This window comes from Dromiciops gliroides, chromosome 2 (genome assembly GCF_019393635.1).
Source record: "Dromiciops gliroides isolate mDroGli1 chromosome 2, mDroGli1.pri, whole genome shotgun sequence".
Taxonomy (NCBI): domain Eukaryota; kingdom Metazoa; phylum Chordata; class Mammalia; order Microbiotheria; family Microbiotheriidae; genus Dromiciops; species Dromiciops gliroides.
Window position 1 is genome coordinate 37,344,860 of NC_057862.1, and position 72,089 is coordinate 37,416,948.

General features: G+C 37.8%; 1 protein-coding gene and 1 pseudogene across 1 annotated transcript; both read right to left on the reverse strand.

Moving 5' to 3' along the window:
- Positions 1-934: 934 nt before the first annotated feature.
- Positions 935-31,893, reverse strand: LOC122741893 (cytochrome P450 2C23-like). Its single transcript, XM_043985762.1, has 9 exons — positions 31,672-31,893; positions 18,151-18,313; positions 17,691-17,840; positions 17,166-17,326; positions 13,456-13,632; positions 11,687-11,828; positions 3,247-3,434; positions 1,744-1,885; positions 935-1,253 (listed from the first exon to the last, which is right to left on the reverse strand). Exons 1-9 carry the CDS (start codon positions 31,849-31,851, stop codon positions 1,054-1,056), a joined length of 1,503 nt encoding a protein of 500 aa, XP_043841697.1. The 5' UTR covers positions 31,852-31,893; the 3' UTR covers positions 935-1,053.
- A 36,409-nt stretch (positions 31,894-68,302) lies between these two features.
- The window catches only part of LOC122738219, a 21,578-nt pseudogene continuing 17,791 nt past the window's right edge, over positions 68,303-72,089 (reverse strand).

The following is a 72,089-nucleotide window of genomic DNA, read 5'->3' on the forward strand; positions in this document are numbered from 1 at the left end:
CTACACAAGTTCTTATAATTAGAGGCAGGCCTGGTCCCACATCCTCTGACCCCAAAGTTACAGTTCCTTTCATATTACCATGATGCTTCTGAAGTCACAAATCCTCAATGTATGGAAATGCAGGCACACATTTGCACACCAGAACTTACTAGGAACACAACCATGTTTATTGTACCCCAAATTTAAAAATAAGAGCTATATAATACAAAATAAGATCATCTTTGAAGATCTTTGAAAAGAAAAATACAAATTAATTTGAATTTTTTTGAGGAGATATTTGACAGATCTTCCTCCACACCCTAAACCTGGAATTGAAGTTGTGAATTAGAGCATGCCTGGAGATATTAACGAGAGAGTTGCACACGAATGGCTATAAGACAGCCCTTATAACTGTGAGGTTTAAAATATAAATTGTGTGGTTTCTTTAAATTAGCAGCTTTAGCACCAGTCTTTGGGCATTAAGCATTTATTAAAGCATACCAGGTATTCATGTGGAGTTCAAAAAGTTAAGAAAAGGCCTATCTAGCCTAGAGTTCCATCCTGGTTTGGTTCTTTCTCAAGTCCTCCACCATGAACCTTCTTTAATCATGAACCCCCCAAACTGAGTATGGAAGCTTTTTTATAGGTCCAGAGCATAGAAGTTCCTTACACACTGCTTCAAGCTGCTTGGCTAGCATCATCCAAATCCATTGGTTCACTGGACTTGAAGGTGGTCTCGAGTTAAGTTCAAAGATTTTAGCTTCTGAGAACAATACCTTCTTAAGGGCTAGCCAGGTGTGCTTACAATCTAATTAACTTGAAATAGGCTAATCAGCAATCAACCACTCTCACTTAATTCAATCAGTTTAGGTTAATCTCCAGGTAGGCCTTTGAGTAAAATCCCATTATTTTATCACATTACATAATGACATAAAAGGTACTCTGCCAGCCTGTCTTGTTTATGAAAATTGAGACTCATTTTAATCAATGGTTGGAAATTATTCTTTCTCTCAAGGGGATTCAAGTCAAAAACATTGAGTTCAGGAGATGAACCCAGCTGGCTAATTTACCAAATCAACTTTGTCTTCTTCCTGAGAGAGGAAGAAAGCATAGTTGATAATGTGGTGGAACATTGGTGAACCCTACGTGATTGGTCTTGATGATAAGTTCATTTGGATCTCCAACTGGTTTGAGGGTAAAGTTCTGTAGAATGGTAGTAAGGAACAAAAACAACTCCATCCTTGCCAGGCCCTCTCCAAGACAAGACCGTTTTCCTGAAAGAAAGAAAAATGTGCTGAGAAATATTTGAAATATCATATTTTCAATGAGAATGGGAAAAAAACCCAACTCATTGGACCAGGACAATGGTTGGAAAAGAAATAAAAGAGAAGGATATAGATGGGCAGAAATGTTGAATAATATTATTGTCGGTTAGATTTCAGTCATTGATGGTCACTAGGGGCAGGAAGGAATTCGTTCTTCACATCATTCTTCACATGGCAAGACCTTGTAAAGTGGATCTTGCAATGGAATAATATTTCACTAAAAAAGGAGACAGGTGAGACAGCTTAGAGGCTCATCTCATCTGTTAAGGGGTCTGGAAGAAGCCAGGCCATGGAAATGTTAGAAAAGAAAGAGTGTCACATGTGACAGTAGGGCGGAGTATCCTTAGAACTATCATGAGTAGGCTCAGAGGAAAGAGGGAAGGGGAACAGAATTCTCTCATTAGAGTGAGAGATAGAAATGGGAAGAGTTTCTCTTTACCAATGGAAAAAGGCATGAAGTAGTCACTTTTCTTGAATTTCCCATTCTTATCCAGGAAGTGCTGGGGGTCAAACTGGTCAGGGTTGGGAAACTCTTTGCTGTCCCCCAAGACTGGGGAGAGCAGTGGGAAGATGTTTGTACCCTACAGGGAAGAAATTGCAGGGAAGAGTCAGTTATCATCATGAATATCCTTCATATGCCAGTCCCAAGATTCTTCAGTGGCTCCCTATTATCTCTAGTACAAAGTACATGCTCCTTTGTGTATGGTATAGACTGAAGTGTCTAACACTTGAGAATCTGCATGGGTTCCAATCTAGTTTTCCAGGTTGATGTCACTATTATTAACTTCATGATATTCTCCTTTGGGTTCCAACCCAACTGGTCCAACTGCTGTTTTCCTTCCACAAGGCTTCATTTATTGTTTTCATGCCTTTACAAAGACTATGTCCAATGCTTGGAAGGCTCTCCTTGCTCACTTCAGCTTTTTAGAATCCCTAGTTTTCTTCAAGGATATGGCTTGGGTACCCCATCCTTCAGGAAGCCTTGGCTGAGGCCCTGAGCTCTTTGAGCTCTGGCTCCACTCATTTTCTTGGTCTATACTTCATGTCTATACCTGCTGCCTATGTGACTGAGTAGGACCCACGAATTGTCAATGCCCCAGGAAATATTTAAAGCCTCTAGGGGCAGACCAGGCTTCCTCTTGAGGGATTTTCTTCAGCAGGAAGCCACTCTACTACTCAAATCAGTTTGGGTCTAAAGGGTTGACATGACTGGTTCCAAATTGTGCTCCCTCCAGGAGAAGCCAAAGTCCTCAATGAATAAACACCTGTCTATTTTTGTGTTGTGTGAAAAGCACTTGGCTCAGAAATTCTTACATGGTAGGTTTTTACTGAAGCCTTGATAACTGAACTGAACAATGTGCTTGGTGGGGTATATTAAATGTGAAATAATGTGGGGTACTTCCTTCTCCTTACTTTAAGGAAGAATAGATCTGGTAGGAAATTCCAATTTAATTCAGTTGATCTTTGTTTAGTATTTTGTGAAAAGTGGTAGAGTCTAAAAACCCAGGTTCTGGTCTCAGCTCCAACACTTTTAAATGACCTTGGGCAAGTCATTTGAAACTCTGTGTCTCCATGTGCACAATGGGACAGAAAATAAATAGTATTTACACAATCCACTTCACTGTCTAATAAGAGGAAATTTCATACATAAACACATTTTCACTTGAGTAATCTGTCTGTAATTTTCCTTGTACATTTCCAAAGTGTTACTGTGATGAATGAGAATCTAGGAGAACCAAGATAAGTATACACTTTCCTCTTATTCTTCATTCAGCACTGCATCCAAGTTAGCTGTATGTAACAAAAGACTGACTTGAGGAAAACTTACTATGACATCATGCCAATGAGCCTCAATTTTATCATCTCTAAAATGAGAACTCTAGACCAGATGACATTTCAGATTGCTTCCAACACTAGAGCCCATGTTCCCATGACTACTGACCTTGGGGATGACATATTTTTGGAATTGAATGTCCCGAGTTACTGCATGGGGCAGGTTGAGAGGTATGAGGTCAACAAATCTCTGCACTTCATGCACCACAGCATCCATATAGGGCATATCTTGTCTGTCCTTTATGGAAGGAACTCGATTTTGTCCAATCACACGATCAATTTCTTCATGAATTTTGACTACAGGGACAAAATCAGGGATAACCACTGAGTTTTCTGGTCTCCTGGGAATGTTCAACAGAGTCTGTGTGGAGTAACTGTCTGATGATATGACCAAGGATGATTATTAGACAGGAAAAGTTTCTTTCTACTCAGTCAAGGGTGCAAAGACTTTTGCAGCTGTAATGGGATAATTTTCTGTGGCTTAGTGGTAGTCAGGAAGACCTGTATTTACATTCCTCTTTAGATGCTATCTGTCTAAATCGAAGCAAGTCATTGAACCTACATCAGCTGAAAAATGAGGCTCATAAATTAGGTATCTTCACAGATTCCTTCCATCTCTAAATCTGTTGTCAGGATTCTGGGAAGATGCTTGAGTACATTAGAAAATACCAGGATCTCCCAATTCCCCCCTCTAAACAAGGCAGAACCTCACCTCATAATAAACATAGAGTGGTTGAAATAAATAAAAGTGGTTGTAAGACAGTTATCCTTCTAAGACAAGTTGAGAAGACCTCAGGAAAGATCTTACTTCCAGGAATGGAGGCCCGGCCCCACTGAAGTGCAAATACCCCTAACTAGACTCTGCTGAATCAAACAACAAACCCTGGGGCCAACTGGGACTGGAGGCATCCTTAGCAGCAGAAACTTTCACCTTACAGACAGTATGGGGTCAGATAAATAAGTAGAGAAAGATGTAAGTACTCCTCAGTGTCTCAGGATTTCAAACACAGCTGGGCTGACCAGACATGGTTCTGGGCTGTGCCTATGGGTGAGGAGAAGCAAGCATATACCTGGTGAGTGTGGTAGCAGAGGGGCAAGGACCTTATTGGCTGTGGGCACTTGCAGTTGAGAGGAGTGCCTGGTTTGGGTTCCAGGGTAGAGGCATGAGTAGAAGTTTGCAGCCACAGGAGGGACGACAGGGAGCAAGATGATTTATGAGCAGTATGGCTGGGGGCACTAGTCTTGGCTTAAGGATGGAGAAGAGTGTTTAAGATTGTGTTCCTGGACAGAACTCAGAAAATAACAGTAAGAAGGGCTTAAGGGACAGGGCACCAGTCCCCAAACCTCAGTACTGGAACCTGACTACAATAATAAGTTTCTAAAATAAAATAAAACAAAATAAAAATGAGTAAGCAAGCTTACCAGAGATAGCTATGGGGATGAAGCCAAAAGGACACTCCTACTTTAAAGAGGAAATGCCAAGTGGTCACAAGTCCAAGAACTAAAAGAGTTCTTGGAAGAACTTAAAAGAAATTTCAAAAATCAAATAAGAGAGATGGTGGAAAAATTAGGAAAAAATAAGGGCAATACAAGAAAATCAAGAAAAATATAAAAAGAAAGTCAACCAATTGGAAAAAGAGATCCAAAAACTTAAAGAAAATAACTACTTGAAAACAAGAAATGAGCAAAGGTAAGCTAATGATAGTACAAGATGCCAAGAAATAATTAGACAAAATCAAAAAATGAAAAAATAGAAGAGAAAGTGAAATATCTCATTAGAAAAACAACTGATCTGTAGAACAAATTGAGAATAGACAATATAAGAAATGGACTACCTAAAAGGTATGATCCCAAAAAGAACATTGATATAATATTACAAGGAATTATTGAGGAAAACTGCCTTGAAACTCTGGAATAAGAAGTTAAAGTACAAATAGAAAAAAATTCTCTGACCGCCACCTGAAAGAAATCCCAGGATGAAAAATTATAGGAATATCATAGCTAAGTTTTAAAGCTCCGAGGTTAAATAGAAAATATTATAAGCAACAAGAAAAACCAGTCAAGATGACACAAGACCTAGCAGCTTCTACATTAAAGCCCATAGGGATTGGAACATTATATTTCTTTTTTTAAAATTTGTAATAAAGTATTTTATTTTTTTCTGTTACATGTAAAGATAATTCTCAACTTTTGTATATACAAGCTTTCCAATTTTGGATTTTTCTCTCTCCCTCCCCTTCCTCCCCCCTCCCCTAGACAGCAGGTAATCTGATATAGGTTATATATATATATATATATATATGTATGTATAAATATACACATAATAACATTAAACATATTTCTGCATTAGTCATGTTATAAGAGAAAAATTAGAGTGATGACAAAAAACCTCAAAATAGAAAAACAACAGCACCAAAGACAAAAGAAATAGTATGCTTCATTCAGCATCTATATTCCACAGTTCTTTTTTTCCCCCCTGGATTTGGAGATCCTCTTCTATCATGAGTTCCCTGGAACTCTTCTGTACCATTGCATTGGTGAGAAGAATATAGTCCATCATAGTAGATCAGCACACAATGTTGATGATACTGTGTACAATGTTCTCCTGGTTCTGCTCATCTCTCTCATCATCAGCCCACACAAGACCCTCCAGGTTTCTCTAAACTCCTCCTGCTCATCGTTTCTTACAGCACAATAGTATTCCATTACATTCATATACCACAACTTGTCCAGCCATTCCCTAATTGATGGGCATCCCCTCAACTTCCAATTCCTTGCCACCACATAAAGAGCAGCTATAAATATTTTTGTACATGTGGGTCCCTCTCCCCTTTCCATGATCTCTTTGGGAAAAAGACCCAAAAGTGGTATTGCTGGGTCAAAGGGTATGCACAGCTTTATCGCCCTTTGGGCATAATTCCAAATTCCTCTCCAGAATGGTTGGATCAGTTCACAGCTCCACCAACAATGCATTAGTGTTCCAATTTTTCCACAGCTTCTCCAACATTTATGATTTTCCTTTTTTGTCATTTTAGCCAATCTGATAGGTGTCAGGTGGTACCTCAGGGGTTTTTTAATTTGCATCTCTCTAATCATTAGAGATTTAGAGCATTTTTTCATATGGGAATAGATAGCTTTGGTTTCTTCATCAGAAAACTGCCTGTTCATATCCTTTGACCATTTCTCAATTGGGGAATGACTTGGATTCCTCTAAATTTGATTTAGTTCCCTATATATTTTAGAAATGAGGCCTTTATCAGAAGTACTGGCCACAAAAATTGTTTCCCAGCTTTCTGCCTCCCTTCTAATTTTGGATGCATTGCTTCTGTTTGTACAAAAATTTTTAAATTTAATGTAATCAAAAGCATCCATTTTGCATTTTATAATATTCTCTATCTCTTGTTTGGTCATAAACTGTTTTCTTTTCCAAAGATCTGAAAGGCAGACTATTCCTTTCTCTCCTAATTTACCTATGGTATCACCTCTTATGTCTAAATCATGTATCCATTTTGACCTTATTTTAGTATAAGGTATAAGATGTTGGTCTATGCCTAATATCTGCCATACTATCTTCCAGTTTTCCCAGCAGTTTTTGTCAAATACTGAGTTCCTATTCCAGAAGCTGGAGTCTTTGGGTTTATCAAACACTACATTACTAGTGTCATTTACTACTGTGTTTCCTGTGCCTAGCCTATTCCATTGATCTTCCACTCTATTTCTTAGCCAGTACCAGATAATTTTGATGACTTCCGCTTTATAGTAAAGCTCCAGGTTTGGTACCACTAACCCACCTGGAACATTATATTTCATAGAGCATAAGGGCTGTAGTTGGGACCAAAAATAATTTACCCAGAAAAACTGAGTATAATCCTAATGATAAAAAATGGACATTTAATGCACTAAAAAACTTTCAGGTATTTGTGACAAAAATACCAAAACCTATTGGAAAATTCAACATATGAGATTCTAGTATAAGGGACTCAATAAGGTCAAACTGTTTACTTCCTATATATTAAAATGTTACCAATACTCTTAAGATTGTCATCATTACTTGGATAGTTTGAAAGAAAGGCTTGGGCTGAGCTGAGTATGATCAGTTGATTAAAAAAAAAATAAAACTGGATAGGGAGGGGTAAATAGGAGCAATTATCAAATACAAATGAGGTATGAAAGGAAGAACTATTATAAAGGAAGCAAGTGGCATTGGAAGTTTGGCAGTCCTGGAACCTTACTCTCATTGGAACTGGTATAAAAGGAGAACAATATATATACCTAGAAGGATATAAAATCTTCTGAATTTGTAAAGAAATGAGAGGGTGAAGAAACAGGAAATAAGGGAAGGACTTATGAAATCAGGGGTGTGAACTTTTAAAGGAGTTATTAGATTAAGGAATAAGAGGACAAAGTAGTAGTTAGAAATCAATGAGAGACATGGGGAAGGATAGGCTAAATAGGGTGAGAAGGATAAATAGTGAGGAAAAGGAGGATGGAGGAAAATACACAGCTGGTAATTATGAATTTGAATATGAATGGGTTGAAATCAGTCATAAAACAGAAATGGGTAGCAGAATAGATTAAAAATCAAAATCTAACAATGTGTTGTTTATAAGAAACAGAATTAAAAGTGAAAGATACACACAAAGTGAAAATATAGGGCTCAAGTAGAATTCATTATGCTTCAGTTGATGGGGAAAAACAGGGGTAGCAATTATGATCTCATTCAAAGTTAACGTTAAAATAGATCTAATTAAAAGAGATAGAGAAAACACTATGTGTCACCAATATTATTCAATAGTGTTTTAGAAATGCTAGGAATGGCAATAAGAGAAGAAAATGAAATAGAAGGAATTGGAATGGGAAATGAGCTAATAAATTATTTCTTCTTCCAGCCAATATTATGATATGTTTGAAAATCCTAAAGATTCAACTAATTCAATTAATAATTTTAGGAAAGTTGTAGGGCATAAAATAAACCGATATAAATTATTAGCTTTTTATATATCAACGACAAAATCCTATAAGAAGAGATAGTAAGAGATATCCCATTTAAAATAACTGTAAGTGGATAAAGCACCGGCCCTGGATTCAGGAGTACCTGAGTTCAAATCCGGCCTCAGACACTTACTAGCTGTGTGACCCTGGGCAAGTCACTTAACCCCTATTGCCCTGCAAAAATTAATAAAATAAAATAAAATAACTGTAGAGGGTGCAGCTAGGTAGTGCAGTGGATAAAGCACCAGCCCTGGATTCAAGAGAACCTGAGTTCAGACCTGGCCTCAGACACTTGATACTTATTTGCTGTGTGACCCTGTTCAAGTCCCTTAAACCCTCATTGCCCCACAAAAATAAATAGATACATAGATAGATGATGGATAGATAGATAAGTGAATAAACAAATTAATAAAGATAACTGTAGAAAGTATAAAATACCTGAGAATGTATGTGCCAAAACATACAGAAACTACATGAACTTAATCACAAAACACTCTTTTTACAAATAAAGGTAGATTTAAATAATTGAAGAAATATTTATTTTTTATGGGTAGAGAAAACCAATATGATAAAATGTTGTTACCTAACTAATCTTTATATTTAATGTCATCCCAACTAAATTACTAAAATTTTATCTTGCTGAGTTAAAAAAGTAATAACAAAATTTATTTTGAAGAGTAGCAAAGACTTTCAAAGAAACTAATGAAAAATATGTAAAGAAGGAGGTGTAGCAGTACTAGACCTTAAACTGTATTATAAGGCAATAATTATCAAAACTATCTGGTACTGGCTAAGAAATAGGAAGGTAAATCAGTGGAACAGAGTAGACATATACAGAAGTAAATGATTATACTAAGGTTTGACAAGTGTAAAAATTACAGTTTGGGGATAATAATTAATTATTTGGAAAAATTGTTGGGAAAGCTGGAAAGTAATCTGGCATAAATTGGGCATAGCCCAATACCTTACACCATTTTCCAGGAAAAGGTCAAAATGATGATCTAGAAATAAAGGGAGACAACGCAAGGAAATTAGGACATGTAACGTATTACCTATTAGACTTTTGGATAGAACAATTCATATATAAACAAGAGATGCTTCTTAGGGCATCATGAAGTATAAAATCCATAATTTTGATTGTTAGATTAAAAAAGGTTTTGATTTTAGAGAAACCTGTAAGGACTTACATGAACTGATGCTGAGTGAGATAAGCAGAACCAGGAGAACACTGTACACAGTAACAGTAACATTGTGTGCAGATCAACTGTGATAGACTTGACTCTTCTCAGCAATACAATGATCCAAGGTAGTTCCAAAGGACTCATGATGAAAAATGCTCTCCAAATACAGAAAAAAGGAGCTATGGAATCGAGATGCAGATTAAACCATACTATTTGTATGTTTTTGAGGTTTTTCCTTTTTGCTCCGATTCTTCTTTCACAGCATGACTAATGCAAAAATATGTTTAATGTGATTGTACATATATAACCTATATCAGATTGCTTGCTGTCTTGGGGAGAGGGGAGGGAAAAAAATTGAAAGTAGAAATCTTATAAAAACAAATGTTGAGGGGCAGCTAGGTGGTGCAGTAGATAGAGCACCAGCCCTGGAGTCAGGAAGACCTGAGTTCAAATCTGGCATCAGACACTTGACACTTACTAGCTCTGTGACCCTGAGCAAGTAACTTAACTCCAATTGCCTCACTAAAAACCAAAAACAACAAAAAAACCCAAATGTTGAAAACTATCTCTATATGTAAACTGTAAAATAATAAATTATTTTTATGGAAAAAAAAGGTTTTGTACAAATCAAAGCAATATAGCCAAGATTAGAAGGAAAGCAGAAAATTTAAAAAAAAATTGTAGACAGTCTCTCAGGTAAAGGTCTCATTTCTCAAATATATAAAGAACTTTTTCTATTTTACAAGAATACAAGTCATTTCCCCAACTAATAAAGGAGAGTTTTTTTGAGGAAGAAATCAAAACTATATATAGTTACATGAAAAAATGTTTTAAATCATTATAGTCTAACGATATGCAAATTGAGCCACCTTTGAGACACCACTTTATACCTCTCAGATTGGCTAAAAGAATAGATACCCTTCAATTGGGGACTGACTAAACAAGCTGTGGTAAATGATTGTGATGGACTACTACTGTGTAATAAGAAATGATGAGCTGGTTGAATTTTTTTTTAAATCCTGAAAAGACTTCCATGAAATAATGAAATAATGAAAAGTGAAATGAGCAGTATCAAGCAAACGTCATACATAGTAAAAGAAATTGTGTCCTTAGAATAACTTGGAATGACTAATTTGTCTTGAGTTTCATAAATCCTCAAACCAATATGAAGGAAGATGCTATTTACTTCCTGAGAAAAAAAATGATAGAGGTATGTATTTTATGCTTTTACATCTATCTGTCTGTCTGTCTTCCTGTCTGTCCACCTGCCCACCCACCTCTCTCTCTCTGTATATACCCACATTTAAATTTGTGTTTAATTGTACCTTTCTGTGGGGGGAGGGAGTGAGAGAGAAAAAAAGTAAAAAGTGCACATCAGAGAACAAAAGAAAACTTGGAAGCACAGAAAAGCAGGGTAGCTTTGAAAACAATGTGTAGTATTTATTACATAGTTTTTCAAAATAAAAAGTGAACAGTCTGAAATGGAAGTTCATGGTTATATATTGATTCCTCTCTTAATGTTGTGCTGTGTACCTGGAAATGTTATTTTTTGTCTTTTTGTATTTAAGTTCAAATAAATCAAAATTAAAAAAATAAATAGACAAAATAAATGTATTACCCTATCATTTTAAAATTGGGGATCGCTGCACTTTCCTTAGAGAGCATCAAATGAAACCTTATATCCTTTATAGTGATGCCAGTTATTATTGTCAGAGAAAGTAGATATCTTCATTTGAATTCGATAGTGCTGCTGATGACATTAACATCCTTATTTAAACTATCCACCTGGTATGTATCTCAGCTCCTGTCTCAATGTCCTAAGTTGCTGAGGCATAGAATCCTTGATACAATCCTCTTTGTAATGGAATGAACAAATGGTCATCCAATATTTGTTTGAGAACCTTCAGTAAGGGAGAACTCACTACCTCCAGGGCAGCTAAATGAGCTTTGGGGGAAACTCTAACAGTTGGCAGGTCTTCCCTTACTTGACGCCTCAATTTTCAATATTCGACTTCTATCCATGGTTCCTACTTCTGCCTCCTTGATGCAGCAGAACTGGCACTGCTACAAGGTAAACCATTGGAGGAAAGGGGGTGTTTTACTTGAGTCTTTGTATCTTAAGCACAGAGCTGAGTATGCACAGTGGTAGCTTTATACACATCTGTTAAAGTGAATTAAATTCCCCATGACAGACCTTCACATATTTTAAATAACTATCAGGTTTTGCCCAAGTTTTCTTTTAAAAATATATGCTACTCTATCTGTGTGAGCCATGTACCTACAAAAGGTGGAAATGTGGGGCTAGATACCAAGCACGACACAGGGTAGGGAAAGCAAGACTGATTGGCTACAAGCATGGCAATTCTTGTACCTTACCTTGGACCTCAGGATGTTTCAGAATGAGCAGCAGGCCATGTCTCAGAGTGCTGCTGGTAGTCTCTGTTCCTGCACCAAATAGGTCTGCTCCAGTCATTACAAGATTCTCCAAGTCAAATTCAGACTGGGGATTATCTTTTTCCTAAAGAAGAGGTGCAAAATCAATGAAGTAATGAGAGACAGCAGGGAAAATCATTAGTAACCATGTGAAGTACATAAGGTTTGTCCTAGGAACCCTCCCCCACCTTCATATCCCTGTCTCCAAAGACTAGAACCTTCCCAATGCCCTCAGGGTTCCACTGCAAAACCATAGGCTTGCCCATCCCAGGCAACCTTCTCCCCATCAAACAACATGACATAGTGGGTAGAACACTGAACTTCAAATCAGGAAGCCCTAGATTTCAATTTAGTCTCATCTAAGAGTTATGTATATGTCCATGGGAATGTCACGTAATTTCTCTGGGCCCCAGATTCCTCATATGCAACATGAGAAGGTTGGATCCCCTCCAGTTATTTATTATCTATGATATATATGATATGGAGAGGACCTGATCAAGTAATTCGCTTAAAAACTTAATGAGGGCAGCTAGGTGGTGCAGTGGATAGAGCACCGGCCCTGGAGTCAGGAGGACCTGAGTTCAAATCCGGCCTCAGACACTTAACACTTATTAGCTGTGTGACCCTGGGCAAGTCACTTAACTCCAATTGCCTCACAAAATAAAAACAAAAAACAAAAAACTTAATGAACTGGTAAGGCCAGTGAAGACATTTGCTTTCCCCTTCTTTCTTCACCCCCCTGCCATTGTGATAAGTTATTTGGGGAAGAAGATTGCCGGCTCAGCACTGCCAAAATGATTGTTCCTTCTGTGGGAAGATGAAGCCATTGGGTCAGACTGTGAAAGAACAATGTAAATCTGCATTATCAAACATCTACAATGTGCCAGGCCTTTTGCTAAGCACCTTACAAATACTCTCTCATTTGGTTTTTATAATGACCGTAGGAGAAAGATGTTATTATTATACTCATCTTATAGTTGAAGAAATAGAGGCAGACAGAAGCTAAGTGACTTGCCCAGGGTTTTACTGTAAAGTGTCTGACTCTAGATTGGAATGAGTCTTTCTGAATTCAAGTTCAGTGGTCTGTCCACACCACCACTTAGCTTCCTCTATCAGTCTGAGTGGAATTATGTAGGATTGGAGGACATTAATTAAGGATTAACTGGGTTGTAAGACTGATGTCCTGATGGCAACTCTGAGTCAATTTTCATCATCAGGGGAATGTACAGAATACGATGTGCTTTATTTGGTTTCTGGATTTCTGAGAGTCTCTTGTTTTTCATTTTTCTGTGTGGAAAATAAAGTCTGCCCTCTTCCTGAAATTAATTAATTTCGAGCACTTTTATGGGATCTAGTTATAACTGGCATTTATAATAATAGCTAGCATTTATAAAACATTTTAAGGTTAACAACATACTTTACAAACATATCATTTTATCATTCTCAAACACAACATTCTTCTCCAAACAGGAAAGCACAGATCAGTAGCTCATCACCTCCAAAAGCAGAAGTCTTCTGATCTCATTTCCCATACAGAGTTCAGATAAGGGAAAAGTTCAGATCAAAGAAATCCTAGTGGCTAGAAAGCCAATGGAAACTTTGGGAAACATGGATACTTTGAGACTTTCTCCGATGTCCTTTACTGTGGGCCTGTAAGAATCCTTGGAATATGTCTTGATCAATGAGCAAGATTCTTTCCCCATGCATCTTACCTGGTGCATTTTGGAGAGGAAACAGTCAATGTAGTCTTGAGGGTTATTGGGGTCCAGTATCTTTTGATGCTCCTTCACTCTTTCCAAGACAAAATGTCTTAGTTCCTCATTAATTTTTAAAATTCTTTTATGTATTCCAGGGAGGTATACTCTGATTGCTGGTAAAAAGTTGTAGAGCTATACGACCCCAAACCCAAACAAACACACATGAGTTTACTGTCACAAAAGAACAACTTTACATCTCTGATTATAAAGTATTATGTTTTAGTCAAAGGCATTGCATTTCTTTTTAAATGTAATTAAATTTTTCATCATCAAAATGTATTTTATGTCTCATCTTCACTATACATTGAGGAAAAAAGAAAAATAAAACTTTTGAAACAAATATATGTAGTTAAACAAAACAAATTCCAACCTTGACTATAGGCAGAAGTGTCACATTCTACTCCTTAAGTCCAAATGATCTCCTGGTTCTGCTCATTTCACTGCATAAGTTTGCACATTTATTCCCAGGCTTCTCTTAACTCACTCTTTTCATGATTTATTTCAGTAAAATAGTCTCCATTAAATTAATATAATATAATTTTCAACCATTCCCAAATTGATGGATACTCCCTCATTTTCCAGTTCCCTATCACAACAAAACTCCTATAAATACTTAAATATGAGTCCTTTTTCTTTTTCTCTTATGTCTATATGGGTTAAAACTAGGAGATAAATTGCTGTTTGCAAGGCTATTCAATTTAGTAACTTTTGAGGCACCATTCCAAATGCCTTTCCAGAATGAATTTAATTATCATAATTTTTCTAGCCCTATCAAGTAATCCTTACATTTGTGTGGCATTATATAAGTAAATCAATTGAGGTAGTATTACCCTTTTTACTATGTTACTTTAGCCTGCCTATGGGCAGTTAATATTCTTGTCATTATTTAGGCCAGTCTTCATTGCCACAAAGAGAGCTTTGTAGTTGCATTCAAACTTCCTATGTGCATGTTCCTAAGTAGACTTCCAGGTATTTGCTAGGTTCTATAGTTTTTAATGGCATTTCCCTTTCTACTTCTTCCTGTTTGCTTTTGGGGATAACATGCAGAAATGTTGGTGAATTATGTCAATTTATTTTACATCTTGGGACTTTGCTGAAGTTATTAGCTATGAAGCCAGTTGGGAGTTAAGTAATAATTGATAAGTTTCCTCCACTAAAGTCTTCCTGTTGCTCCTAGTACTGTCGTGGAGGTCATCTTGAGCTGTCAAAGGATCTGGAGGCTCTTATCCCTGTGGAAAGGCTTTCAAGAGAAGCCAGGACATGCCTTTATCATTCCTTTTGTGTTTGAGGGGAGGGGAATCAGATGGTATGCTGCAAAATGAGCTTTCTCCCTATAAGTTCCACTAAATAAGTTTGTGTTGATCAAGTACGAATCCATTTAAGTCAATTCCATGAATACTTGTAAAGTACTTAATCAATGTAGAGCAGAATATGAAGTGTTCAGAGAGATACAAAGTTTCTAAAATATACAATCTATGTTCACATGGAGCTTATTTTCTAGAAGTGGAATAAGATAAATGCACAGAGATAACTCTTAAAATAAATAAAACATGATTGGAGCATCAGAAGGATGCACATAAAATCCCATGAAAGATCCTGGAGTATAAAATCATTGCTGATTGCAGGGATCAAGGTAGGCTTCATGAAGAAGCCAGAATTCAAGTTGGGCTTTAATGGGTGAGTAGAAATTCAACAGATAGAGAGGAGTCCTGAAGGACACTGAAGAAATAGGGAACAGGGGAACAAAGTCACATAGTCAAAGAATCACAAGGTTCGACTGTGGGACAGAGAATGGTCCAACTTAAATCAGTCCTAAAGTACACAGAGGGGAGTAGTATGTGAATCAGCTGGAGAGTCAAGGTGGTGGCACACTTGGAGGGTCTGGAATGCCAGACAAAAAGGATACTGTTTTCTACTTCTTGGGAAAGCCCAGTTTGTTTATCTCTGCAACCCCAAACCAAGGTATTTCCAGGCTTTGGGTGAAATGAATGGCTTTCAGATAAAAAGGGAGGGTATGGTGAATGGAGAACAGGATAGTTTCTGGCTTCTATAAAGTTGAAGATGGAAACTGAGGCTATCATTCCATAAAATTATCACCACTCTCTGCTTGCCAAGATGAAAGAGGCTTGGACTGACCTGGTGCTGAAATGAACACCAGCAAAAGGACTTAGAGATGCTAAAGATGAGTACTTCTTGCTAAGATAAGTTCATGCCTCTTTTGTGAAGATGAGGTCATCTGTTCTTCAGCAAAGAATGATTAAGTGGAAAGACCATTGGATTTGAAGACAGAAGAGCATGCATGCCTTTTGACAGACAGGGTGACTTCAGGTAAATCATGCCACTTCTCAGTTCCTGTTTCCTCCTCTCTGCAGTAATAATAATAACAATAACAATAGCTAGCATTTATAGAACCCTGTATAAGTGCCCAAAGTGCTTCACATATATTATCTCATTTGAGTCTCACAACAACTTTTTTATGGACAAGGAAACTGAGAATGAGAGAGGTAAAGTGGTTTTTCCAAGGGCCATACAACTTTTAAATATTTGGGATATCTCAAATTCATTTTTCCTAACTCCAAGTATAGCCCTTTATTCATTAAATTTCTTTATTTCCCTAAAGCCTGTGATCTTGTAGTTCCCCCAATCCAAAGAGCAGTCAAAGGAATTGACCTCCTGAGCACTTAGGAGCAGTGAGCTATTCTTCACAAATCCCAAGAGTTTCATGAGTCCTTTCAAATCCAAACCTAAATTTTCAAATATTTCAAAATAATTTGTCTAGTGATATGCTACCTACTGAGGAGATCAGAAGGCAGAATGTTATGTCCTTGTTCAAAAGAAGCTGATATTTGAGTTAAGGGGAAATTTACTTACCTTAGAATAGCAACATAAAAAAGAGACACCAAGGCATCCAATTAATTCAGTTCAATTCATATTAAGTTAATGAAATGCATTAAGCATTTATTCAGTGCTCACTGTGAACCAAGTCCTGTGCTTGACTATGGTTATATGAACAACAATAAAGCAATCCTTATCCTCAAAAAGCTTTTGTTCTACTGGAGAAGGATTTAGTTAGAGTATGTATCCCAAACTATAAGTGGAACAGAACATGGGGAAAGGAAAAGAAAGTTTGTTTTTGTTTGGGTGAGGATCCTCAGTTCTGGCTTCACTGAATGAGGGCTTTGATCCTGTGAAAAAGACCTATGTCCATTCATTGTAGAGGCTAGGGCATAGTACCATGAGTGTCAGTGTAAGATATTGGCCTAAATAACTTGCCCACTTGGCTTTGGACAGTTGTCTTCCCTATTCCCTCCAGATTGGCCTGGTCAGGCTCTTTGTTGATAATTATTTTTCTTGGCCACATCTATGAACATTATCTGAGATATCCCAGTCCCCAGTTAGATGTTTTGCCCTATAACTTAAATTTTCATATGACCTAAAACTTCTTCAGAGGCTGATTTGGAAGAGAATACTTACATAGGATCTTATTTGAGAGGCAAAGATATTGCATGATGTTGTTTACCTTGAGTGCATGGTGTCTGATTGCAAGCATATTTGTGCTCATGGCTATTGGACACCTTGCTAAGAGATGAGAGCCTATGGCATACTTATCATGTTGCTGAAACTCAGCAAACAACCACAGAATAACAAGATAGCTCTGGACTTACCTGGGTCCATGGTTTGTTAAAGAGATGAAAATTTTCCGTTAACAAGTTCATCAGATATAGAAATTTCTCATCATTGTACTTGAATCGATCACGGAAGAGGATAGAGCAGATCACATTGCATGGAGCACAGCCAAGGATGAAGGTGGGATCAGTGGGCTTACCTAATGTGAAGAAAATACACAAAATGATCAAAAAGAAGCTTTAACAGAAATGTTTCTAATGTTTCAGGTGGTATCTGGTAATCTCTTCTGCTCATACTTGGATATGGTGTTTAATTCTTTTGAGGCTACTGAATGTTGTTTACCTGGACAATTTCTTTTACTGGTTATAGGGAATCTAGATAACCTTATAATACCTGAGTGTGAGAAGAGAGAAGGGAGTTCTCTGACCCAGTATAATGATTACCTGGTCAGTGGACCAAGGCAGAGACTTTTAGAATGATTCCCAAAGTAAGTAGCATTTAGGACTGGGGATGGGTGGGAAGTTGAACCCCACATGCCCAGGAGAAAAGAACTGAAAACCAACCCATTGTTTTCTTGAGCTCCTCTACCAGGCATTGGGCTTCTTCTTGAACTCTCTCTTCAATGCTTCTCTTTCCCATCCCAAAGTTCCTTAGGGTCATGAGGGAAAATCTGCGGATTTGTTTCCACCTCTCTCCACGACTGAAAACAACTCCTAGACAAAGGAGAATAATGGGAATAATTGGTCATTAGAACACTGGAGGTAAGAGAAGGGAATAATGTGCATGGTGGCTATAGGGTTTCTGGCTTAATTCATCAATTTTAATTTTATTCAATTCAATCCAAAAAGCAATGTAGCATGGTAGGCTACAGGTACATATCACATAAAGGTCTTGACCAAGGTGCTGAGAATAGAACAATAAGAATGTAACCAGTCACTGTTCCATAGGGGTGTGGTACATTGGAGTGGATATACTCTGCCATACATTTTGCTTTTCTGTGACTCTGGAATAAACTAACATTACCTTTTCCTTTCATTATATCTTCAAATATTGGTATGTTTCCTCTCTCCATAAAAACATCTCCTTGATCAATTAGAGCTTCCTTGATAATGTTATATCCATGTAGCACCACAACACGTTGGCTTCCAACATAAAGAGTATAGATGGAGCCATATTTTTTAGCCAGCTGTGAAAAGAACACCAAGAAGTAGAAAAAGGGTCAATGCAAAATTTGAGAAAGTTGGAATTTACTCCTATAACTACCCCATAAAATGCCATATGCATGTGTACATATGTGTACCTACTCATGCATGGGGCCATATGTTGTTAATGACCAACACTCTCATCATGGGAAATTTCAACATACATCAATGAAATTTCTGGCATAGCTTGGCTTATGGATAAGAGGGGATAGAGAGAGGGAGCAGAAAACTGTTTTTTAAAATATTTTATGTTATTTTACATTTGATAATAATGGCTGAGAAATGGCTTAGAAATATTGGACCAATGCATTTCAATGGAGTGAGAAGTCTCAGAAATGTGTCCTTTATATAATGCTCTCCTAGGTATATCAAGAACTGCCATTCCATGGATGATGTGGGAGCAAGGACATATTGGAATCTAGAATTTGGGTAAGGAGCAATCAAAAGGCTTGCGTTAAAACAGAGATAGGAGGAATCCAGATATCATTGAGTGTGAAGGCACTAGGGTCAGAGAAATGCATCCTAAATTTTTATATCTTGTGACCACAGGGCCTCCAGATAGGCTAGGACCTCAATTTGTCTCTAGGACCTCAGGATAAAGAAGCCAACTGAACAAATGGGGGAAGAACTGTGTGTTACAACTGGCTAATATATTTTATGTAAGTTTTCTTTCAAGTCTAGAGTATCTACACCTGAGAGGAAGGGAGTAGTAGGGTTGCTGAAGAAATGATTCCAAAGTTCTTGATACCCTCTCTAGCCCCAGGGGAAAACTTTAGGGAAGGCCAGAGTGAATAAAGTGTATTTATCATAGGTCTGAAGAGATGGGCCCCAAGTCCCACAAATAGCAAAATACAGGCCTTCTGACATGAGACTCAGATCTCTATTTGCTATACCACACAGCCTTCCTCAGTATTTAATACCGATCAGATAAAAAAATTGTCAACACATATTGCTTCCACTTCTTTTATCCATTTTACTACAAAACCCTCTGGGTATAAAATTGGAAGCCAATTAAGAACTGGAGGATTTGAACATCTGGCAGCTTCATGATGAAAGACTTTCATCTAAGCTCCTGAGAAGTATTTCCTTGGAGAAAGGATAGGTAAGAAGTTAAAACCCTGGTCTTTCCTAAGCCTTGGTTGTAATTTTCTTCCCTCACCCCTTCCCTTGTCCAGAAGAGAACCTCTTGAACTTCTAAGGGTACAAAATGTATTGGTACTTCCCATAAGCATCCTAGCAGCATTATTGGAATAACTGATGGCAGTGTCTACCTTATTACTGAAGGACATGACAATAAAAAGGCAGCTTCAAGGGTCTAAAATGAGCCCAGCAGAAAAACTACATAACAGCTGACAGAAAATCTTAAAGATTCCCTGAGATGGCCTTTCAAGAATGTGAATTTCGCCTTTGTTATATGTGCACTCGAGTCTTGAGCTCATTTCTCCCTGGACTATATAGGAACTAGTAGGAAAATATGCCACAGGCTTCTGGGGTGGTTTTTTGTTTGTTTTAACAATTCTTATACTACCCTTCCCCAAAAGCAAATAAAGTCTGGCTAGCTTGATATTAACCAATAATGATGGGAGAAACACACCAACAGAAGCTCATTAACTGTGGTGAATGGTGATGAAGATGGAAATTGCCCCTTCAGGGCTACAGCTAGAATGTGTGGGAATAAGAGTTAGTCAAGCTCTGGAGACCCAGTCTGCTAGGACAAATCGGGGTGGGAGGTGGGGTGAAAGAGTAAGTCCAGGCTATTTGAGATAAATATGCAAAGAACAGACATGGAATAATATATAAAACTGTGAATTTCTGTTATGTGCAATTGAGTGGTTTTTAAGGGTATTTTCAACTTAATGTGATAGTAACAAAACTGCTGTATTTGCCAATGTCTTTTTTGACCTCTTCTCTTCATTGGCCTTAACAGATTCTCTTTTCTTATCTTTTTTACAATTGGGGGATGTTTGACTTTGTCTGAATTTGAGACACCTTGCCTGTTTCCCAGAATCTCTCAGACAGCATTGACATTGACATTGCAAACATGAAAATCTGGATCTTCCCTGGATGGGAAGTGAAGTGGAGCATTGTGTCTGTCCCAAGAGCATTACACCAATATCTGTGACTCTTTGTCATTTTGATTTTTCCTTATAAGACATGAACATTGCAATAACACCCTTACTTAACCCAAAGAGGAATTTTCTGACCAATCTTACTCATTTGAGCTCAGTGGATGCCTCCAACTTACAAGCCAGTACCTACTTCCATGAAAGGAAAGCCCTTCAGGAGGGAAAGAAATGGGTAAGACTCAGGGTTCAAATAGACACATATTTTTTGGACATGGATAATGTGAGAATTTTTTTGCTTGGTTAAATATTTGCTACAGGTATTTGATTTTCTATGGAAGATGTGAGTTTGAGGCAGAAGGGAAAAGAGATAGATTTCTTTACTTTGGAAAAAATAATGTGACTATAAATAATTAAGTAATTCTTATTATTACCTTACTTCTCTTAAACATCAACTCTATATTAGCCATTCCCCCATCCCCTCATTTCCAGGGCATGGGTGTGTGGTAAAAAGTATGCCAGTTTTTGCAGGAACACCCTTTCGGGGAGGAGACCGACGGCCGTGCATGGGCTACGCACGCCAGTCCAGCTGCTAAGCACTCCACTTCTGGGGTGCAAGCTTAAAAGGCAAGGAGAGAATGGAATTGAAGTCTCTTTTCAGCTCTCCTTGTCCGCTGGCTGCACTGCACACACAGAGGCTGATGGAGGTTGGACTCAGCCCGGCTCACCGTAGCAGCACGTGCTTGATGCGGCTCTCCCCCCCAAAGGTGGCCTTGGGCTTTTGGTGAGTTTTATATGGAATATAGACTAAAGTTAGACTTAAGACTATTTGTTGTGTATTTCTACTTTCTTATCCCTCTAAACAACATCACCTTGTAATTTCCAAACAATAAAAGCTCTAACTAGAGACCAGAGGCTTCTTCCATTTACTAGTCTGGGAGATAAAGAAGGAAAAAGTTTAAAAGGAAGGTTAATGCTCTAGTATCCAATTTTAAATCTCACAGTTTGGTGACCCCGAAAGGGACCTTAAGGACCCTCCCACCCTCCCTAGTTTGGCCATAAGCCAGCTAATTTGGTGGATTTTCCAAATACACCCCCCCCCCCGCCACGGACTTTCCCTTTGCCTAATCTCACTTAAAGCCTTGTTTTAAAGGATTGAATTTCACGTTTTCCCTTTGTTTTTTTGGGGTTTTTTGCATTGGAGCATGTTGGGGTATGATACTGTCCAAACTTAGACATCTAGTTTACTTGGTATTCCTTCATTGTGTTATAGGTTTTTCTCCTCACTCACATAGCAAAATCTTTTTGGTATAATGGTATGAGTGTAACTGTCTCCACTGAAAATGTGTTTAATATTAGTAGGAATTTTATGCCTGCAGTTGAAATAAATTGTAATACCATACTCATGATAGTTCACATGACTATAACTCTCATTATGGGTATTATCATGGTTGTAAAGTGGAAAGAGATTACAGGTAGACCATGTGGTGAGAGAGACGCTAAGATGGCTCCCTCTGCTGAAGGTAAACCAGCTTCACCATGTGGCAAGGGAGACGCTAAGATAGCTCCCCCTACTGGAGGTAACCCAGCCTCAGAAACAGATATTGGCCAGTCTTTAGAATCAGATCAGCAGAAACTACTTCCCTTGCAGGAAGCTATAGAACATAATAAAAAGGGAGTGCCAATTCAGGTTAGAAAATATAACCCCTTTACACCAATTGACTTGAGCTCATGGAAAGCAATCTTCCCTAGTTTTGAGAAACATCCAAACATTATAGTTTCACAGTTAAGGACTATATTTAATATATATCAACCCACTTGGGCTGATGTTACTTGCCTTATGGAAACTTTACTGTCCCCAACTGAGATTACAGATATTATCTCAGCAGGAAATGCCCTTGTTGTGAAGGGTAAGGCCAATATGGAATGGCCTCTAAAGGATCCAGAGTGGAATTATAATAACGGCAGGGAATTCCAAAGATTAAAAGACACTAAGGAAACACTTCTGAAGGGAATGGAATTATGCTCTAAAAAACCTGTAAACTGGACGAAATTTATGAGCACATTTCAGGAGGCTAATGAAAGACCAAGTAGATTTTATGATAGGCTTTGGGAGACCGCCAGGCAATATACCAGATTGGATCCAATTGATTTAAAAGATTCTTATATTATTCTCAACATGTTTATTTGTAATTCACCGCCAGAAGTACACAAATATTTTCTGACTCAATGTCCAGATTGGAGGAACTTCACAGCTGATAGAATTAAGGACCTTGCGAATTATGTCTTTGACTCACGTGAGGAAGGTCCAGATTGCCCTAAACAGAGCAGTCTGGCACCAGCAATTCCTAGTCAGCCATGTGAATACTGGAACAAGGGCACTAAGGTGTGTTGTTCCTGTCAGCCATGTGAACACCGGAACAAAGACACTAAGGTGTGTTGTTACTGTTGTAAGGAGGGGCATGAATTGAGGGAATATAGGATTTGGAGAAGAAATTCTAATTCTAATTACAGGCAAAATCAAAATAGAAATAGACCCTATCAGAGAAATACAGAAAGGCAGTACCAGAATAATGGTAACCAAGGTCCCTCTCAGAGGAGGGCACAGGAATGACGGGGTCTTGGGGAGGAATGGAACATAGATAATGAAAGCCATATATTCCCAGATCCAGATTTTTTGAATGCCCTTGTACCAGTCCATTCACCTCCCCAGAGTAAAGAACCACATGTCACCCTAAAAGTGGGGGAGACTTATTATGATTGTCTGCCATACACGAGCCTCTAAATCAGTACTAGTAAGCAAACCAGACCCTGGGTGTAGACCTGTAGGATTTTTGAATGTAGTAGGAGTCTCAGGAAAAACTCAGAGAGTGGCAAAATTGAATCCTCGCATGGTATCTATGGGGCCCTTAACAGTGGAACATTCATTCTTACTCATGCCTGATGCCCCTGTAAATTTATTAGGTCGTGATCTCCTTTGCAAGCTTAGAGCAACCATATCTTGTGCTCCAGATGGGGCTGTCTCCCTACAATTGCCAGAGGATACTGTTCATTTATTACCAATTTTACTTACAGAAGCTCAAGGAACAGTAGGGGAGGTATCCAAAATCCCCTCTGACATTCCTGAGTCTTTATGGGCCTCATCCCCTAATTAGGTGGGGCTCCTTAAGTCTGCCATGCCTGTTACCTTTAAAGTTAAGGGAGGACCACCCCCCTCCATTCCACAGTATCCATTGTCTAGGGAAGGAATAGAAGGGATCACCCCTATAATTGAGGCTTTGAAAAGCCAGGGTATTATTATTCCATGTCATCACTCTCCATGCAATACTCCCATTTTGCCAGTTAAAAAACCCAAGCCTGGGCCAGATGGTAAACCTGTTTATCGTTTTGTGCAAGATCTTAGAGTGATTAATAATTATGTTATTCCTAGACATTCTATAGTCCCACATTTTCTACCATAAAGAACATTATGACAGCATTAGAAAGATCAATGACAATTCAGAAACCCCTGCCACTTTGGTATGCAGAGAATTGGGGAACCAGTTAAAACAATGTGGCATACCCCAAATTCTAGCAGCTTAAATACCTTAAAATTTAACAAGCATTTCCTTCTACAGGCAAAGCACTGAAGCACATGGCCTAGTTTTCTGGCCCACCTCAATTTTCCCCCACCTTTTCCCTACCCTATACCTATTTTTTTTAAATCCTTTTTGTTTTTGTTTTGACTTTTGAAAGGCACTGAAAAGACCTGGAATTCACCACATCTTTAAGTTCTTTAAGAGCACAAAAGGGTGCTTAGCGAATCTTTTGCTTTTTATTTTTGGTTTTGCTTTGTTTTTTGACTTTTGTTTCTTTTGCTTTTCTTTAAAACTCAATTTTGTAAACTAAGTGACTTTTCAAAGACATTTTAAGTATATGCTGTGGGAGAGGCCATTGAGCCTCAGAAGCTACCAGAATTTTTTTTAACTCTTTCTTTTTGAGTGAATCAAGAATTCTAATGAGTTTTATTTTTTTTCTCTTTTCTCTTTTATGGTATTCTGTTTTAAAAAGAGGGTTATTGAACCTTTTGCTTGATACCTCACTGAAAACATTGAATATTGAATCTTGCTAATTGAAGTCTTATTTCTTTTTGGTAAATTGATCACCACTTTAAGTATCTGCTACTGTTATACTAGAGAATTCATGTATAAGATGATGTGCTTTACTTGCTAAAAGAAGATTATGTAATAATGTCTAATATAATCAGCTATTTACATTCATTTATTATTTATATGTCATTATACTCTGGGTATGGTTTGGAATTATTGTATATATCACTAATATATTCTCAGTTATGCAGCATAGCACGCATTTTTACCATCATACTGTCTTGGTGAAATTGATATGAGATTTCGTAAGTATGGAAACTTATCATTTCAGAGATTAACTTCTGTGAACTTTGATGCAGGCCCTGGAGAGAATATATGTGCAACAAAAGGAGAGACAGGTATACGTAAGTCCATAGTTTGCTTATGATGGTGACTATGTAGAGCACAATTACTAGGCACAGTCTAGTTTCATCCTCTCTCCCTCCTAATATAACCTAACTTAACTGAACTTATTTTTCTTTTGGTCTCACTCAGTCGAACTCACCTGTGGCCTAGCACAATCACTGACTGTCTCGGAACTATAAGATATGGTATGATAACTTTCCATAACATTTTCAGGTGTCATGAACACATACTAAATTTGGCTTTGATCCAGACACATGGTGGTAAAAAGTGTTACTGATTGCATAACTACCTCAACCCTCTATTAGAAGTCTAAGGATATAAAGGAGGGAATGTAATGGAATTTATTAATTTGATCATTGACAATGCTATGCTAAGGTTTAGTAAAAATGCAGCAATTCAAACAGCTAAAGAAGAGAATCCAACTTTCCAGACCAGAGTCCAGAATCCAGTTTTCCAGACCAGAATCCAGTTTCCTCCTGATGACGTCTTACCACTTCAAGAAGACAAGAGAACTCAGAGACTTTATATGAACTGTTTTGTTTTGTTAGTTTTTACTATCTCCTTTCTGTTATAATATACACCGTCTGTAACATGTACTCTCTGCAGAGGTCCTCCCTTTGCAAGACCAATGTCAAAGCGTCAGTTCATGAGGACAAAAAATCGCCTCTCTTCCTTTTCTATATTGTTGTTAACATATTATTAGTTAGCATAGATTATTATATTCTGTTATTTTTTACTGTTCCATCAAGGAAACATTTTGTTTCTTGAGGAATCAAAGGGGGGAATGTGGTAAAAAGTACGCCAGTTTTTGAAGGACCACCCTTTCGGGGAGGAGACCGACGGCCGTGCATGGGCTACGGACGCCAGTCCAGCTGCTAAGCACTCCACTTCTGGGGTGCAAGCTTAAAAGGCAAGGAGAGAATGGAAGTGAGATCTCTTTTCGGCTCTCCTTGTCCGCTGGCTGCACTGCACACACAGAGGCTGATGGAGGTTGGACTCAGCCCGGCTCGCTGTAGCAGCATGTGCTTGACGCGGCTCTCCCCCGCAAAGGTGGCCTTGGGCTTTTGGTGAGTTTTATACGGAACATAGACTAAATTCAGACTTAAGACTATTTGTTTTGTATTTCTACTTTCCTATCCCTCTAATCAACATCACCTTGTAATTTCCAAACAATAAAAGCTCTAACTAGAGACCAGAGGCTTCTTCCATTTACTAGTCTGGGAGATAAAGAAGGGAAAAGTTAAAAAGGGAGGTTAATGCTCTAGTATCCAATTTTAAATCTCACAGGTGATTCTCCTTGGCAGAGAAAACTGAAGTCAAAAAAGAAATGACCAGCTCTGACCCTTCACTGTTGTTACTATTGTCCCATGCACCCCAAGCAAGTATCTTTTCCCACAGTCAATCATGTTTTCCCCCAAAATGAAAGTTAAAAAAAACCCCTCTTTGTTGTTCTCATCATCACTACCAAGCTTCAGATCATTCTGAGCTTAGCACTCAATGGATGGTCATCCCTTCGTTTTCTCCAGATGGTAGATTGACTTCTTCACTGGGGCTGGGAGTGTCACAACTGACCTGCTGTGTCACCAGTTTGCTGAGCTAGGACTGAGGCTCCTTAGCTACTCATCTGTGCTGTGACTTAAAGCCTTTTGCTGGTTTGTCCAGACACCCTCTGTACTGATTAGTGCTCCCCTTTTACCCAGATGAAATGGACCTTTCCTGAAGATCTTCTAGGTTACCTTAAGTTGGAAGAGTATTTCAGGTTTTGCAGCTCCAGAATATGTTGAGGGGCTGAATTGAATGTTGTTTCTGAGGAAAATTTGAGAGAGCTCAGGAAGATTCCTGGTTTTACTCTACCATCTAGGCTCCACCTCCAGAACTCCCACAGATTCATTCTTGACTTTTCATTTTGACATATACAATTAGCTATGGCCAATTCTGGTACATTCTATCTCCCACATCTATTCCATCTTGCCTCCTCACTGACTCAATTAAGACCCTCATAGCCACCTTGCTTCAACAATGGTAATAGACTTGTGAGACAGGTACCCAAATTAGTTAACACAGTAAGTCACCCTGAGAGAAGGAGAAAATGGAATGTGACAGACAAGTCAAACCACCACCAAATTCCCCTTGAAATTGATGGTGATACTCCAGAACTATCACTCAAGAGCCTTTGTAATTGACCCTTTCATGTCAATGACTCTGCCTGGAGACCATTGGCTCTGCTTTCAGCCCAATAAAGAGCAATCAATTGGGGAGAAGGGACCCACCTTCCTCACAGGCAGGCAGGTAAGCCCAAAATTCCTAGCAGTGAGAGCTCAGCCCTCCAGACCACTGTTCCTACTTCTATCCCACCCTCCCCTAAGATCAGCCTTTGAAGCAACCCAGGAAAATCGAACCATCAAAGTCTCAGGCTCTGTCCAGTGGTTTAGTATTAGAAAAGATTCTATTTTTTAATCAGGGGAAAGAACATTAAATGTGCTGCAGTACTACCCATTTTGTTAATTTGCCCTAAGGAGCACAAGGTCTTTCCAGCTGACATGCAACTGAAATATCTTATCCTGTGTCATCTTCAAAATACTGTGCACATAGTAAGTGCACAATAAATAATATTTTGTTTAATAAAGTATTTTACTTTTTCCTGTTACATGTAAAGATAGTTCTCAAATTTTGTTTATACAAGCTTTCCAATTTCACATTTTTCTCCCTCCCTCCCCTAGACAGCAGGTAATCTGATATAGGTGTGTATATATATATATATATATATAAAATAACATTAAACATATTTCTGCATTAGTCATGTTATAAGAGAAAAATCAAAGCAATGACAAGAAACCTCAAAACAGAAAAACAACAGCACCAAAAACAAAAGAAATAGTATGGTTCATTCAGCATCTATACTCCACAGTACTTTTTTTCCCCTGGATTTGGAGATCCTCTTCTATCATGAGTTCCCTGGAACTCTTCTGTATCATTGCACTGTTGAGAAGAATACAGTCCATCACAGTAAATCAACACACAATGTTGATGATACTGTGTACAATGTTCTTCTGGTTCTGCTCTTCTCTCATCATCAGCCCACACAAGACCCTCCAGGTTTCTCTAAACTCCTCCTGCTCATCGTTTCTTACAGCACAATAGTATTCCATTACATTCATATACCACAACTTGTCCAGCCATTCCCTAATTGATGGGCATCCCCTCAACTTCCAATTCCTTGCCACCACATAAAGAGCAGCTATAAATATTTTTCTACATGTGGGTCCCTTTCCCCTTTCCCCTTTCCATAATTTCGTTGGGGAAAAGACCCAAAAGTGGTATTGCTGGGTCAAAGGGTATGCACAGCTTTATCGCCCTTTGGGCATAATTCCAAATTACTCTCCAGAATGGTTGGATCAGTTCACAGCTCCACCAACAATGCACTAGTGTTCCAACTTTCCCACAGTCTCTCCAACATTCATCATTTTCCTTTTTTGTAATTTTAGCCAATCTGATAGGTGTCAGGTGGTACCTCAGTTTTTTAAATTTGCATCTCTCTAATCATTAGAGATTTAGAGCACTTTTTCATATGGAAATAGATAGCGTTGGTTTCTTCATCAGAAAACTGCCTGTTCATATCCTTTGACCATTTCTCAATTGGGGAATGACTTGGATTCTTCTAAATTTGATTTAGTTCCCTATATATTTTAGAAATGAAGGACTGGCCACAAAAATGTTTCCCAGCTTTCTGCCTCCCTTCTAATTTTGGATGCATTGCTTCTGTTTGTACAAAAATTTTTAAATTTAATGTAATCAAAAGCATCCATTTTGCATTTTATGATATTCTCTATCTCTTGTTTGGTCATAAACTGTTTTCTTTTCCAAAGATCTGAAAGGTAGACTATTCCTTTCTCTCCTAATTTACCTATGGTATCACCTCTTATGTCTAAATCATGTATCCATTTTGACCTTATTTTAGTATAAGGTGTAAGATGTTGGTCTATGCCTAATATCTGCCATACTATCTTCCAGTTTTCCCAGCAGTTTTTGTCAAATACTGAGTTCCTATCCCAGAAGCTGGAGTCCTTGGGTTTATCAAACACTACATTACTAGTGTCATTTACTACTGTGTCTCCTGTGCCTAGCCTATTCCATTGATCTTCCACTCTATTTCTTAGCCAGTACCAGATAGTTTTGATGACTGCCACTTTATAGTAAAGCTCCAGGTTTGGTACAGCTAACCCACCTTCCTGTGAATTTTTTTTCATTATTTCCCTGCATATTCGTGATTTTTTATTTTTTCAGATGAATTTTGTTATTATTTTTTCTAGCTCTATAAAATAATTTTTAGGTAGTCTGATTGGTATGGCGCTGAATAAGTAAATTAATTTAGGCAGTATTGTCATTTTTATTATATTAGCTCTGTCTATCCATGAGCACTTGATATCTTTCCAATTATTTAGATCTGATTTGATTTGTGTGAAGAGTGTTTGGTAGTTGTGTTCATAGAATTCCTGGGTTTGTCTTGGCAAGTAGACTCCCAAGTATTTTATATTATCCACCGTTACTTTAAATGGAATTTCTCTTTATATCTCAGGCTGCTGGACTTTGTTGGTCATGTATAGAAACACTGATGATTTATGTGGATTTATTTTATATCCTGCAACTTTGCTAAAGTTGTTAATTGTTTCAAGTAATTTTTGAGTTGATTCTCTAAGTATACCATCATATCATCTGCAAAGAGTGATAGTTTTGTTTCCTCCTTGCCTATTCTAATTCCTTTAATTCCTTTCTCTTCTCTGATTGCTAAAGCTAACATTTCTAGAACAATATTAAATAATAGGGGTGATAATGGACATCCCTGTTTCACCCCTGATCTTATTGGGAAGGCTTCTAATTTATCTCCATTGCATATAATACTTGCTGATGGTTTTAGGTAGATACTGTTTACTATTTTAAGGAAAGTTCCACCTATTCCTAAGCTCTCTAGTGTTTTATTAGGAATGGGTGCTGTATTTTGTCGAAAGCTTTCTCTGCATCTATTGAGATAATCATATGGTTTTGGTTAGTTTTCTTATTGATGTGGTTGATTATGTTAATAGTTTTCCTAATGTTGAACCAGCCCTGCATTCCTGGTATAAATCCCACCTGGTCATAGTGTATTATCCTGGTGATCACTTGCTGTAATCTCCTTGCTAATATCTCATTTAATATTTTAGCATCAATATTCATTAGGGAAATTGGTCTATAATTTTCTTTCTCTGTTTTTGCTTTGCCTGGTTTTGGTATCACCACCATATTTGTGTCATAAAACGAATTTGGTAGAACTCCTTCTTCACCTATTTTTCCAAATAATTTGTATAATATTGGAATTAATTGTTCATTTAAATGTTTGGTAAAATTCACCTGTAAACCCATCTGGCCCTGGGGATTTTTTTTTGTTAGGGAGTTCATTAATGGCTTGTTCAATTTCTTTTTCTAATATGGGTTTATTTAAGGATTTTATTTCCTCTTCAGTTAACCTGGGCAGTTTGTATTTTTGTAAATATTCATCCATTTCATTTAGATTGTGATATTTATTGGCATACAGTTGGGAAAAATAATTCCTAATTATTGATTTAATTTCCACTTCATTGGTGGTACCATCATCCTTTTCATTTTTGATACTGGTAATTTGGTTTTCTTCTTTCTTTTTTTTAAGCAAATTAACCAATATTTTATCCATTTTATTGTTTTTTCATAAAACCAGCTCTTAGTTTTATTGATTAATTCTATAGTTTTTTTTTTGCTTTCAATCTTATTCATTTCTCCTTTAATTTTCAGGATGTCTAGTTTAGTATCTAATTGGGGATTTCTAATTTGTTCTTTTTCTAGCATAATAAATAATATTTTTACCCCTTCTTTAAGTGACCTCCAAGTTCAATCCCCAGCTCATAGGATTTCCCCTTTGTAATGAATAATCCCCAGGACTAACAACTTAATATTCTTATGGCACACCTCTGTCCATGTCATTCCTCTACTCAAAAGTCTGCAAGGGTTCCCTACTGCCTCCCTAACTTTGTACTTAAAGGTCTCTATAGCTGGCTCCAACTTAATTTTCCAGATTTATTTTTATTACCCCTCATACATTTTTGCCAAGCTATCCTGAGATCTATATTATCTCCCAATTCTTTGCCTTTGCCCAGAATTTCTCCCATGCCTCACAGTCATTCCCACTTAAGCTCTTTCAATCAGAAGCTGTTACATCCTGCAAGGTCCAGCTTAGGTGTTCTCTCCTACTTGAAACTTTTTTTCTGGTCCCCCAATTACTAGTGCTTTCTGTGTTCTCTAATCACCTTGTATTTACTTATCTAGGAATTTGTTGTATCCCTCTAGTAGAAGGTAAGCTCCTGGAGGACAGGAACTATTTCCTCCCAAAGAAAGATTGTTTCCTTCACTACATATTTCTCTCATGTGTCTGATACAGTGCCTGGCACAAAGTAGATACTAAAGGAGTTCTCAGTGACTGAATGGTTTGTTTTTAGCTTTGTATTTCCAGAGCATAGTATGCCACATTACACTAATTAAATTCTTTGTATTTGTTCTGTTGTTGAATTTCTTCTGCTGCTATCAAAGTTTTGACAAAATAATCAGTGCATCCCTGAAATCATTGCAAATAATCACTCACAGAGCCCTGGAATCACACCATCCATGACCTAGGATTAGTAGTCACAACACATCCTGATTCAATTATTCATGTGAGGACTTTATGTCTGCCTGCCACAACACAAACAGGTAGGATCCAAGTCCCAGATCCAGCCCCTTTACCTGTGAGAATGTTGCAGTCATGTTCTTGAAATCCAATTGCAAGATGTTGCCAATGAAGGGAAGAGGAGTGGGACCTGGTGGGAGCTTGCCCCTATTTAATCCTTGGTCCCATAGGAACAAGAAGATCAGGAAAAGGACACAAGCCAGGAGGGCTGTAGTGGTGAGTCCCCAAGGATCCATTGCTCTAAGAGATGGTGCTACAGCTTGCGGAGGCACAAGCTTAGTTGCCAGACTTTTATAGTCATTTGTAGAAAATAAGGGGTGGGAATTCCCAGCCAATCAACAGATAGTCCTTGTAGGTAAACAGGATTAGTTTTCCATTAACTTGGATTAGTGTAGCAACCAATAGGTTATTAATGAAATAGCAACAGATTTATCATTTTGAAATCTGTCCCTGACCTTAACCTGGCACTGAATTACACAGAGAGAGTAGGGGTAGGGCAGTATCTTGTTGGGGGTCTCAGACTTTCAACAATCAAATTTCTGTTGGCCTCTGGTTATATGTTGAGCTAAGAAGAGAGCAAATATCCAAATTCCCCATGAGAGGTGGTAGTGATAGATTGCAGATTACCAGATCCTACGGGCTTGACCTCATCTTAAAGAGGTCAGGTGAAGGGGCAGCTAGGTGGCGCAGTGGATAAAGCACCAGCCCTGGATTCAAGAGGACCTGAGTTCAAATCCGGCCTCAGACACTTGACATTTACTAGCTGTGTGACCCTGGGCAAGTCACTTAACCCTCACTGCCCTGAAAAAAAAAAGAGGTCAGATGCTACTTTCTTATCTCTCAAGCTGCACTGGGCTTAATTGACTTCTTAGCCATGCTTGTTCTTTGTCCACTTAGAAGAACATGCTTCTTAAGAGAGAAGATGGCAGCAAAATAAATAGTAACATGCCATACCATTTTTCTGTCCTGTTTGAATAGTGGCCCACAGGCCCTAGGAGTTCTCCCCACTATCTAAAGCTTTCTTATCCTTCTTCCTTAGAGCTTTGGTGTCCCCAACATTTTTATATCCCTGGATGTCGTCTGAGTTTTAGTACTCCTGACTTTAATCTCTCAGGTTGGTGCCTTTTCTGGTAACAGTCTTTGATGATACCTTCCAACTAACCTTGGTATATGCCCTCATTTACTAATGACTGCCTCCCTGACACCTCAAACAGAGCATGGACCTGTGTCTCTCACAGACCTCCATGGATCACCTGCTTCATTCTAGCTTGGAGAATAGCCACGGATCTCAGGTTGAGGCTGTGGCCATAGGTACATTTATTCTTTCTAGTCCTCTTCCTTGGATTGATATATAACAAATTTATCTGTTCATATTGACCTCTGTTTTTTTTTTGCTTGGAGCAATGAGGATTAAGTGACTTTCCCAGGGTCATGCAGCTAGTAAGTGTCAAGTATCTGAGGTCAGATTTGAACTCAGGGCCTCCTGAATCCAGGGCTGGTGCTTTATCCACTGTGCCACCTAGCTTCCCCCCAGAATGTATGTCTTGCCCCATGTTTGACTCACCCACAGATCTTTAAAGTTCAAAAGGTAACCTAATATGCTATCAATGGTCAGCACATAGAGAGCACTTCAAGAGGGAGTGTACACAGGGGGCAGCTAGGTGGCACAGTGGATAAAGCACCAGCCATGGATTCATGAGGACCTGAGTTCAAATCCATCTTCAGATACTTGATACTTACTAGCTACATAACCCTGGGCAAGTCACTTAACCTTCAGTGCCTCACCCAAAAAAAAAATTTTTTTAAAAAGGACTGTACACACTCAGATAGGATCTCAGTTAGTCACCATTCACTCATCTCTCTCTCTCTTCCCTACACAGAAAGGCCATCACCTACAAATTTGTTGAAAGGTCCTATTCTACTAAAGCCTATGGCTCTGTTGGAGCAAAGAAGATTTTGAGGGTTTCAGAAAGAAAACAAAAAGATAAAGAAAAAAGATTCTTGCCCAAGGGTGTGGTAGAGCCAGTTCAGTCCATCTCAAGAGAGCTGGTTGATAAAGTCTAAATATGACCATTTATACCTTGGACATCTGACAAATGCCACAAATCAGAGCTTGATTTATTGTCTCATTTTTTTTTTTTGGCAGGGCAATGGGGGTTAAGTGACTTGCCCAGGGTCACACAGCCAGCAAGTGTCAAGTGTCTGAGGTCGGATCTGAACTCAGGTTCTCCTGAATCCAGGGCTGGTGCTTTATCCACTGCGCCACCTAGCTGCCCCTATTGTCTTCTTTCTAAACTTTAAAATGATGGATAGAATGTTAGCAGTGCACGTTCAACTTGAAAGTGTGATAGGTGGACATGTTTTTTCTGAAAAGTCAGCTGCTACACATTGACAAGCCTGCTCCTATATCCTGCCCCTGTAGAGGATTTTTAGGAGGACTCACACAGGAGCTGCCTAGTCTGACAAGGTTTGAATGGCTTAAATTTCCATTATTAGAGACTTCCTCCATTAATACAATCAAAGAACCCTTGAAATATGTAATAATAATAATAATAATAATATTTATATTTATATGACACTTTTATATCCCAGCCACTGAACTTTATTTGCATTATCCCATGGAATCCTCACAGCCAGAGTAAGTAGGTGCTATTATCATCCCCATTTTGCACTTGTGCAAACTGAGCCAAGTAGTAGTTAAGTGACTTGAGAATAATAGCAGGAAAAGCAGCCTGACTCGACCCTCATTATAATTTTCACCTTAATAAAGTCCCTTCCTATCCCTAGACCTCAGTTTTTTCCCCCCTGATTACTGAGAGTGTTGGGCTAGAAGACCTAGTTCTCAAACAGTGAACCCTTGTGATCCTATGATTTCCCCACACTTCCCCTACCAATTACTCCCCACTTGGTTTATAGATTAGGAAATTTGAGCACAGAGATTTTAAAGGTTTCATTCTAGGCCATATGCTCAATGAATGGCAGGCAGAGCTGTGCCCTTGCCTGAACTATAGACTCACTCAAACCGTGATGACCTTTTTTTCTTTGTTTATAGGAGTCATGGACCCTGGTGACTGTCCACGGACTCTTTTGAACTTGGCATGAACTTCTAAGCAGGTTAAAATTTCTTTAATACTTTTCTGCATGCCTAATCCCCCACTACTATTATTTAATTCCTTCTTATTGGTTCCACAAACATGAAAGATACATAGTACAGGGACAAGAAAGAGTGACATCCTTTTGAACCAACTTTCTGATCCTTATTATCAATGAGACACGTCCTCACAAACACTTTTTGGTGAGGAGCCAGAAGGATTCCATTTCGGTGGTGAGGTCTTCCAGATGCTCCCATTTGGGGATAAAATGACATTGGGGGGCATCCAAGCTTACAGAGCATTCTGGACAAGATGGAATTCTACTTCATTCCAATTTGTTCTATGCAGAGTTTCAGTTTGGAGGTATTAATGAGAAAACCTACATCCTTATCAGACCTTTATGTAGCTTTTAAACTCATACACAACCATGATTATAGCACTTTATAGTGTAAAATGTAATTTGTTTGTATCATCTCCTTTGACCATTGCAAGTATCCTGTGAGGTTAGCAGGGCACATAGTGAGGTAACTTGGTATACTGGGAAAGTACCTGGACTTGGAGTCAGAAGATCTGGTTTCAAATTCAAGCTCTTCTGATGATTCCTTATGTATCTGTAGTCAAGTCATTGTCCCTAACTGGCATTTCAGTTCCCCATATGTCAAATGAAGTCTTTGGACTCAATGATTCTCTGTTTTCCACCCAGCTCTATATCTATGACCCTATGACTCTTTTTAGTGCTTTATGGTTTACCAAACTCTTTACGGACTTCATTTCCTTTCATTCTCACGAAAGATCTGTGAGGTCAGTAGTACAAGGATTACTCACTTCATTTTTCTAATGCAAACCAAGCCTTTTAGTTCAGTGTAAAGCTTCTTCTACCACAAACCCTCCTATGATTTTGTTAATCTTGTGCTATGTCATTCTTAAAAATTAGATTTTGATTCCATCAGGGCATGAGCTCTTATTGATAGACATGTTCCATTAATGTACATTGGCACTTTTTCTGAAACATTCTGCTAGAGAATTTTTGGGGGACACTAAGTGACATATGCAAGGTTACACGGCCAGTATGTAAAACCAAGTCTTCCTGACTCTAAGGCTAACACTTTCCCTACTCTACTATGCAAGAATCAGATGTGGGATTGGAAGAATCAAAGGGGAGGTACAGAGTGTACAGCTTTGGTTAACAGAATTCCCTGCCAATCATGGACAATGCATCAGCTCCTAATCACTGAGTAGTCTACAGCAGTTCCCTGACAACAGATAATGGGATGTGGCTATTATTTATCTGTAAGAGGAAAGAATGGACTGGTTTCAAGATGTTTTTATTTGCACTGCACCCCACAAGTCAAAGATGCTATGTAAACATGGTATTTCCCATTTCCTGTGTCCTTGATCATGGCAGTCAGTCAGTAACTATTTATTAAGTGCCTACTATGTGCCAGGTAGTGTACTAAGTGCTAGAGAGAGAGAAATGCAAAACATAGTTCCTGTTCTCAAGAAATTCACACTCTAATGGCCCAGTTCTACCATATGTCCTTGCCATGATAATACTCTTTCTTCTTTGCCATGCATTCTCCTCTCTGGATCTTCTTTTGAATTCTAGTTTCTCTCAGGAGCTCTGATTCCCTTTTATCTTTGAAAAGATGTTATACATGGAATCCCAATTCTCTCTCAAATCTGTTCCAGATTACACCCTTTGTAAAGTTCCTCCAAACCACTGTAACAGAATGTTTTCCCCAGATTAGAATGTTCTTCAGTGAGACCCCTCCTATCAATAAATTAAGATTTCTCCTTTTACCCTTTTTCAATCCCTCCCTTCACCACCTTGCTCATTCTCCCACAGCCCCTCTTTTTCCTGGAAGACTATATGAATTACATCCCTTCATTGTGTACCATTGACTTGATTACGGTATATCACATTCCCCTCTATATTTTTACCCCTCTATCTTTTATCTTCTCTCTGTCTGTTTATGTATGCACCTATTCTGTCGATTAGCCTCACCATGCAAACATTTATTTATCTGTAGGGGAAGTGTGTATAAGAATTAGCCCATGGAATTTCAGGCCTATTCTTCCACCATGACCTCTATTTCTTTAAAATCTGCTTCTATCCTTTTCCCTTGTTTGGCAAGAAATATCTGAATGATCCTCCTACTATTTCCTTTTTTAAAAAACCCAACAGGTTTCTTTCCCTTTCTATTTTTCCCTCCTCTTAGTAGTTTCTGCAGGTAATCAACTTCATTTCTTGTGCTTTCCTTGGTTGCTTTATTTAATTTGCCTTTCTTGTCTTTCTCTTGTTCATGGTATTTGTAAATTGAATAATCTGTACACATTTGGGGTTTTAATTTTTTTGTCAGAGTACCCAAAGCAACTTTCTTTTATTGAATGTCCATTATTTTTCATTACTGGTTAATCTCAAGTTAACAGGGTATGACATTTTGGGATCTGTTGCTTCTCAGAACATATTCTGTTCTTTTCTATAGTTTTTGGTGAGTAAAGTATGTTTTGTATTATTTCAAATTCCTTTCCTTTATACTTGAAGTTCTAGGCACTTGCAGAGTTTATTGTGGTTTTTTAATTACAATTATAAAATTTAACCATCATATTTCTTAAGAAGTTTACAGCTTATAGTGTATTTTTCTTCTTCAGATAATCTGTTGATTCATTTAATTGGAGTTTTGTTTTATGTAATCAGAAGTTGTAGTCATTTTCCTATTTTCTATCTTGCATTATATTGTTCAAGTTTTTTGAGTTGTCCTGTTGTTCTCAGAGGTAAATATGAGTGAACAATCAGATAGGACTATCCATGGATGGAATGATTATTTACTAAAAAGGGAAAGTGACAAAAATGCCCCTTCTATGACACCTAAAGTCATTGGGTGTCATAGAAGGAGTTACATAAGATGAATGGTGACTAGGGGCTGCTTTATTATGTTTCAATGAACTTAACATAAGTAAGAAAAGGGAAAGAAAAAGGAATACATTAGGAAAGAAAGGGAAAAGAATGGTGAAGTTACTACAGGAACAAGAAAGCATGAAGGATGAAAGGAAACAAGCATCCTCTATGTTCCAGATACTATATGTTACAAATACTTGTACTAAGTACTTTAGTTTTTATCTCATTTGATCTCTACATTCATAGATGTAGATGAACACTTGCATATAACTGAGGAGGATAGCAGAGTAGATTAGAAAACAGAGTACAATAATATGGTGTTTACAAGAAACCCACCTGCAATACAAGGGATTCATGCAGTTAAAATAAGAAAGTAGAACAAAATCTATCATGCCTTAACTGAAATTAAAAAGTAGGGATAGCAATCATTTTTTTTAGTGAAGCAATTGGGGTTAAGTGACTTGCCCAGGGTCACACAGCTAGTAAGTGTTAAGTGTCTGAGGCCGGATTTGAATTCAGGTACTCCTGACTCCAGGGCTGGTGCTCTATCCACTGTGCCACCTAGCTGCCCCTGGGATAGCAATCATGATCTTAGAAATGGCAAGAGCAAAAATAAAATTAAGATATACAGGGAAACTAAATTTTGTTGAAAAACAACATATATATTAAAATAATATCAATAACATATTTCTATGAAATGGAATATTTTATAGAGGCTTAAAAAACAAGCTAAATATGTTTCAGATAAAAATGCACAGTAAAACTATAATAATTAGGTCCTCAATATATCTTATAAACCAGAATTGACAGAATGGTAAAAGAGACTCAAAAATCTATTAAAGAAAAGGTTTTTTTTAAAAGCAGACTTTTCCAAATGGAAAAAAGATGTACAAGAATTCACTGAAGAGAATGCCTTAAAAAGCAGAATTTTCCAAATGGGAGAAAATGTACAAAACTCACTGAAGAAATGAATTCCTTAAAAAGTAGAATTGGCCAAGTGGAAAATAGAGAGAAAAGCTCACTGAGAAAAATAATTCCTTAAAAATCATAATTAGACAAATGGTAGCTAATGATTCCATGAAACATCAAGAAGCAATTACAGAATAGAAGAAAATGTGCACTATCTCATGAGAAAAAACAGATGGAGGAAAGATAATTTAAGAATTATTGTACCAAAAAAAAGAATTACTGAACTACATGAAAGTTATGATTTTAAAAGTTCATAGACATCATCTTTCAAGAAACTATCAAGAAAAACTGCCCTGATATTCCGGAATCTGGGGGTCAAATAGGAATCAGAAACATCCACTGATCTTCTTAAAGAGATCCTCAAATGAAAACTCTCAGGAATATTGTAACCAAACTCCAGAGCTCCCAGGTCAAGGAGAAAATATTGCAAGCATCCCAAAAGAAATAATTTAAATATCACGGAGCCATAGTCAAAATAACACAAGATTTAACAGCTTCTACATTAAAGGATCAGAGAGCTTGGAATATTATATTCCTGAGGACAAAGGAGCTAAGATTACAACCACAATTCACCTACCCAACAAAACTGAGTATAATCATTTGGGGAGGGGAGGGTATGGATATGCAATAAAATAGAGGCCTTTCAAGCCTGATGAAAAGACCAGAGCTGAATAGAGCATTTGACTTTCAAATATAAGGCTCAAGAGAGGCATAAAAAGAAAAATAGGAAAGAGAAGTCACAGGGGATTCAATAAAGTTAAACTGTTTACATGCCTGCGTGGGGCATGACACTCCTAAGAGCTTAATAATTATTATGGCAGTTAGAAGGAGTATACATAGAGGGCATGGGTATAAGTTGAGTATGATGGGATGATATAAAAAAGAAAATTAAAGAATGAGAAAGAGGAATAAACTGGGAAAAGGGGGAGGAGATGTAAAATGGGGTAAATAATCTTACATAAAATAAGCATAAAAGATCCTTTAAGTGAAGGGAAAGATCTGGGAGTGAGGGAGAGTGCTTGAACCTTAATCTCATTGGAATTGGCTCAAAGAAGGAATAACACACACTCAATTTGGTACAAATCTATCTTACCATATAGGGAAGTTGTAGGGGAAGGGGATGAGAGAAGGGAGTGGACTGGAGAGGTGGTAGTCAAAAGTAAAACATTTTTGAGGATGGATGGAGTAACAGGAGAAAAAGAGAGACTAAGACAGACAGAGAGGGACAGAGACAGAGAGAGGATAAACAGGGGGGAAATAGGATTATAAGTGTGAAAAATTTTTATAGCAAGTTTCTCTGGTAAAGGCCTCATTTCTCAAATATATAGAGAAAGGAGTCAAATTTATAAAAATAAAAATCTCTCCTTAATTAATAAATGGTTAAAGGATATTTACAGGTAATTATCAGATGAAGTAATCAAAGCTATTTATACTCACATGAAAAATGCTCTGGGGGCGGCTAGGTGGCGCAGTGGATAAAGCACTGGCCCTGGATTCAGGAGTACCTGAGTTCAAATCCGGCCTCAGACACTTAACACTTACTAGCTGTGTGACCCTGGGCAAGTCACTTAACCCCCATTGCCCCGAAAAACAAAAACAAATGCTCTAAATCACTATTGATAAGAGAAATACAAATTAAAATGCCTCTGAGGCACCACCTCACAACTATCAGATTGACTAATATGATAGAAAAGGTGTACATATAGATCCTTTTCCTTTTTGTTTTCTATCTCCTTGGAAGACATAATGTTTAATTTTCTTATTTGTTTTTCAGTTTGAGTTTTCTTTTCACAAAATGACTAAAATGAAAATAAGTATTGCATGATCACACATTTATCACCTACGTTGCATTCTTTGAATTCTCACCTGGGGGTATAGGAGGATAGAGAAAGGGAGAAAACATTTGGAACTCAGTTTTTTTTTTTTTAGTGAGGCAATTGGGGTTAAGTGACTTGCCCAGGGTCACACAGCTAGTAAGTGTTAAGTGTCTGAGGCCGGATTTGAACTCATGTACTCCTGACTCCAGGGCTGGTGCTCTATCCACTGCACTACCTAGCTGCCCCGAAACTCAATTTTTAAAAAAATGAATGTTAAAAATTGTTTTTATATGTAATTGGGGAAAATAAAACATTAAATTTTAAAAACTGAGTGGATGAAAGAGGGTAGGAAGCAATCATTTTTGAAGGAAAGAGGATAGAAGCAGAATAGTTTTGAAGGTAATATATACAATTTATTATAAGCATTTTTAAATTTAGGGGTAGGGGGGGCGGCTAGGTGGCAGAGTGGATAAAGCACCAGTCCTGGATTCAGGAGTACCTGAGTTCAAATCCGGCCTCAGACACTTGACACTTACTAGCTGTGTGACCCTGGGCAAGTCACTTAACCCTCATTGCCCCACCAAAAAAAAATTTAGGGGTAGAACAGGATAATTGATAGTTCCATATAGCATCTTCATTTGCATTCTCCTGCAAGTGTCGACATGCTCTTTTTGATGTGTAAATTTAGAATAAATTTTAAGATTAAAAAAAAAAAAAGCAACAGAGCTCTAACTCAGGTCCTGGCTTTCACAGTACTTACATTTGCCTATATTCAATTCTTTTCAATTCAGTCCAACATGTTTCTAGAAACTGGGGAGATGCTTTGAAACAATCTAGGACTTTTGGAACATGTTGTATATCAAACTATCTGAAGCAGGTCAGTTCTTTTAGCTTCCTGATGAATGAAAGCCACGTCTCATTATTTGTTGTCAGAGAATTGCCAGGATATGCAGTGGCGAGGAGCTGATAAATTCTCTGTGATTGGCAGGCTTACCACCAGGCTAATCAAAGGTACTATCTCTTTTTTTCTCTTTGTATACTTCCAATTCCACATTTTATTCTTATGTGGCATAGTGGATAAAATGTTGGCTCTGAAATTAGGAAGAACTGGGTTCACTTCCTTTCTGTATGACCTTGGCAAAGGCCAGTTAGCATAGAAAACTCTCTATGACAGTGTGTTGTAGAGAAATTAGCAATCTGCATTTGTAGAGAAAAACTTGCAATGCAGGATCTGTATGTGGAGTTGGAAGATGTGGGTTCAAATCCCACTATGGAACTTCCTAGTCATGTATACTTGAGTAAGTCACTCAGCCACTCAGGGTCCAGGTGTCAGCATTTCTAAAATGAGTTTAGGTTAGTGATACTTGCACTACTTAGCTCAGAATTTTTGTGGAAATTGAAGGGAGTAATGTCTGTAAAATGTTTGGTAAATCTTGAAGTGCTAAAGAAAGTCATCAGATCATAATTAGAGCTGGATAGGAACTTGGAAGTCATTGAGTTCAAGGATTTCATTTGACATAAGAGGAACAGGAACCCTAGTTAGGTCAAATGACTTGACCAAGGTCACGTGGAGAGTCATCAGCAGAGCTTGGATTTCAACCCAGATCCTCTGACTTCAAGTCCAGGTCCCTTCCCAATATCAGAAACAAGCTCACAGTTTGTAGTGGTTACCTCACAAAATACTTGGGAGATGGTGCACACAAACTGCCTTAGACACTATAAAGCCTTGTGTGTGGTTGGGAGTTTTAGTGGAATGCTGCTGGCCTTGGTCACTGTTAGCACACTAGTCATTTCTGCAGGTTTGAAGTGAATGTATGGTTGGTTCCCCATGTGTCCAAGACATCTGTTCTGGTTTTTCCACTTCAGGTTTCAAATCTGGGCTAAAGGCTAGAATGGGATCCCAACTCTGCTCCTGGGATCAGAGCCACACAGCTATGTTTCCAGAACTTGTTTTTGGCTTCAACGTACAGATAAGGTCCATGCTCATAATCACTTGCTCCACCCAGGATCTTTGACCTGGCACTGGGTACAGGATGACAGAGCTGTAAGATGGCATGTGTTCTTGCACTCTGTGCAAGTTCAGGCATCCCTTGGAATCTCTTTCTCTCCTGGTACTTCCTTCCCTGGTGCCATATCTTGGTCCTCTTTCCATTCCTGAGTTCTGGGAAACATATCACAAGCCTAGCACAAAGGCATAATATGATAATGGAAGAGAACTTCCATTTTCTAGACATCTGCAGGAGAATACTCTACCTAAAGAAAACCAGCTTGATTTGTCCTAGTGATAATTTAATCTTTCCAGAGGTGTGAGTGATAATACTTACAAACCCTGAGACTCAAAGTCCATAAAGTATCAGGAGATGGAAACTGTCTTTTCAGAACCCACAGAGACCAGTTAGAAAGTCATTCCAAAAACCATCTCAAACACAGACAAGAAACTGCTAATTATATGTTCAGTCATAAAGAAGACTTTAGGTCTTTTATAGAAACAAATATTCCCTTTGAAGAATATGTTGCTGATTTGAAAAAAGCTGGTACTTGTGCTGGGAACGATGCCATTGTAGCCTTTGCCCAACATAACCAACTGAATGTAATCATTCACCAGTTAAATGAACCTCTATGGCAAATTTGTGGCACAGACAAAGTCGATGCTAAAGAACTCCATATTTTCTACCATAACAGTAATTATGACAGCATTAGAAGAATCAATGATGATTCAGAAACCCCTGCCACTTTGGCATGCAGAGAATTGGGGAAACAGTTTAAAAAATGTGGTGTACCCCAAATTCTAGCATTATAAGCTTTTACCTTAAATAAGCTTTTGCTCCTACAGGTGAAGAACTTCTCCACCAAGAGTACATGGCTCTGTCTTCTAGAAAGGGTTATTGAACCTTATTGCTTGATTTATAAGGCAATTAATGAACATATTGAGTCTTGCTGATGTTTTATTTCCTTTTGATAAATTGTTTATCATTTCAAGTATCTGTTATTGTCATTGTACTAGATAGAGAATTCATGGACAAGATGATGTGATTTACTTGCTTAATGAAGATTCTGTAATAATGTTTAATAATATCAGCCATTTACATTCATTTATCATTTGTATGTCATTGTGACTATGTATACTCGGTATGGTTTGGGATTATATATATATTTCAAGTATATCCTAAATTATGCGGTGTAGCATGCATTTTTACCATCAAATTGTCTGGTGAAATTAATACGAGATTTATGATTTATGGAAACTTACCATTTCAGAGACTAATTGCTCTTACAATGAGCTTAATGGAGATGGTTCAACTCCACATTGCAGACCCTGGAGAGAATATATGTACAACAGGAGGAGAGGCAGGTACATGTAAGATACCCTGATGGAGGCTGAGAGAACAGCCAAATACATTCAGGAAGTCCATAGTTTGCTTATGAGAGCAGCTATGTAGAGCACAATTGCTGGACATAGTCCAGTTTCTTCCTCTCTCACTCCAAAAATGTTCTGGTGGTATGTTAGCCCTAATGCACGCACCTGGTTTAACTTAACTTTGCTTCTTCACTCAATCTGGTGGCATGTTCAGAATACATCTACCCGAGGTCTAGCACAATTATTAGATGTCTATGCACCATGAGATGTGGTATGGTAACCTTTCCATAACATTTTCAGGTGTCATCATGGACACATAACTAAATTTGGCCTTGATCCAGACATATAGTGGTAAAAAGTGTTAGTAATGTCATAACTGTCTCAATTTTGTATTGCATATGGATATAAGTATCCTCCAAAGGGGGGACTCCAACATGCTATATATATATATATATATAAAGTTTAAACTTGTTTTGTATATTTTTAAGAACTTTCATTGTTTAATTTGAACATTTTTGGACAATGCTATGCTAAAGATTAATGAAAATCCAGCAGTTACAGAGACAACCAGAATCCAGAGACAGCCAGAATCCAGACCAGAGTCCCGTTCTCCTGATGACATCTCAACCCTCCTTCAAAGACAAGATTTTAAGGACTTTAAATGGACATTTTTCTTTTTCCTTCTGTTACTATATACATCATCTGTAATATGTATTTTCCCTTTCCTATATTGTTATTAGTATATTGTTTCTTAACGTTGGTTATGATATTCTGTTATTTTTTAAAATTTATTTATTGTTTATTATTTATTGTTCCATCAAGGAAACACCCCATGTTTCTTGATGAAACAAAGGGGGGAATGTAAAAAATTGTTATTGTGCACTGGCCTGGGGCTCCGCAAACTGCATGGTGCTCCACCCACTGGTTGTAGCCATTGCCATGGCACTGGCACCTCATGTCATCACCACTCGCTGACGCCTACATGGGTCTGGCAAAATTATAATGATTGGAAGCCTAGTAAGGGCAGTCATGTGACTGTCAGAGCAGCCATCCCATTGGCTGGGGCTGTATGGGTTTTTTCTGGGATTGGGGGAGGAGAATTGAGCATTCTAGCTGGATGCTGGAATGACAGGAGTTCTGCTGTGTATTTTCAGCTGATTCCTGGGCAGTGGTATCTTTTGAGGTTGTATAATTTCCCTTTCTCCATTTTATTTCCTTTCCCTTGATCCTACTGGTCCTGTTTGTGGTTTTTTTTTTAAACTTCATTCTTGTTAACATAAATCCTGTTCTGTTTTGAGGGAGGTTGCCAGTCTCCTTCCTTGCCCCAATATTGCGGCAAGCCTCTTAGCTAACACACGCCAATTAAAAATTGGTCCCCACAGGTGGATGAACCAATAATAAAAACAAATTATTTATATGATTTTTCTTAACAAGTAGAAAATGTTAGCTGTGGTAGAATTGATGTGAAGCCTGAGGAGAAGTAACCACTTCTATATTATAGAGGGAGAGGAAAGCCAGATTGTCTGCCATGTACACTAGGCTTTGAAAAAGCAGACTTCAAAGGGTTCATTGTGAAGAAAGGATGGAATCCACAGACTAATATTCTACAGGGGATGTTGGTAGAGGAGGGATGGGAGAAATTCAAGAATAAAATAGTTAATAAACAATGGAATACTATTCCAACAAGAATGAATATTGGGATTTGTCTGAAGAGACCAATGTTGATGCACATGGAACTCATTTACCACGTTAGATTTTAAAAGGAAAAATACAGGAAATTGTCTTTTCATATCCTTTCACCAATCAAGGAATGGCTAAGAGAAACCCTAACAGCTCTCTATCAATTCCAGTCACCATAGCTAGATGAACTACATTAGTGGGTCCTGAAAGAATTGGCAGGCATGATTCACAAGTAAAATTTCAAAATGAGAAGAAAATAAAATATGTAAAATAAAGACTGATGAACTTTATGTCAATCCCCAGGAAAATTTGAGAAAAGATCAATAAAAAGATATTTGATAAACACCAAGGGATGCAATGATTACAAAGAGCCACCATGTCTTCTACTGGCCCAGATCATGCCAGGTTAATCTCATGTCCTTCTTTGATGGTATGATGAAATAATGGGATTTAGCAGATACTCAAAGACCCACCTGGACATTAATCTAGACTGATTGAATCAAGTGAGAGTGATTGACTGCTGATTAGCCTACTTCAAGTTAACTGGATTGTAATCACACCTGGCTATCCCTTAAGAAGGTATTGTTCTCAGAAGTTAGACTGTGAACTCAACTTGAGAACACCTTCAAAACCAATGGATTTGGATGATGCCAACCAATCAGCTTGAAGCAGTGTGTAAGGACCGGCTCTGTTCCAGACCTATAAAAAGCTTCCACAATCAGCTTGCTAGAGAATTCCTGATTAAAGTGGGCTTGTGGAGGAGAACTTGAGGAAGAACCCAACCAGGCTGGAACTCTATGCGAGATAGGCCTTTTCTTAACTTTCTGAACTCCATGTTAATACCTGTATGCTTTAATAAATGTTTAATGCCCAAAGACTGGTGCTGAAGCTTCTAATTTAGGGTGATCACACAATATAGATTTTAAACATCACAGTTTGGTGACCACGAAGGGACCTTAAGGACCCTCCCACCCTCCCTAGTTTGACCACGAGCTGGCTAATTTGGTGGACTTTCACTTACCTCTCCTCACTGACATTCTCTCATTTGCATAATCTCCCTTGCTTTAAGCCTCTAAAAGCCTTGCTTCAAGCCTCTAAAAGCCTTGCTTCAGGAGAAAAACCAGTCCATTTTAAAGGGCAATATGTTTGAATTTTTTTTTTTCTGATGCTTTTCCTCATTGGAGAATTTTGGGACTACTTAATGTCCAGATTCAATCAGATGGCCTACTCAGTCTTTTCTCATTGTCTTAAGGACTTTTTCATCATCTATGTAAGACAAAACCTTTGGCATAATGGAGTAAGAGAATCTGTTCCCTCTACCAGGCATATGTTTAATTTTACTGAGAGTATCATAGCTAAATTTGAATTTTACCCTGAAAATATAATCATAGCTCTAGTGATTATAATTTTAATCCTCTTTATTAGCAATATTATGATGTGGAAAGAGAAAAATGGAATACCACTTGGTGAGAGAGATGCTAGGATAGCTCCCTCTGCTGGAGATAACCCGAGTTCAGAAACATATATTAACCAATCTTTAGAATCAGATCAACAGAAACTGCTCCCCCTGCAGGAAGCTATAGAACATACCAAAAAAGGAGCACAAATTCAAGTTAGAAAACATAGCCCCTTTAAACCAAGTGACTTAAGCGCATGGAAAACAATCATCCCTAGTTTTGAGAAAAATCCAAACACTGTAATTTCACAGTTAAGGACTATATTTAATGCATATCAACCCCCCTTGGGCTGATGTTACTTGCCTTATGGAAACTTTACTATCCCAGGCTGAGATTGCAGATATTATTTCAGCAGGAAATGCCCTTGTTGCCAAGGGTCAGGCTGTTGTGGCATGGCCTCTAAAGGATCCAGAATGGAATTATAATAAAGACAGGTAATTCCAAGAATTAAAAGATGCTAGAGAAACACTTCTGAAGGGAATGGAATCTTGCTCTAGAAAACTGGAAAACTGGCAGAAATTTTTAAGCCTACCTCAGGAGGCTAATGAAAGACCAAACGGATTTTAGGATAGACTTTTTGAGACCACTAGACAGTACACCAGATTGGATCCAGTAGTTTTAAGGGATTCCTATATCATTATCAGCACATTTGTTTATAATTCACTGCCAGAAATCCGCAGATACTTTCTGACACAATGTCCAGACTGGAGAACTCTCACAGTAGATAGGATTAAGGAACTTGCAAATTATGTCTTTGACTCACATGAGGAAAGTCCATATGGCCCTAGGCAGAGTATTCTGGCACCTGCAATTCCTAGTCAGTCATTTAAACACCAACACAAGGGCACTAAGGTATGTTACTACTGTGAAAAACAAGGACACTTCTTGAGGGAATGTAGGACTAGAAAACAAGAACTCAATAGGGCAATGGCTGAGAGCCTTGTAGAATTCTTTGGGAGAAATCGAAATAATTATGGAAACTTTTATCAGAAAGGAAACAACTGAGGTAATTATAGGCCTTATTACAGACAGAATCAAAATGGATATAAATCTTCTCAGAGGGATACAGAGAGACAGTAACAGAATAACCGTAGATCCTATCAGGGAGGAACAGAAGGACAGAACCAGAATCAGGGTAACCATGGACTCCCTCAAAGGGGGGCACAGGATTGACAAGATGAAGGGGAGGAATGGAACATAGATAATGAAAGCCACATATTCCCAGATCCAGATTTTTTGCATGTACTTGTGCCAGTCCATTCACCTCCCCAGATTAATGAACCTCATGTAACCCTCAAAGTGGGGGACACATATTATGACTGTTTGCTAGACACGGGAGCTTCTAAATCAGTATTAGTAAGCAAACCAGACCCCAGGTGTAGAGCTGTAGAATCTTTGAATGTGGTAGGAGTCTTGGGAAAAGCCCAAAGAGTGGAGAAATTAACCCCTCACATGGTATCTATGGGGCCCTTAACAGTGGAACATTCATTCTTACTTATGCCTGATGCCCCTGTAGATTTATTAGGTCATGATCTCCTTTGCAAGCTCAGAGCAACCATACCTTGTGCTCCAGATGGGGCTGTCTCCCTACAATTGCCAGAAGATACTGTACATTTATTGCCACTTTTGATTACAGAAGCTCAAGGAACAGTAGGGGATACATCCAAAATCCCCTCTGACATTCCTGAGTCCTTATGGGCTTCATTCCCTCCTGAAGTGGGGCTCCTTAAATCTGCCATGCCTGTTACCTTTAAAGTTAAAGGGGGACCACCCCCATCTATTCCACAGTATCCATTGTCTAAAGAAGCTATAGAAGGAATCACCCCTGTAATTGAAGATTTGAGTGCCAGGGTATTATTGTTCCATGTTATCATTCTCCATGAAATACTCCCATTTTACCAGTAAAAAAACCCAAGCCTGGGCCAGATGGTAAAGCTATCTATCGTTTTGTACAAGACCTTAGGGTGATAAACTCTTATGTTGTACCGAGATATGTCATAGTTCCAAGCCCTGCCACGATAGTGTCTTCCATACCATGTGATGCTACATGCTTCACAGTGGGAGACCTCTGCTCTGCTTTTTTCTCCATACCAGTGCATGAGGACTTCCAATATTTATTTGCTTTCACCTGGAAAAATACACAGTGGACCTGGACTAGACTCCCACAGGGATTTGTAGACAGTCCTACATTGTTTTCCCAAATTTTACAGCAGGATCTGGCCTCCATTACCTTTAAAGGCTCCATGTAAGTACAATATGTTGATGACTTACTTTTAGCCTCACCTGATGTTGAAACCTGTCAGGAAGGTAGCCATCACTTATTATTAGAGCTACACAAGAGAGGCCACAAGGTGTCCAAGTCAAAGGTACAATGGTGTTTGCTCCAGGTAGAATACTTAGGCTTTATTCTGGCTGCTGGCATTCTCTCTGTCTCTCCTAAGAGAGTCCAGGCCATTCAACAACTTTCTGCCCTCACTACTAAGAAACAGTTAAGAGACATTTTGGGAGCTACGGGGTTCTGCAGACAGTGGATCCTTTCTTTTGAGGAGCTCACTAAACCCCTGATATCCTTAACAAAAAATACTGTTCCAGAGCCTTTGCAGTTGGAAAGCCAACATCTCTTAGCTCTAAAGTAATTGAAATAGGCCCTATTATCAACACCTGCCCTAGGTCTCCCAGATAACAGTAAGCCCTTCATTCTCTTTGTGCATGAACAAAGAGGGGTGGCTTCTGGGGTTCTGACTCAATCACTGGGGCCTAACCAACACCCAATAGCTTATTATTCAACCCAACTGGACCCTGTAGCCTCTGGAGCACCACCTTGCCTTAGGGCAGTGGCAGCCATAACTCTTTTGGTAGAAAAAGCCTCTGATTTGGTCCTGGGTAACCCTCTAATTGTACAATGCCCTCATGAAGTAGAGGCTCTCTTGCTATGTCATAGGACACAAGCCTTTTCAGATCAAAGGCTAGCTAAGTATGAAATAGTCCTGCTGGATAATGAGAATATCACTCTAAAATGCTGCACAGTCCTTAACCCAGCTACACCACTCCCTAACCTACCACTCTTGGGGGAGCCATTGCATGACTATGCTTCTTTAGTTGATATGGCTGAGAAACCCTGGGATGATCTTTTGGATACACCTTTAGAGAAGCCTTATCTTGCCCTCTATATAGATGGTTCTTCATTTATGAGAGAGGGGACCCGTTTTACTGGAGCTGCTGCAGTTTCTGATTATGACACTGTCTGGGCAGCTTCTTTGCCTTCCCATTTTAGTGCACAGGCTGGTGAACTTGTGGCTCTTCCACAAGCCTATAATATAGCCAAAGGGAAGAGTGCCACCATTTTTACTGACTTGAAATATGGCTTTGGTATATGCCACTCTATTGGCATGCTTTGGTTAAAAAGAGGCTTTTTAACATCCTTGGGCAAGGTTATTGCTAATGGCGACCTTATTAAGGACCTCCTAGATGCCCTGAAACTGCCCCCTGCTCTAGCCATTGTACATTGCCCTGCCCACACAAGGAATAATGATCCTCTTTCAAAGGGGAATGCTCAGGCTGATTCTGCAGCCAAGCTCACTGCTTTAGAATCTCCTGAACATATATTTGACCTCTCACCTTCTGAGGATGTTCCTCCTAAACTAACTTATGATGAGTCAGAAGTGGAAAAATGGAGAAAGAAATTTAGGGCAAAACAGATCAATAGCATCTGGGTGTCTCCGGAAGGTAAACCACTTCTTCCCTGAAAATTCTACCACCAGGTATGCCTCTCTATTCACAAAAAAGGCCATTTTGGTACACAAGGCATTGTGGACTCTATTAAGAGAACATGGATAGCACCAGGAGTGACTATATTACAATGCCAAAAGCAGGACATTATAAATTTTGCCTTCTTATAGTTGACCAGCTCACTCGGTGGGTGGAGGCATTTCCCAGCCCCCAAGCCACAGCTACCTTTGTTGCCAAGACTCTTCTTAAAGAGATAGTTCCTTGCTTTGGCCCACCAGCCCACATTGATTCTGACAAAGGCACACATTTTACTGATTCAGTCTTATCCCAAATCTATTCTTTCTTGGGAGTAACTCCAAAATTCCATACACCCTACCACCCGCAAAGTTCAGGCCAGGTGGAACGTATGAATAAAGAGTTTAAGAGTATGATTGACAAATTGTGTACTGAAACCCATTTGAAATGGCCTGATGTTCTACCATTGGCATTATTCTATCTATGCAGTAGACCAAGAGGAGAACTTCATATATCTCCTTATGAAATGCTTTTTGGTCACCCTCCTATCCAAGCTAAAACTTTTTCCCCAGTTTATACATCACTAGTGGGAGGTGATACTTCTACTGTCTCCTATATACAGGAATTACAGATTAGGCCACACGAACTCCATGAGGCAGGAGCTGTGGTCCAGGCTGGTCCTTTAGATTTTTCCTTGCATGATTTAAATCCAGGAGACAAAATATATATATATAAAGAATTTCCATCAAACCAGTGGAACACAGTCCACTTGGGAGGGACCTTTTCAGGTATTATTGACAACTCCTACTGCTATTAAAATTGGTGAAAAGGACTCTTGGATTCATTGTTCTCATGTCAAGCCTTCACCATTCCTAGGTAAAGAGATTTCAGATAAAACTCAAGTAGACACTAAAGAGCAAAAAACCCTAACAATAGCAACTGTTAAAGAACAAAGAACCCTAACAGAACCCAGAGGCAATAGACAGTTCCCATTTGATAGTCCCACTGATCAGTTGCATGTCTTGGAACTCAGTCTTCGCAAAGTATTGGGAGATGGAAATTGCCTTTTTAGGGCTTTAGGGGATCAGCTACAAGGTCACTGTAGGGATCATCTCAGACACAGACAAGAATCTGCTTCTTATTTGCTTAACCATAGAACTGATTTTGAGTCTTTTACAGTGAATGACTCTCCTTTTGAAGAATATGTTGATGAATTGAAACAACTTGGAAAGTGGTGAGGAAACGATATGATTGTAGCTTTTGCTAGACATCACCAGCTGCATGTGATAGTTCATCAGTTGAATCAGCCCCTATTGAAAATCAGTGGCACAGACAAAGCTGATGCTAAAGAACTCCACATTTTCTACCATAGAAAACATTATGACAGCATTAGAAAAATTAATGATAATTCAGAAACCCCTGCCATTTTGGCTTGCAGAGAATTGGGGAACCAGTTAAAACAATGTGGCATACCCCAAATTCTGACTGCTTAAATACTTTAACCTTAACAAGCTTTTCCTTCTGCTTTTTGTTTGTTTGTTTTTTGAACCATGAGTTTAATGAGTCTGTTTGTGGTATTATATTTAAAACCTATTGCTTGATTTATCAATGGACATATTGAATATTGAGTCTTATTTCTTTCTGATAAATTGTTTATCACTTTAAGTATCTGTTACTGTCATACTAGATAGAGAATTCATGTATAAGATAATGTGTTTACTTGCTAAAAGAAGATTATGTAATAATGTCTAATATTATCAGTCATTTACATTCATTTATCATTTACATGTCATTGTGACTATGTATACTCTGGGTATGGTTTGGAATTATTGTATAGATTACAAGTACATCATCAGTTATGCAGCATAACAACCATTTTTACCATCATACTGTCTTTGGTGAAATTAATATGAGATCTATGAATTATGGAAACTTATCATTTCAGGGACTAACTGCTCTTACAATGAGTTTGATATAGGCCCTGTAGAGAATATATGTACAATAGGAGGAGAGACAGGTACATGTAAATCCATGGTTTGCTTATGATGGCAACTATATAGACCACAATTGCTGGACACAGTCCAGTTTCTTCCTCTCTTCCTTCTAAAAGTTTTCTTTTTCTTTCACTAAGTCTGATGGCATGGTCAGAATCCATCCACCTGTGGCCTAGCACAATTACTGGATGTCTCGAAACCATGAGATGTGGTATGATAACCTCTCCATAACATTTTCAGGTGTCATGAACACGTTACTAAATTTGGCTTTGATCCAGACACATGGTGGTAAGAAGTGTTATAGATTGCATAACTACCTCAACCCTCTATTATATAAAGGAGGGAATGTAATGAAATATATTAAATTTGATCATTGACAACGCTATGCTAAGGTTTGGTAAAAAAAATCCAGCAATGCAAACAGTTAAAGAAGAGAATCCTGCTTTCCAGTCCAGAATCCAGAGCCCATCTTTCTGGACCAGAATCCAGCTTCCTCGTGATGACATCTTACCACTCCAAGAAGACAAGAGAACTGAGAAAAGACTTTCAAAGACTTAATTATTTTTTTTACTGTTTCATCAAGGAACACCTGTTCCTAGAAGAAACAGAGGGGGGAATGTGATGAAATAATGGGATTTAGCAGATACTCAAAGACCCACCTGGACATTAATCTAGACTGATTGAATCAAGTGAGAGTGATTGACTGCTGATTAGCCTACTTCAAGTTAGCTGGATTGTAATCACACCTGGCTATCCCTTAAGAAGGTATTGTTCTCAGAAGCTAGACTGTGAACTCAATTTGAGAACACCTTCAAAACCAATGGATTTGGATGATGCCAACCAATCAGCTTGAAGCAGTGTGTAAGGACCGGCTCTGTTCCAGACCTATAAAAAGCTTCCACAATCAGCTTGCTAGAGAATTCCTGATTAAAGTGGGCTTGTGGAGGAGAACTTGAGGAAGAACCCAACCAGGCTGGAACTCTATGCGAGATAGGCCTTTTCTTAACTTTCTGAACTCCATGTTAATACCTGTATGCTTTAATAAATGTTTAATGCCCAAAGACTGGTGCTGAAGCTTCTAATTTAGGGCGATCACACAATATAGATTTTAAACATCACAATGGTGATGTGAAAGGTGGTAGAAGAGCAGAAGGCTTGGATTTACACTGTTTTTTTTTAATCTACAAGAAATGGAATGCAAAAAATATTGCACAGGCCTATAAAAATGTGATGAGTGATAAAGCTTGGAATAAGCTAAAACTGGCTAGATTAGATGACAACAACAAATAGCATTGGTTTTGAATGTTCTCTTTGGGGGAAATGTAGGATCAACTGTGGAATAGGATACTTGCTTAGAGTACGTGGGACAATAGTATAACAACAGAGAGGGGGAAGAGCTGGACAGTTTTTATTTGGCTCCAGTTTTCTCTGCCAAGAAGGAGTCATGCCCTGGAAATGACTGAAAAAACAACTGAGAGGTGATACTCAAGATGAGTAAGAAGATAGCAAAAGGATGTCTAGTTTTACTTAATCTAAATCCATTTTACTTTTTTCAATGAACAAAACCTTTTCCCCCTCTTGACTTAACTCCCCAGCTCCTGTAGAAAAAGAAAACTTTATAACAAATATGCAGACAAGCAAAAAAAAATTCCCACACACCCTGGACTTCTTCCTCAAAAATTTCCCAATCCACTCCTTTGAGCATTTATCAATTGGAGAGGAACTAATTATTCTCTGTGAATCCAAGAAACCTTATACAGATGAACTACATTCTTGGGACTTGGAAGGGGAAGGGAAGGAAATAAACATTTCTACAGTGCCTACTATGTGCCAGATACTATGATAAGGACTTTTTACAAATGCTGTCTCATTTGATTTTCACAGCTACTCTACAAGGTGAACTACTGGTGGAGTTGTGAACTGATCCAACAGTTCTGGAGAACACATTTCAACTATTACCAAAGGGCTACAAAAATGTACATACTCTCTGATTCAGAATTACCATTAGTAGGTCTGTATCCCAAAGAGATAAAAGGAAAAGGACCTATATGTACAAAAATATTTATAGTAGTTCTTTTTGTGGTGGAAGAAGATGGAAGTTGAAGCAATGCTCATCAATTAGGTACTTGCTGAACATAATCATGACATTTGGTTGTGATGGAATACTATTTTGCTTTAAGAAATGATAAGGGGGCAGTTAGGTGGCACAGTGGATAAAGCATAAGCCCTGGATTCAGGAGGACCTGAGTTCAAATCCAGCATTAAACACTTGACACTTACTAACTGTGTAACCCTGGGCAAGTCACTTAACCCTCATTGCCCTGACCCCCCCCCAAAAAAAAGAAATGATGAGGGGGATGGATATAGGAAAATGTGGCAAGAACTATATAAACTGATGCAAAGTGAAATGAAAAGTGGGAGATCATTGTGCATAGATAAGAGCAATTTTGTAATGATGATCAACTGTGAGTGACTTGGCTACTCTGATCAATACAATGATCCAAGTTCTGATTCCAAATTCCTCATGACAAAAAAAATATATTCTCCTCCTCCAGAAAGAGAATTGATGAACTCTGAATAAAAATTGAAGTATATTTTTCTTACTTTGTAAATTTTTCTTCCTTTTTGAAAATATGGCTAATATGGAAATGTTTTACATGATTTCATATGTAGAATTTATATCATATTCCTTACCTTCTCAGTGATTATAAGAGTAAATGGGAGGGAGGGAGTGAATTTGGAACTCAAAATTTTAAAAGAAAGTAAAGTAAAAAATAAAAAAGAATGAGTCACATAAAACTGACCTCACTTCCTTCTTTCACAGAGCAATTAAACTGGTTGAAAAGTGGAAGGGCTTGATTTTAGTTTGCCTAAATTTTGACAAATCTTTTGATAAAGTATCTCCTAATATCCTTGTGCGGAAAATGAAGAGTTGTGGACTAGATGGTGATTAAATTAGTTGTATTCATGCCTTGTTGGATGGTTGAATTTAAAGAGTAGTTTCTGTATATTAATATGGGTGAAAAATACAGGGTAGGGCTTCAAGGATAACTCTTATTATTTAATGTTTCTATCAGTGACTTGAATAAAGGCATTAGTGGTATGATCCCCAAATTTGCAGATGACACAAACCTGGGAAGGAGAGCAAACACAGTGGATGATAGATGCAGGATGTTATATCTTGACAGGGTAGAACAAGCATCAACAAATTTTTTTCTGTAAAGGACCAGAGAGCAAATATTTTGAGCTTTGCAGGTCATAGGAATATCCTTGTGATTTCCAATTCTTTGCCACTGCGAATAGAGTAGCTATAAATATTTTATTTATATGGAACAAGAGTAAACACATTTCCAAAAATTTCTATTGATGAAATTTAAAATATAATAATGCTCACTAAGTAATTTTTTAGTAATACTGGTCTACTAATGAGAATGTAATTCTTTTGTGGTGGAATAACATTTCATTAACTGGGGTTCAAAGTTAGTGTTCCCTATCATTAAAATTTATTACAAAAATTCACTTGTTAATGCAATCTTGCAATGAGATTTTATCTCATCTTTCAATTGTTCTTTTCACATTGATAAGTACTGCCAAACACTCATATCAATCCATGACTATATGATTTTTTTTAGTGAGGCAATTGGGGTTAAGTGACTCGCCCAGGATCACACAGCTAGTAAGTGTTAAGTGTCTGAGGCCAGATTTGAACTCAGGTACTCCTGACTCCAGGGCCGGTGCTCTATCCACTGCGCCACCTAGCTGCCCCTAACTATATGATTTTAATTGAGAATATTCATTGCCTGGAGTGCATTTATAGAATTCTGTTTGGTTCTTCTCTTGATGTTTGCCTTTTGACATGTCATTACAGTGCAGATTAGACACTTCTGGATCAACATTAGGTGGAAGCTCCTCAACAACATGGGCATGTGGATTTTGAAATATAGGGATTTCTTTTTCACTTGAATCTAGGATGGAAAAATACTGCTGCAACTATAGTTTGAGCTCAGAAAATCTGTCCACTACAAATTTGTGGAGAACTGAAAATGTTACTTTGTTTTCATTTTTGACAGCACATGAAGTGTATAAAGTAGCTTGACCTTACTTGTGATTCAAATCATGTAAGTTGTCATTGAACTGACCACAGTAAAAATTTGCTTTTAAGTGCTATCTTAGGTTACATTCATTAAGAAGCATTTCAAACGTGTAGTACAACCTAATTTCCAAAGTTGAGTAATGTTCAATAACAACAATTAAGGGAGATTTTTCTCATTCAGAAAAATTGCAGTCTTGGCTTTGAGTTCAAAAAATCATAAATGAGGGGGAAGCTAGGTATTACAGTAGATAAAGCAATGGCCCTGGATTCAGAAGAACCTGAGTTCAAATCCAGCATTAGACACTTGACACTAGCTGTGCGACCCCAACCCTCATTGCTCTGCAAAAACAAAAAACAAACAAATAAAAAAAATCATGAATTTTTTTTCTCTTTTCTTTTCTTCCTTTTCTTTTGACATGATGATTATACACTGACAACAAATAAATAAATGTTACATTACAATTATATATGGAGTAATAAATGCTGATGTAATTTGAAGTGCTAAGAGCTACAAAGTAAAGAAATAACAGTTCACCTCAGGTCTCTATCACAACTTTTCAATTCTACCATTGTAGTATGATGTCAGCCATAAGTAATACATAAAGAAATGAGCCTGGTTATGTTCTGATAAAATTTTATTTTAAAATGTAAAAACAACTTAGTTCACAGACCATATCTAAACAGGTGATACACCATATTTAGACAATGTACCATTTTTTAGCCTTGGGCTAGAGCCTGGGTTGAATCTAAGTGAGATAAATGTAGTAGTTAATCATACAGAGGCAGAATAAAATAAGTTTCGAAAGTACAAGATGGGAGAGTTATAGTTAGACAGCCATTTGCCTGAAATAGATATGGGAGATTAGGCACTATAAGCTCCATGAGAGTGTTGCTGCTACAGCCAATAAACAGTCACCTGCACTTAAGTTATATTAATAGAGTCACAAATTCCAGGAATAATGAAATGATAGTTCTACTGTATCCTACCATCATCTCCAGACTTCTGTGCATTTTTTTCAGACCCAAAAGGAAAAAGATATTGATAAATTGGAGAGTATTCAGTACAAGTATTACCATGATTCGTTGACCAAACTGGTCTCATATTAGCCTAGAGAACAGAAAACTCAGAGTGGATAAAGTAGCTCTTTTCAATAATATGAAGGGCTGTCATGTGGAAGTGGAGTTTAGACATATCATGTTTGTCCCCAAGGGACATAACCAGGAGAAATGACTGAACATTTCAAGGAAACAAATTATACCTTGATAGAAAAATATGCCCTTCTTTTAAAAAAAAAATTTTATTCTGAACTTTAAAAATGTAAAAAGCATTTTCATAACAAAATGGGATAGAAATACAAAGCATTGCCCTGAGATTGTCAATAGACTATGTGCAACTTGCTATTTCTTTCAAATATACTACCCAGTTATCATACAACTTTCTTTTTCCCCCTTCCCCTCCCTCCAAACTTTGAGATGGCTACCATTAGACATACATCTATATGTGTGTATACAGTGTACATATATATGTGTGCATATGCATGTATAATCTTTTTTTCTGTATTTGAGCTGCTTCTTCCTTCATAGACTTTTTGCAGTAAAATTTGGGTATTTATAATAGAATAACTTGGTTGCTCAAAGTTGTTCTTTAAACAATACTGATGTTACTGTATAGAATGTTCTCTCTCTCTCTTTATTTTTAATGAGGCAATTGGGGTTAAGTGACTTGCCCAGGATCACACAGCTAGTAAGTGTTAAGTGTCTGAGGCCGGATTTGAACTCAGGTCCTCCTGACTCCAGGGCCAGTGCTCTATCCACTGCATCACCTAGCTGCCTGCTAGAATGTTCTATTGGTTCTGCTCATTTTGTTCTTCATTATTCCATGAAGATATATCCATGCTTTTCTAAAATCATTGAGCTCATCATTTCTTATAGCAGAGTAATATGCTCTTATGGGCATGTACCACAATTTGTTCAGCCATTCCCCAACTGATAGGCATTGCTTTGATGTCCAATTCTTTGCCATTGCAAAGAAAGTGGCTATAAATATTGTAGAACATGTGGATTCCTTTCCTTTCTTCCTAACCATCTTGGGAAACAATTCTGAATGGGATTGCTGGCTCAAGGACTAGAGGCAATTTAATAACTCTTTGAGCATAATTTCATATCTCTCCAAAATACCTGGATCAGCTCACAAATCCACCAACAATGGATTATCTTCCCAATTTTTCCATATCCCAGTTTTCCCACATCCCCTCCAATATCCAATATTTTCCTTTTTTGCTATATTTGCCACTCTGATAGGTATGAGGTGATACCTCAGAGTTCTTTTAATTTGCATTTCTCTAATCAATAGTGATTGAGAGCATTTTTTCATGTGACTATAGTTAGCTTTGATTTCTTTGTTTGAAAACTGCCTGTTCATATCTTTGTTCATTTCTCAAGTGGGCAATGACTAGTGTTCTTATAAATTTGACTCAGTTCTCTATATATTTGAGAAATGAGGCCTATATCAGAGAAACTTGCTGTAAAATTTTCTCCTAGTTTTCATCTTTCCTTCTAATGTTAGGTGCATTGGTTTTCTTGTGCAAAACCTTTTAATAGAATCCACATTTTCTATTTCACATCCTATAATGTTCACTATCTTTCGTGTGGTCAAAAATTTTTCCCTTATCCATGAATCTGACAGGTAAAATTTTTCTATGCTCCCTTAATTTTCTTTTTTTTTTAAATTATAGAAGTATTTTATTATTTTCCAGTTACATGTAGAGATAGTTTTCAATATTTTTAATAAAATTTCTAGTTTCAATTTTTTCTCCCTTCCCTCCCCTCCCCAAGACAGCAAGTCATCTGATATAGGTTATATATGTACAATCACATTAAACAAATTTCTGCATTAGTTTTGCTATGAAAGAAGAATCAGAACAAAAAGGAAAAACCTCAAAAAAGAAAAACAACAGCACCAAAAAAAAAGAAATAGTATTGTTCAATCTGCATTCATATTCCACAGTTTTTTTTTCTGTATTTGGAGAGCCTTTTCCATGATGAGTCCTTTGGAACTATCTTGTACTGTTGTATTGCTGAGAAGAATGAAGTCTACCATGGTTGATCAACACATAATGTTGATGATACTGTGTACAATGTTCTTCTGATTCTGCTCATCTCACTCAGCATTGTTAAGGGCTAAAATTCTAGCTAAACTGTCTAAAATATCTAATGAGTGGTCGCCAATAAATTATAAGCTTTAGCAAGAGTTAGACTTTTAAGCATTTATTAAGGAGAATAAGAATTTGGTAAAGAGAGAGAAAAAGGCCTAGATTTCTATCTATTAAAGGGAGAACACATTTCTAGCTCCCTTCTCCACCAGAGTCCAGAGGAAAAGGCCCGAGACTGAGCGCCAGTCTCTTCCTTCCTCCTCCCACTAGTCCGCGTCACTTCCTGACTCCTGGTCTTGCCCTCAAAGACGTTCCCTTCATGGGCAGAACTCCTCTACAGTAAGTATCCAGCAGGTGGCGTTATTCCAATCGTTACAGTCCCCCCTGTTGTTCCTCAAGAAACAAAATGTTTCCTTGACGGAACAGTAAAAACAATATGATAACTATTGCTAACTAATAATATGTGAACAACAATATAGAAAAGGAAGAGAGGAAAGTTTTGTCCAGAGGGGCGATTTTTTTTGTCCTCATGAACCGACGCTTTGACATTAGTCTTGCAAAGGGAGGGCCTCTGCAGAGAATACATGTTACAGATGGTGCATATTATAACAGAAAGAGAAAAAAACCAACAAAAAGAACAAATCAAAACTGTTCATTTAAAGTCTCTGAAAGTCTTTTCTCAGATGTCCTCTAGGTGTAGTCGTGGAATGGAAGTCTTTTCAGGGGTTGATGTGTGGATGCTGGTAATCAGCCAGGAAAATTTCCTACAAAATTGAGCTTAACAGAACTTTAAAATAGCTTTGTCAATAATCAAATCAAACAATGAAAGTTCTCAAAAACATGTCTAAGGGAATTCAGAATCTTAGTTGTTACACATGAAACATATAATAAAACAAAAATTGAACCATTCTTTAAAATTATAATATTACTATAGTCCCCCCCTTATGGAGGGTAATTGAGAAGACAATTGCTGCGATATTAATTATTAAAAATAATTTTTTATCTTTGTTTCATCACTTTTTGCATCATCTGCCTAATTATCCTCATGCCATTATGAGAAATTAAAAAATCTAATATAATTGGTAACAGGTGTCAAGGCCAAATTCAACACTGTATTTAACATGACACCTGAGATAATTATGGGGGTTACCATAAAAGAACAGAGAAATGATGGGATATGAGCATTCCCACACTTGAGCAATATGTACTGCTCATACAGTATGCCAGGCTTAAAATAGGTGGATGGAATATATGTCTAAGCCACCGAACATATTGGAAGAAACTGAGTCAGACTTAATCAGATGCATGGGATTGAGATGTCCATGGCATCAGGCATATAGGAGGGAGCATAGAAGCCAGGTGTAGAAGTGAGATGGGTGGGATGAATACTTCCAGCCATCTGTACAATATTGTGGGGAAAAATAAAATAAAATATTAAACCAAGAGAATCCAACCTCAACATTTGTCAAAAGCCGTTCCCTCGGCCATACCTTAACTTCGTGCATGTCTCCCCTCATGTAACAGTTCAATGTCTGCTCTTTGCATGTATTCCTCTTGTGATTGGATGGCATCTTGGCCAACTGGCATCTGATAACTCAGAATAAAGGCAATTAATGTCTTAAATGATAAGTTCCCATAATCCAAGTCTCATATGGATTTAAAAATTGAGGATAATAAATGATTGCAAAAAATGTGAATACATCTTAACTCAGAACACAATATATAATTATGCAACAATTTCAAATAATACCCCTTTTTTTTAACTTAGTATACAATTACTTTTTTGAAAAATCTGAACATATTTAAATACAAGTTAAAGCACAACAGAATCTCAAAGAACTTTTTTTTTTTTGAAAATAGAAAACTTTTACAAATGTTCCCCTCTTTTTTTTTTTTTTGGAATATGCTTATCAAAAATAATACTTCTAGAATCAATTTACACTTGCCATGGCAAACAATTTGCCAGGGAAATGCTTTAAAGAGTTTGATCAAATAATCAGTTGAGAAAAAAAAATAACAAAAACAAACAACTCAGAATATGGGAGCACAATACTCCTAGAATTAACATTGTATTATGAAATCAAAACCATCTTGCAATGTTTCAAAATTAGATAGACAAATGAATAGAAGAAAATACACATGGAACAATAAAAGACAATGAAATTCAAACTAAGGAAGTCTAAATGAATGTGAACTTAATATTAATAAGAGTATTATAAAATATAAACTTGATCACATGACTATAAAAAGCTTTTACAAATATTCTCCTTGTTTTAAAAACTAAATATAAAACACAATCTCAAAAGCATGAAAATCTCTATGAAAATAAACCCATACCATTAATTTCAAAATGTATATGTAATAGCATAGAAATCCTATGTAACCTCTGAACTGATACTATTAATAATCTGAGTGAATTTAGAACACTTTTGATTCCGATATCTAAAATCCCCAATACTCATATCAATACCTTGCTGCTTACTTCTACATTTCTGTAAAATATATACCCTTCCATGGCAAAAGAAGCGGAGTCTTGAACTATGTTGATGATTGTCATTCTTATTCGGCTTAAGTTTTTCTTCTTTAACCCCTCTATATTGTCTGTCAGCCTTTTCACCATACAAATGCTTTATAAGATTACTAATTAAAGACAAAAGCAGGTTAGCAAAATTATGAACAAAACGAGCATATCTGGAATTTAAAGGGTTTTCTAAAGTTGTCTCAGAAGCACAGCCAGGCTGGGGAAGGGGTGAGCCTGAAGCTGCAAATGCAGTTAGAGAAAGTTGAGCATGCGCATTAGATCTTTGGACTTCCCGGGCCAGGGAAGCAATGGGCTTGGCCATGGGAGGAGTAGAGGGTGGGGTTTGGAGAGGAGGGGAGGGACCAGAGCAATTAGAATCAGACTTAATTTTGAACTCAGGCCTGGATTCCTCTTCCCCCACTTTGCCTCCAGGTGCTAGGGGATTAAAAGCTTCTAGAGGGTGGGTCATTGCCTCCAGGCATGCAAAATTAAAGCAACAATTACTGTTAGAACTGGGAAAAGCTGCGGGAATCTCTTCAGGTTTCTCTGAAAAAGCATGGTTGGGAGAGGGGGAGATATTTCCTTGTGTGAGTAAGTTGCTGGCTCTTTTAACAAAAATAAAAAGAAAAATAGAAAATCCACAAAAACAAAGCATTAACATGATCTTATCTCCCATTTGTCTGGTTAAACAGACTAAAATCAAAAATAGGGTAATTAGGGAGTTTAAAAGGTCCATTCGAAAAAATTTAAAGGAAAACACAGCCAGTACACCAGTACTTAGCAGTTAAAGGGAGAGGGAGGGGAAATTTCTTACCCAACCAGAAGATCAGAAGACTGAGGGTTAGCTTTCCTCTTCGTGGTCAGCCATCTGTTAAGGGCTAAAATTCTAGCTAAACTGTCTAAAATATCTAATGAGTGGTCGCCAATAAATTATAAGCTTTAGCAAGAGTTAGACTTTTAAGCATTTATTAAGGAGAATAAGAATTTGGTAAAGAGAGAGAAAAAGGCCTAGATTTCTATCTATTAAAGGGAGAACACATTTCTAGCTCCCTTCTCCACCAGAGTCCAGAGGAAAAGGCCCGAGACTGAGCGCCAGTCTCTTCCTTCCTCCTCCCACTAGTCCGCGTCACTTCCTGACTCCTGGTCTTGCCCTCAAAGACGTTCCCTTCATGGGCAGAACTCCTCTACAGTAAGTATCCAGCAGGTGGCGTTATTCCAATCGTTACAGTATCAGTTCATTCAAGTCCTTCTAGGTTTCTCTGAAATCTGCCTGTTCATCATTTCTTACAGCACAATAGTATTCCATTACATTTGTATACCACAACTTGTTCAGCTATTCCCCAATTGATGGGCAACCCCTCAATTTCCAATTCCTTGCCACCAGAAAAAGAACAGCTATAAATATTTTTGTTCATGTGGGTCCTTTTCCCTTTTTATGATCTCTTTAGGAAAAAGACCTAATAGTGGTATTGCTGGGTCAAAGGGTATGCACAGCTTTATAGCCTTTTGGGCATAATTCCAAATTGCTCTCCAGAATGGTTGGATTAGTTCACAGCTCCAACCAACAATGCATTAGTGTTCCAATTTTTCCACAGCTTCTCCAACATTTATTATTTTCCTTTTTTGTCATATTAGCCAATCTGATAGGTGTCAGGTGGTACCTCAGAGTTGTTTTAATTTGCATTTCTCTAACCAATAGTGATTTAGAGCATTTTTTCATATGGCAATATGAAAAGATAGCTTTGATTTCTTCATCAGAAAACTGCCTGTTCATATCCTTTGACCATTTGTCAATTGGGGAATGACTTGGATTCTTATGAATTTGATTTAGTTCCCAATATATTTTAGAAATGAGGCCTTTATCATAAGTACTGGGTAAAAAATTATTTCCCAGCTTTCTGCCTTCCTTATAATTTTGGATACATAGCCTTATTCACTTCTTTGCCATACTCATTCTTTCTCCACCTTGAAGAACATTCTTGAGAGAGAAGATGGTAGCAACATAGGCATTGACATACCCTGCCTTTTTTATGTACTCTTTGAGTAGTGGCCCACCTGTCCTAAGGGGCCTCCCCACTCTCTATCCCTTTGTTATTCTTCTTGCCCAGACCTTTGTTGTCCTCAACATGTTTACATCCTTGGAAGTCTTCTGAGCTTTAGTCTTCCTGACCCTGCTCTTTCAGCTTGGTGCTTTTTCTGGTAAACTTCTTGATGAGACTCACCTCCAACTATCCTTGGTGTATGCCCTCATCTACTAATGACATCTCAAGCAGAGACTGAACCCATCTTTCTCACAGACCTCCATGAATTACCTGCTTCACTTTAACTTGAAGAATAACCATAGATCTCAGATTGAAACTATGACCATAAGTATTTGTATCTTTTGGTTTTCTCCTTGGATTGATATGGATTACATTTCTGTTCATACTGACATCTTCTTTCATGTCAAGTAGAAGACTCCAATCATCATATCAGAATGTATGCCTTTTCTCATGTTTGACTTGACCACAGACCTTTAAAGTTCCAAAGGTAACTTGCGCCATCAATGGTCAACACAAAGAGAGCACTTCAAGAAGGATTGAACACATTTGTATAGAGTCTCAGCTAGTCACCATGCACTCATCTCCCTCTCTTCAATTCAGAAATTCCATAACCTGGCAAATTTCATCTTAAGGTACTATTCAACCAAAGCCTCTGAGTTTGTTGGAACAAAGGAGATTTTTGGAAGTTTGAGAAAGAAAATTAGAAGATAAAGAAATAATATTCTTGCCCAAGGGTGAGCTAGAGCCAGCTGAGTCCATCTAAAGAGAGCTGGTTGTTAAATTCTAAGTGTGACTATTTACACCTTGGACATCTGGCAAATGCCACAAATCAGGGCTTGATTTATTTTTTACATCTAGACTTAAGGACTGGGGAAAATGTCAATGGTGCAGATTAAATTCAAAAGTGTGACAGGTGTACATTTTTTTTCCTGGAAGTCTAGCTGTTGAACATTTACCAGTCCACTCCTATATCCTGCCCTTTTGGATGGCCTCGAGAAATACACAAGAGTTATCTACCCCTCAAAGGTATGACTGGCTTACCATTTCCATTGTTAGAGGGAGTTTTTCTATTGGTGTGATCACAGAATCCTTGAAGTACGTAATAATAGTGACAGTAATAATAAAAACTCTATGACACTTTCTATGTTCCCAACACTGTGCTAAAAGCTTTATAAATATGATCTAATTTAATCCTCAAAACTACCTAAGAAAGTACTATTATTATCCCCATTTTACGGATGAGGAAGCTGAGCCAAATTATGGGTTAGTGATTTGAGAATAATAGCAAAATTAGCACCCTGGCTCTACTCCTGTTACCATTCTGACCTTGGTCTCTAGACCTCAATTTCCTTCCCTGCTTGCTAATAGTGTTGGGCTAGAAGACCTAGTTCTCAAATAGAGAACCCTCATGATCCCATGATTCCACCACACTCCTCCTACCAAATCCTCCCCATCAAGTTTAAAGATTAGGAAATTTGAGAACAGAGATTAGTTGGCTTAAAAAAAAGTCATATGCTCCAAAAGTGGAAAAGCCAGGATCCTGCCTGAACTATGGACTCAGCCCAACTTAGAGGACCTTCTTTCCTTGTTTACAGGAGACATGGACCCTGGTCACTGCTCATAGACCTTTTTTGAACTTGACATGAACTTCTGAGCGGGCTGAAATTTCTTTAAATACTTTCTGTGTGCCAAATCCAGTGCTGCTATTATTTAATCCCTGCTCATTGGTTCCACACAGATGGAAGGAACATTGTGCAGGGACAAGAAAGAGGGACATGGATTCTGGAGGGAGCTCCCTTTGAAACAACCTTCTGACCCTTATTATCAGATAGACATGTGTTCATGAACACTTTTTGGTGCTGACATGGTGAGGAGCCAGGATTCCATTCCAGGTACTCCTGTTTCAGGATAAAATGACATTGGGGGCATCTAAATTGCAGAGCATTCAGCAAAAGATGGAATTCTACTTCATTCCAATTTGTTCTATGTTGAGGTTCAGTTTGGAGATAATAATGAGAAGAGCTATATTCTTATCAGACCTTTATGTAGCTTTTAAACTCATTCACAATGATGATGATAGCACTTTATACTGTAAAAATGTAATTTGTGCACACCTTCTCCTTTGACCATTGCAAGTATCCTGGGAGGTCAGCAGTAAACATAGTGAAGAGCCTTGGTTTTTTGGGAAGGGACTGGAAATTGGCATCAGAGGATTTGGTTTCAGATTCAAGCTTTGCTGGGGGCAGCTAGGTGACTTAGTGGATAAAGCACTGGCCCTGGATTCAGGAGGACCTGAGTTCAAATCTGACCTCAGACACTTGAAGCTTACTAGTTGTGTGACCCTGGGCAAGTCACCTAACCCTCATTGCCCTGCCCCCCTCCAAAAAAAATAAATACAGTACTTTGTCTCCAGTTATTTTTTGTTTGATACATTTTAAGACAACTCTAGTCCCACAGGCTCTTTTGTCGCCCTCAAACCTCTCCCCACCAATATGTCACCCTTTTTCCCAGTTTTAGAGTTTTACTTAAATTATCGGTTTGTTCCTCTTCCTTTTCTTCTTTAATTGATAGCCCTCATGCTTATTCATTCCTTCTTTAATGTCTGTATTATTCATGGAATTAAAGCATCTACTGAACCAATTTCAAGTTCCTCCTTCTAAACATATGTTTCATTGCCTCGGAGGATTTGCCTTGAGCCACTTTTTGTATTCTTATTCACTCTTGTGTATATCAATTTCTATAGCACGTGGAGAGGATAAAAATACTGTCACATTATAGGAATTTTCCCATGTCACTCAGGTGGTAACCATTTATTAAGTGCCAACTCTGTGTGTAAGGGGCTAAAATTCTAGCTAGTCTGTCGGTCATCAATAAATTATAAGCTTTAGCAAGAGTTTAGACTTTTAAGCATTTATTAAGGGGAATAAGAATTTGGTGAAGAGAAAGAGGCCTAGATTTATCTGTCTATTTCAGGGAGCCCACATTTCTGCTCCACTCTCCACGAGAGTCCTGAGGAAAGAGGGCAAGAGAGTGATCCTCACCCCTTCTTCATCCCACAAGCCTCCTGTAAAACTGGGAACATCCTGTCCACACACACACACAGCTCCAAGCTAATTGGCTGGTAGATTTGATAGACAGTACCCATGAGCAAATGTCACTTCCTGACACCAAAGAAAAGCTGCATGGCTTGCCCTCAGATACCTTCTCCTCATGGTGGAGCTTTCCTACAATAACTCTCCAGCAGGTGACATCACTCCAATTGTTACATGTGTCAGGTACTGTGCTAAGTCCTAGAGATAGAAATGAAAAATTTAGTTCCTATTCTCAAGAAACTCACACTCTAATCTTTTACCATATATGCCCTTGCCATGATAATTTTCTTTCTTCTTTGGCATATATTCTTCTCTCTGGGTCTTCTTCTGGATTCTGGTTTCCTCCAGGAGCACTGATTCCCCTTATTCTTTGAAAAGATTTTATCCATGAAATCTTAATTTTCTCTCAAATCTGTTTCAGATTACACCCATTGTAAGGTTTCCCCAAACCATGGTAACAGAATGTGTCTCCCTGCATTTAGAAGGTTCTTCACTGAGACTCCTCCCATAACTGAATTAAGATGTCTCTGTTTACCCTTTTTTAATCCCTTCACCACCTTGCTCATTCTCCTAGAGCCCTTTTTTTTTTCCTGAAAGACTACAGAAGTTATTTTCCTTCATTGTTTACCATTGACTTGATTAAGGTACATCACATTCCCCTCTGTCTTTTACATTTTCTCTGTCTTTTTATGCATGCACCTATTCTACTGTTTAGTCCCACCAAGCAAAAATTTATTCATTTGTAGGGAAGGAGAGTTAGGACATGGTATTTCAGGCCTAGTCCTCCACCATGTCCACTTTTTCTTCAAATTCTGCTTCCAACTTTGTCTCCTTGTGTACTTTTGGTCAGAAATCTCTTAATGATCCTTCTGCTCAAAAATCTACTAAAGAAAAGATTCTTTAAAAAGCAGAATTTTCCAAATGGAAAAATATGTCCAAAAATTCACTGAAGAGAAGCACTCTTTTATCTTTTTTGGTGAGGCAATGGCGGTTAAGTGACTTGCCCAGGGTCACACAGCTAGTAAGTGTTAAGTGTCTGAGGCCAGATTTGAACTTGGGTCCTCCTGACTCCAGTGCTGGTGCTCTATCCACTGCGCCACCTAGCTGCCCCAAGAAGCATTCTTTTAAAAGTAGAACTGACCAAATGGAAAAACGTGCAAAATTTGCTAAAAAAAAAAAAATCCTTAAAAAGTATCACCGGCCACATGGAAAAGGAGGCAGGAAAGCTTACTGAGGAAAATAATAACTTAAAATTTAGAATTGGGCAAGTAAAAGCTAACAACTCCATCAAGCATCAAGAAACAAAAAAAAAAATCAAAAGAATGAAAAAATAGAAGAATATTTACAATATCTCATTTGAAAAACAACTGACCAGGAAATTAGATGAAGGAGAGATAATTTAAGAATTATTAGATTATCTGAAATGTGTGATTTAAAGAGTGTAGGCAATAACTTTCAAGAAATTATCAAGGAAGGGGCAGCTAGGTGGAATAATGGATAAAGCATTGGCCCCGGATTCAGGTGGACCTGAGTTCAAACCCGGCCTCAGATACTTGACACATACTAGCTGAAATTACTTAACACTCATTGCCTGCCGCCCCCCCAAAAAATTTTTTTTTAATTATCAAGGAAAATTGCCTGGGTATTCTAGATATTCTAGAACCACAGGGTAAAATAGAAACTGAAAGAATCCACTGATCACTTCCTGAAAGAGAACATTTTCCTGGAAAGAAAAAAACATCATGCTTAGAAATCTCCATGGAAAATCACAATGTAAAGCCAAAGTGAAACACGCTCATTGCACCAGGACAATAGAGGGGAAAAGAGTAAAAATGAAGGATGTAGATGGGCAAAAATGTTGAGAACTATTATCATCAGTTAGATTTCAGTCCTTGATGGTCACTAGGGGCAGAAAGGAATTCCTTCTTCATACCATTCTTCACATGGCAAACCCTTGTATAGTGGATCTTGAAATAAGATCTTAGTTCCACTAAAATAAGGAGGCAGGTGAGCCAGCCTAGAGCCTCAGGTCTAGGAGTCTGAGAAGAAGCCAGACCATGGAAATGCTATAAAAGAAAGTGTATCAAATGCTACAGTGGGGTGATGGGTCCTCAGAAGAACTACCATGAAGCTCAGGCAGAAGAAGGTTGGAAGGGGAAGAGAATTCTTCCATTAGAGTGACAGGCAGAGATTGAAAGTATTTCTCTTTACCAATGGAAAAAGGCACAAAGTAGTCACTTTTCTTGAATTTCCCATTCTTATCCAGGAAGTGCTGGGGGTCAAACTGGTCAAGGTTGGGAAACTCTTTGCTGTCACGCAAGACTGGGGAGAGCAGTGGGAAGATTGTTATACCCTATAAGGATTAAATTCCAGCTGAGAGTCAGTTATCATCATAAATACATTTAATATGCCACTTCCAAGAATCTTCACTGGCTCTCTATTATCTCTAGTACAAAATGGACACCCCTTTGTGTATAGTATAGAATAGAATTTCCAGGCATTGAAAATCTGAATAGAAGAAGAAGAAGAGGAAAGGAAGGAAAAGAAAGAAAGAAGAAAAGAGGGAAGGATAAAGAAAGAATAAGAGGAGGAAAGAGAAAAGAATGAAGGAAGAAAAGAGAAGAAAAAAAGAAAAGAAAGACTGAGATAAAGTTTGGGTAGAATGTCATTTTCTACTCAATTTAACTGGGAGTGAAATTAAAAAAGAATGGAAATGAGTAAATAATCTAGACCAGAATATTAAACAATGAATATACACTATATAATTAAGAACAACTATTCAAAATTATCTAATAAATGAGAAAACAAGGCATTAAGTATTATAGGACTCTCAGTAATAAAGGAACAATACCCTAGAGATAGCTACATGGGAAAATGGACTTGGAATCAGGAAGACCTCAGCTCAAATCCAATTTCAAATACTTTTTAGTTTTGTGACACTGAGCAAGTCATTTCACCTCTGACTGCCTCCATTTCTTTCTTTCTAAAATAGCTATAATAATAGCATCTGCATCCTGGAGTTGGTGTAAGACACAAGTGAGATAACACTTGTAAAGTGCTTTATAACTTTTGAGGCATGATATAAATGCTAGCTATTATTATTATTAAAGTGTTTCACAAGGAGAGAGAAAATAATTAAAAGAAGGAATAAAGATAAAGAGTGGGCTGAAATAACAGGTCTCAAAAATTTAAAAAGCAAATGGACAATTTAGAGCATAAAATAAATAATGTCTCTAAAGCTGTATATATTCTTTTAGGTTGAAACTAGCAGATTTGGTACTAAAATAGACATTTTAACACAAAATTTAGAAACAACAATATTGAAAGAACACATTGTCTCTCTATAAGCCAAAATGATCTTGAAAACAAGACATGAAAAAAATAACTTAAGGATCTTAAATATCTTAGAAATACAGAATTAATGGTCAAGGGATATGAATAGGCAGAGAAAGAAATCAAAGTTATCTGTAGTCATACCAAAAAAATATCCTAAATTATTATTGATTAGAGAAATGCACATTAAAAAAAACTCTGTGTTACCACCTTACACCTATCAGAATGGCTAATATGACAAAAATATGATTGTAATGGAATATTATTGTGCTTTAAGAAATGACAAGCAGGATGATTTCATAAAAATCTTGAAAGACTTACATGAACTGATGTATAGTGAAGTGATCAGAACCAGGAGAACTCTGTGTACAGTTACAGCAATATTGTTTTGATGAAGAACTGTGAAGGACTTAGCTATTTTCAGCAGTACAATGATCCAAGACAATCCTAAAGGACTAATGATGAAGGATACTATCCACCTCCAGAGAAAGAACTGATTTTGATTGAATACAAACTGAAGCATGCTATTTTTCAATGTTTCTTTCATTTTTTCTCTTATTAGAATCTTATGTAAAATTACCTTATGGAACTGTTTTTACATAATTGCACATGTATAACTTATATCTGATTTCTTACCACTTCAGGGAGGGATCGGGGGAGGGAGGAGCAGAATTTGGAATTCAAAACTTTAAATAAAAAAATGTTTAAAATAAAAAAAAGAAATGTAGAATTAATTTTAAATCCTGCACAGAATACTTCAATAAAGAAAAGATATACAATTGTTAACAATTGAGGACAAAATATATACTTATAAAATTAAGAGGCTACCCAAGAGAAAGAACCATCAAATTTAACACATCAAGAACTATAGTGTTCTCAGATCTTCAACACTAAAAAGTATTTTGGGCAATGAAAAAGAAGCCCTTACCTACCAAGGGAATGAAATTTGAACCGGTCAGGACTATTCCTCTTCCATGAGAAATCAAGGAAGAGACTGGAAAACAATAATATCCAAAGCAAAGCAGGGGGCAGCTAGGTAGTGCAGTGGATAAAGCACCAGCCCTGGATTCAGGAGGACCTGAGTTCAAATCTGGCCTCAGACACTTAACACTTACTAGCTGTGTGACTCTGGGCAAGTCACTTAACCCTCATTGCCCCGCCAAAAAAAAAAAAAAAGCAAAGCAGATTGGGTTATAGTCCTTAATAAGTAACTCTGCAGGGGACAGCTAGG

Bases quoted from the DNA above. Each gene is read 5' to 3' on its own strand.
- LOC122741893 (XM_043985762.1), bottom strand. From the start codon at position 31,851: ATGGATCCTTGGGGACTCACCACTACAGCCCTCCTGGCTTGTGTCCTT. The intron at 11,829-13,455 runs GTAAGATGCATG...CCTCTTCTTTAG, and splicing joins TCCTCTCCAAAATGCACCAG to GAAAAAGATAATCCCCAGTC. The intron at 1,886-3,246 runs GTCAGTAGTCAT...TCTTCCCTGTAG, and splicing joins AAAAATATGTCATCCCCAAG to GGTACAAACATCTTCCCACT.